Source organism: Haemorhous mexicanus, chromosome 6, assembly GCF_027477595.1.
Source record: "Haemorhous mexicanus isolate bHaeMex1 chromosome 6, bHaeMex1.pri, whole genome shotgun sequence".
Lineage (NCBI taxonomy): Eukaryota > Metazoa > Chordata > Aves > Passeriformes > Fringillidae > Haemorhous > Haemorhous mexicanus.
The window spans coordinates 62,412,023-62,483,560 of NC_082346.1; the positions used below are offsets into that span (position 1 = coordinate 62,412,023).

General features: G+C 46.0%; 1 protein-coding gene across 3 annotated transcripts; it reads right to left on the reverse strand.

Annotated features, from left to right (window-relative positions):
* Positions 1–14,002: 14,002 nt before the first annotated feature.
* Positions 14,003–47,270, reverse strand: TMEM260 (transmembrane protein 260). Of its 3 annotated transcripts, none has more exons than XM_059850575.1 (16): positions 47,216–47,270; positions 42,045–42,076; positions 41,087–41,235; positions 28,534–28,711; positions 26,511–26,624; positions 24,510–24,689; positions 22,158–22,198; positions 21,710–21,796; positions 21,224–21,341; positions 20,807–20,982; positions 19,433–19,604; positions 18,060–18,208; positions 17,025–17,201; positions 16,257–16,310; positions 15,771–15,861; positions 14,003–14,652 (listed from the first exon to the last, which is right to left on the reverse strand). In XM_059850575.1, exons 1-16 carry the CDS (start codon positions 47,253–47,255, stop codon positions 14,380–14,382), a joined length of 2,031 nt encoding a protein of 676 aa, XP_059706558.1. In that variant the 5' UTR covers positions 47,256–47,270; the 3' UTR covers positions 14,003–14,379. The 3 variants fall into 3 exon arrangements, with proteins under 3 accessions (XP_059706558.1, XP_059706557.1, XP_059706559.1); XM_059850574.1 differs by lacking the exon at positions 47,216–47,270 and adding an exon at positions 47,056–47,209; XM_059850576.1 differs by lacking the exons at positions 41,087–41,235; positions 47,216–47,270 and adding an exon at positions 47,056–47,173.
* Between the last annotated feature and the right edge of the window lie 24,268 nt (positions 47,271–71,538).

Here is a 71,538-nt window from a genome sequence, read left to right on the forward strand (position 1 = left end):
GCATTTTCTATTTGAATAAAGTAGGTTAGACACAGCGCTCCCTCCACCCGCCCACCCGAGCAGGAATATTAATGAAGCAGATCCGTCTCCGGCGCGCTGGGGATGCTCGGGCATCCCTGGACCCGAGTGCCGGGGAAGGGCTGGTTTAGAGGGGAGCAGCCTCGGCTACCCGGAGGGAGCGGGATATGCAAGGCAAGAGCACCCTCTGCCCGCTGGCAGGAGGGTCTGGCTCTGCTCACATGCCCCCCATCCCTCCCCCTCCTTCCCTTCGCTGAGGAAAGGTCACGGGAAGCAGCTTACACAAGCCAGATGAGGTGGAGACCAAATCAGGACCAAGATTATGTGGCAGGGACTTAGGGACGGCAGCGGGAGGGCTGCGTGCGGTGCCAGGGCGTGCTCCCTGCCCTTCTCCCACCCCAGGGAGCACTGGCCTGGCCAGGGAAGGGTGAGGGGCATCCCCTGGATCAGGGGGTTCCAGTGCACGTGGCCATGTTGGCCAGGACTTGGCCACAAAGGTTTGAGACAGGTGGATGTGGCTCTTCCAGTCTGGTCCTGTTTGCAATTGGAGGTGTTGGCCTCCTCCTCCAAAATACTGGCTTCCACCCTAAAAACCTCTATCTTGCTATATATATATATATTACTATATTCTAAAACCCCAAACTCCAAGTTTTATACTTTGTGATATTACACACTTCTAAGCAACCACCCACTTGTGATCTTAGTGCTATTCATCAATTTTGGAAGTCTTCTACAGCCTCAGATCAAACACAGTGCTCTCTTAGGAGTTAGAGTTTGTCATCATAAAAAATTCTCAGCATCTAGGACTCCATCATTGAAGAGTTAAGGGCATCCCCTCACTCACGGAGCTCCAGTGCACATGGCCACACTGGCCAGGACTTGACCACAAAGGTTTGAGACAGGTGGATGTGCTTGTGGCTCTTCCAATCTGGTATCCCATTTGGAATTGGAGGTGTTGGCCTCCTCCTCCAAAATACTGGCTTCTGCCCTGAAACCTCTATCTTGCTATATTACTATTTATTCTAAAACCCCAAACTCTAAGTTTTCTACTTTGTGATATTACACACTTCTAATCAACTACACACATGTAATCTTAGTGTAATTAATCACAGAAAAGAACTTTTGGGAAGAACTTTTCTACGGCCTCAGATCAAATGCCGTACTCTCTTCAGAATTAGAGCTTGTCAACACAAAAAGTCTAAAATTCTCAGTATCTAGGACTCCAGCATCGAAGGGTGAAGGGCATCCCCTCACTCAAGGGGCTCCAGTGCAGGTGGCCACATTGGCCAGGACTTGGCCAGAAAGGTTTGAGACACATGGACGTGCTTATGGTTCTTCCAGTCTGATCCTGTTTGGAATTGGAGGTGTTGGCCTCCTCCTCCTGCAAAATACTGGCTTCCACCTTAAAACCTCTATCTTGCTCTCTCTATATATATATTACTATATCCTAATACCCCAAACTCTAAGTTTTCTACTTTGTGATTGTACACACTTCTAATCAACTACACGCTTGTGATTAGTGCTATTAATCAATTTTGGAAGTCTTTTCTACCACCTCAGGTCAAAAATGCCATTCTCTCCTTGGAGTTAGAGTTTGTCAACATAAAAAGTCAAAAATTCACAGCATCTAGGACTCCAGCAGCGAAGGGTGAAGGGCATCCCCTCACTCAAGGGGCTCCAGTGCAGGTGGCCACATTGGCCAGGACTTGGCCAGAAAGGTTTGAGACACATGGATGTGCTTATGGTTCTTCCAGTCTGATCCTGTTTGGAATTGGAGGTGTTGGCCTCCTCCTCCTGCAAAATACTGGCTTCCACCTTAAAACCTCTATCTTGCTCTCTCTCTTTATATATTACTATATCCTAATACCCCAAACTCTAAGTTTTCTACTTTGTGATTGTACACACTTCTAATCAACTACACGCTTGTGATTAGTGCTATTAATCAATTTTGGAAGTCTTTTCTACCACCTCAGGTCAAAAATGCCGTTCTCTCCTTGGAGTTAGAGTTTGTCAACACAAAAAGTCTAAAATTCTCAGCATCTAGGATTCCAGCAGTGAAGGGTGAGGGGCATCCCCTCACTCAAGGGGTTCCAGTGCACATGGCCACGTTGGCCAGGACTTGGCCAGAAAGGTTTGAGACAGGTGGATGTGCTTATGGCTCTTCCAATCTGGTCCTGTTTGGAATTGTTGGAGGTGTTGGCCCTCATGGGAGGCACAGCTTTGCTGTCCCCTCATCTGCCTGGGGAAAGATCAGAGCTGTCCCCTGCCACAGGTCACACCACGAGGGACAGGCAGACCCACAGGGAAGCCTGAGCCTGGAGCCTGGACCAAAGCAAGGCAACATAGGCTGTGAGGACAGGGTCACATCTCTGCTGGGCCAGTTTTGGGACCAGCAGGTGTGTTCTTCCACCTCCAGCCCCAGCCACACTCTGGAAATGAGGGAGAAAGCACAGAGCAGCCTTCCCCCAGCACATCCCTCAGCATGCAGCAAACAGAGCTTTAGGGATGCCTTGATCCAGGATGCTGCATTTGGGACCATCCCCTCTATGTTTTGGCTCTGTGACATTTCTGGTATCTGTGGGAATGTCACCTCAGAGACACACAGACCCTGGAGAGCCCAGGGAGACTGTCCCCATGCAGCCACAGGAACAAACAGGCAGCTGAGTGAGGAATGCATGGGTGAGGATGCACAAAAGCTTGGACAAACCTTCCAGAGTGGCTTTTGGTGTAGCTTGTCCTTCCACCCTTCTGTCACCTGGAGGTGACACTGCTCACAGGCACAAAGCTCTGCTCCACCCTCACATCCTTGGACACCCTCTGCCCCTGCAGGCAGAGCTGAGGAGTTTCCTCCAGGATAATGCTGTGGCACCTCACCTCAGTGGGAAGCACTGTGGAAAATGCTTCTTGTCTGATGGTGACACCTGAGCTCCAGAGGAGACACCTGAGCATTCACACATTTACACAGCCAGAACTGAGCATCTCCTCATCAGCCACTGTGACAATTCCAGGCACACCAGGCACTTCTCCCAGGGATCCTGAGCTGAGCTCTGTGACCCTGCACAGCTCTCAGCACACCAAGCATTCCTCAGGGCCACCAGGGACAGGGTTGTGTGACAGGAGGGACTCACACAAGTTGCCTTTGCCTCCCCACTGTGTAGCATTGACATTCTCTGGAAAAATCCCTTTGCCCAGGATTTTTCTCTTAGGAAATTGAGATGCTTCAGAGAAAAGGAAAACAAATATGATCTCATTTGCTTCTCCTGTGTTTTGCTCCTTTGGAATGTCTTTGGAGATTGTTTACCCACAGGTGATTGTTCCATTGGATTCTGCTGGGAGTTGTTTTGACTCTTTGGCCAATCAGGGCCAAGCTGTGTCAGGACTCTGGAAAGAGTCAGGAGTTTTCATTATTATCTTTTTAGCCTTCTGTAAGTATCCTTTCTGTGTTCTTTAGTATAGTATAGTATAGTACTCTTTAATTTAATATAGTATCATAAAATAATAAATTAACCTTCTGAAAACATGGAGTCAGATTCATCATTCCTCCCTGCCATGAAGCTCCCTGCAAATACAACACCACTGGCCACACATCACTTTTGCTATGCATTAGACAAGGCTTTACCTCCCTGGACTCTGTGTCCCTCCAATCCCCCTCACTCCCTGCTCTGGCTGCTCATTGCAGTGCTCAGGGACATCACTCTCCTCTTTCTTCTCTTCCTTAGCACCATCTTGCACAGGAGAGATCAGTTTTTCTGCCAATAAAACAAAATAAAAGAGTGGAAGATCCTTTTCTTTTCCTTACATAGCAGCTAAGCCTGTGCAAATTCATCACAAGTCTTTGCTATGGCACAGAGCACTTGAGAACAAGGCCAAATAAATCAGCAATTGCCCTTATTTTCTTCTGTTAAAAACAGCTCAATTGGCCCATTGCAACTTATTCCTGCTGTCTCTATTCATATCTTTTCTTCCAGGCAGCTGCCAATTGATGCTGCACATTTGCTTGGAGTGTAATATACCAGTGGGCCTGAGCTCTAAAATGTTGTTTCAGCCATATCTCAATATTTAGCTTATACACATCTGTATAAATCCTGTTTTTCCAGAACTTTGTGCAGGAAGAGAGCTAAATGAGGTTATTTCCTTGTTTGCTGTGGTCAGAGAATGCAAATTCCAGCTGCAGAAGGTTTTGCCACCTTGTGTGGCCTTTCCCACACTGTGAATGCCAACACCTGAGCTGCTGACCTGGGCATGGACAGAGAGAAGGGGACCCCCAACCTCTCCATCCCCCAGGATTGCAGCTCTAGGGTGGGATAGATCACCTGGCACTGGGCAGCCCTTCCAGGAGAGTCTTGCCTGGGAAAGGCTGAGATGCAAGGGGGAATCAGAGAGGTGTCTTCATGCTGTGCTGCCCCAGCCTGGAGAGACACTCAGGAGCCAGGGCAGGATGTGGGCCATGAGACATCAGTGAACCTGAGGAAACAGAGGGAGCTGTAGGAAATTCCAGTGGAACCCACAGAGATGTGATTTTTTTTTATCTCCTACCAAGTATATATTTATCATGATTTTATATTTTCAGAATTTAGGTCTGAAAATTCAGGGGTGAGGGGTTTTTGTTTGGTTTATTTTTTATTTTGTTTTAACCAAAGTGTATGACTTCTCATTTTCAACAGTTTCCATTCTAAAATGGTCCTATAAGGAAGAAGGCTTTGGAACCAAAAGGCTCAAATAATGCTCCAAACAGGCCAAATTATTCCACTGCTGTTGAGTGGAGCATCACAAAGAAATGTTTCAACAGCAGGAAAAAAGTGACCTAGACTACTCTAAACTGGCTTCAAATAATTTCCATATTTCCCAGTGGGAATTCCTGCTTACCAGTGCCTTGTGACTTGCAGAATATCCACTACCATCAACCTGCCATGAGCTTGTGGAGAGCAACGACCCTGCTCTCACCAGAGACACAAAACCTCCCTCAATGCATTCAGACAATCCCCTTGGCTTTTACTCCCTCTAAAGGGAAGAGGAATTACCTGCCAGGGCTGCTGCACATTTCCAACACCTTGGGTGAAACCCAGGGCAGGAGAAGCTTTCCCTCCTGCTCAGATCCTGCACATCCAGCTCCAGGGGGTGTTTTTGGCTCAGTCCCACCAGAGCAGCTGCACCCTTGGCTTTCCTGCCTCGTTGGAGATGGAGGTTTGCCCTTCTCAGCAGCCTCAAGCATGGCAGAAGGGGTGGGAGGAATTTGGGGTCTGAGGGACAGCTCAGTAGTTGCACAATGGCTTGGGATTATGAGAGCTGGAACCACAGATCATTCAGGTGGGAAAAGCCCTCTCAGATCACTGAGTCCAACCATTCCCCAGCACTGCCAAGGCCACCCATGTCCCCAAGTGCCACATCCACACAGCTTTTAAATCCCTGTGGGAATGGGGACTCCCCCACTTCCCAACTTCATAAATTTGTGGGGGTTTTTTTGGTTTTTTGGGGTTTTTGTTTGTTTGTTTTTGTGGGATTTTTTTGTTTGTTTGTGGATTTTTGGTTTTTTTTTTTTTTAGAGATCTACAAATAGATCCTGGATCCTCCTAGCCTGGACTGGGGGACTCTGATCTCTGTCCCTAAAATCAGACAACAGAAATCTGGGACAACAAGCTCCTGCAGGTCTTGTAGGCACTACCCTGGGTTTTGTCATTAAACAGCAACACTGAGTTTGCAAAGCTGTCAATCCCATAACTTTCATCAGCACTTAATTCACATTAAAAAAAAAAAAAGTCACACCAGCCCTTAAAAGCTTTGGAGCTGCATTTCTCATGGCTGCAATAATACTTACAATATGGACTCTAGCTGCTTTTTATGTAACTGCTGCTCTTAATCAGCTCAGTATTAGCAGCTCTAACCTGCTCTTGCTTGATTTATTTTATTTTATTTCTAAAACAAACATAGCTTTACAATCTCTCTGATTTCCCAGCTTTTATGCCACTCCACTGAGGTGCTTTAAACATCTCATTTATCTCCCATACGTTGGGAAATTACAACCCCCCTCCTCTCCAAAACAAACAAGCAAGCAAAAAAAAAAAAACCTCCAGCTAAAATCTACACAGTTGGAAAGTGTTGATTTAAACAAAAACCCTGAAACAAGATAGGGAGAGACTAGAACATGAAAACACACCCTTTTTTTATCTTGCACAGATTGAGCTCTGAGGTTGTTTGCATCAAATGTTGACTTGTTCCAGGGCAGCATCCATTTGGGTGTTGTGAAACTGGAAGGAACCAGTGTGAAATACATTTTCCAGTTGTTTGAGAAAGACTGTGCTGTTGTGTTTCTCCTCACACACTTTTCCCTCTCTTTCTTCCTTCCCTCTTGTGCAAAGGGGGCTGGAAGCAGTGGGAATAATTTGAAGTATCAGGATTTCCAAACAAGGATGGGTGGGAAGAGCACATTAACAGGTTTTTTTTTCTATCTGTATTATTTATGAAAAAAATTCTCCCCTAATCAGAGAGGCTGATTTAAGGGTTGTGCTGGTTCCTGGGGATGTGCTTCTGACTGCTGACTGTATTTAGGAATAACTGCCCTCTCTGCACTAGTGAAAGCACTGCCGTGCCCCAGGGGTCCATTTTTCTAATTGCATAATTCACTGAATGCAAATAATAGCAAATTTCTAAAAAAATCTGTTGTTTTAGGCTTCTCTTACATGTTGTCCCCACTTTTCTCCTGCCTAGTGCCATCACAGGTTTATTCTATAGTGTGTGAAACTAATGGGAAACTTTCTCTTCCCAGTCACTGTTTTGTTATATATAAACCAGTGACTCACACTTTTCCATAAATAAAAGTGACAGTATTCCCCTCCTTATAATTGTCTTCAACCTGTTTTGCCTTTGGGATTTTTTTCACTCTATAACATTTTTATTTACCCACAGAAACCCACAAAAAACACTGCTGGAAGAACAGGTTACCACAAGATACATCCTCTCCCTGTCAGCAGCCAAGCTTTGAATTTTTAATTGAAGATACCACTCAAAGACCAAACCAGCTCCCCACACTTTACCAAACCAACCCCAGCAATTTAACAAAGTGGGCAAAACACGAAAGTTTTTTATGGGGCTGATGGGGGAGGAAAGGTTCTAAATCTAAACCCTCTATTCCAGACCACATCCCCAAATGGAAATAAGCACCAAAGCATGTTGCTACATATTTTTGCAGGAAATAATTCCGAGCAGCCTTATCAGCGGCGGCGGACCCGGCGTCTCGCCCATCACTTATCCGTTGTGCCCTCTGCTGGATGCAGCGCACAAAGGCAGGGAATATTATTCCCAATTAATTTTTGGCATCATCCCTCGGCATCTGCGTTAGGAATGCAAAGCGTGAAATTTGTAGTAGCAGGTTTAATATTTGATCCAGCCAAAAGAAAAAAAAAAAAAAAGAAAAAAAGAAAAAATAAAGAAAAATAATTTTTTTTTTTGCTACAAGGACTTACCTTTGGTGGTGTTTTCCTCCCTGCTCACCCCCCCTCCTCTGGCTTTGCCTTGTGCCTCGCTGCCACCGAGCCTTGTTTGTGGTCCAAACGGAGAAATCTGCCGCCGAACGCCATCCATGGCAGGAATAATTTCATGCTGTGCAAAATTTGTTTCATTTCACATCCTGTAAGAATAATTACTTAGCATAATGCCACTTAAGCTGTATTTCTAGCTGCAAACATTAAAGAAATGGTAAAAAGCTAGATCCCGGTTGGGAGAGGGGGAAAAAAAAAAGGGGTATTTAGGGGTCCCTGGGGTTTCTTCAAACTGGTTGTTTTTAGCACCAGGAACAACTGGAAGAATTAAAGTGTTGTGAGTGATGTTGTTGAATTTAAAAGTACAATGAACCCAAATATTTTCAATGATATTTGAGGTCACCCATGTGCTGGGGACCTCAACAGGACGCTGCCTTCAGGAATTGAGGACAAAACACATACCCCATATTGCCCAGCTTTCTCATGTTTTCTGCAAATAAGTTTATTTGAAGGTGACCATTGCCAAAAATGGTCCTAAATAAAACAGCAAGTGAAGAAGCTGAATCCTCTTCATGTCATGTCACATATTCCAATTTTTATGTGACAAAAACCAGGTCTCAATAGATTTGGAGGAGAGTCAATGTGATGGGTGAGTAGGTATTGATCAAATATCAGCATAAGCTGATACACTGAGCCAAAGAAGGCTCCGACCTCCCTCCTGGGCCCCCACAAGATAGAAAAATCCTCTTTCATATCTAGTCAGAATTATCCATGCTTCATTCTTACCTTCTAGCAAAACCAAGCTGCTGTCTTCAATCAAATGCAAGACTGGCATGGTCTAATTGAATTAGTTCAATTAAGTTTAAAGATCAAAATTACGATTGTGGATTTCTAAAAAAATCCCGCTTTTTCTATGCCAAACCTTACAGCTTGTAACTGAGCAGTAAATTCTGACTTGTTCTTTCCCAAATGCTGGAAGTAATCACTCCCAAAAAACTTCTCTTTCTCCAACAATGGCAACCCTTACGTACACCAAGTATCCAGGCTGACCTTCATCTTCCTCAAGGCCATTGTGTCTCACCCTCACTCACCAGCAAAGCCAGTTTTGAATGGGACCATCAAGGATTTACTGATAAAACTCACTGGAAAATAGTACATTTGCCTTGGGTTTGTTCAGCCCAACAACACAAGGCAAAATCTCCAGTTTGTTAGAAGCAGGCTGTGAAGGATGGATGGATGGATGGATGGATGGATGGATGGATGGATGGATGGATGGATGGATGGATGGACGGACGGACAGATGCTGTCAATCACAGCACCCTCTCCAACCAGCCCTCCACCAGCACAAATTCCCTCCACTCATCTGAAAAAAGTGAATATGGAATAGTGATTCCATATTGATTCTTTGTTTTCACTCTGTTTCAAAAAAAGCTTTTACTGAAAAGTCAACTTTGAGTGTAACAGGAGTTTCAAGAGGCAGCAAGGGAGAAATAATACATTTTGGGGAAAAATTTGGGCAGGCAAATCCTTGAGGCTTGAAGCAGGCAGCAGATCCTCCTTGGCCTTCATGAGCAGAGGAGTTCTTCAGATGTCTTTTTCTTTTTTAAGTGGTTTTACTACTTAAATCACAGAACATGACAGAAAAAAACCCCAAAACCACCCAAACCCATGCTCCTCTTACATGTTTTTCCCCCAAATTTCAGCCAGGTGCTGCTCTATCTGACCAGCAGCAGTGTGCTACAGCTCCAGAACAACCAAGAAGAATCAAGTGCTCCTTGGAAGGGACAGTGTGGTGCCACCAACACCCTCCAATACTGTGTGGCCCTTGGTGGCCCTTGGTGGCCATGGAGCCGGGCAGTGTCCTGCAGCCACCCGGCAGGAGCAATGCTCCAACACGTCAGGCAGATCCAAACAGCCTTTCCAAGGGTGCTGACAATGATGTCTTCATTCCCCACAGTGGGATGGGAGAGCTTCAGCTGCTCTTTTGCTCAGGTAGCACCAGCTTCCTGTCCTGGAAGTCCCTGGAAAAACAGTGCGGGTTTTGCAGGGTATAAGCACTGGTGTCCCAGTGGGAGATGCCATCCTTAGTGTGGACACCTTGGTTCATGAGTCCTTCAAATGCAGAGTTTGGGGGACACACCAATGGGATTTTGTGCTCTCAAACCCCCAACTCAATGTTTTCCAGGTGGAGATTGTCCATGAGATTCTCACTTCTCATGTACAAGATGCTTTCACAACTTTGCAAAAGTTTTTGTCTTTGTTTAAAGTGTGCAGTGTGGGGGACATGGGGAGAGAGGTCAATAAGTACCTTCAAATTCATGCAGCCCTTACCAAAATCAACATTAAAAACCAATTTACATGAGAACATCCAAATGCCTCCACACTGGAATATTTCCCATCTATAAATCCCATCACTAAACCCAGGGATGACTCTAGGCCAACCAGAACTGTCTCCTGGCACATGGAAACCTCAGCACTGCTCTGCTTGACCCTGCAGTGGTTCCGAACTGCCCAGAACAGTGGTGCCCCCTCACAGATCATCTCCCACTGCTTTTGGGAAGCCTGTCCCATGAGTAGGTTTGGCTAATGCACACCTGTAGGATACATGAATTCCAACTGCATTTCAGGGTGGATCTCCCTGAGCCACATCTGCTTCCACCACCCTCTTTTAAAGAGCAAACACAAGCTGCCAACATCCTCATTTTTTAATATATTTTTTAAATTTTTTTTTAAACACCACATCAAATCCCAATGGGATTTTGGAGGTTTTGTTTTAATGGCGAGGCAAAAATTTGCTGATCCTCCCCGTGGTGAAGTTACTTTCAAGTCAGTGAAAGTTCTTGGCCCGCAATGAAAAGTCTTTGCCAATTAGCGCTCAACAACTTCAATTCATCCCTCCTGGTTCAAGATGAGTAGGAACCTAATAAGGCTGTGATAAAAGGGCAAAAGGCACCGAGTACCCAAAGGGGATTAATGGGCTCTTCCATTTATTTGTCTTCCTAACAGCTGAACTGTTACAAGTATTGACGGTCTTCAAACGCCGGGCGCCGGGGTCTCCAATGGCCAACTCCAGCTCCCGGCCCCGAGGGGCGAGGGCTTCCCCCTGGGCGATGCCAAAACCAACAAAGCCCCGGGGATCAGGTAATGAAACTTCAGCTTTTCCCCCCCTCCTCCTTCTTCTTTGAGATTTATTTACTGGCAGCTGACAAGGGGCAAATTCAGCTGGAATTGTGTAGTCAAGGCCCTGTCAAGCCTTCAGAGGCACCCTTATGTCGAATCACCTTCCTGACTGGCATGTCGCTGAAAAGCCCTCGGCGCTGGTCCTTAACAGCTCCCGACAGCACAAAGGACACTCCAGACAGATGCCTACATGGCATCCTGCAGCATTTTAAAAGAGAATTAGTGGTTTTAATTATGGTCGTCGTATGAAAGGAAACCATGCAAGCTCGGCAGGAGACCTTTGATCAAACCCTTTTGCTAGCACAATGCCGCGGAACTGTGACTATTCCTAGCAAGGGGCCTTTTCTCGCTGAATGACTCACCAGTGATCTTTGAATGCAGACAAGTTCCTCACCCTCCCTCTTCATTAGCGAGCATTTCTATACAGCCCCTATATAGTGCTCCGAGTCTTGGAGCTATACAATGGGGGGGAAAAAAGAATCCCTACAGATTCTGGCCTCTACTTAGGAAGTGCTGAAGGACTCTGAGTGACTTTATTCATTAAAACAGGTTGCTATTAATTAACTGTCATAATAAAATAAAGAACTATTATTTGCATTTCTTAGTGCGCTCCCTTTAGTAATATGTATAAAAGATGCTTGTAACAAAAATGAATTTATAAGGGAGAAAAAACCCTCAGAAGTCTTTTTTCCCCTCTGCCCCCACCCCCCCCTTTTTTTTTTTTTTTTTTCAGGTCTAGGCAGCAGGAGCCTGACTAATTATTAGGACCCGTTTTGCAAGAGAACAAATAGAGGTAAAACACAAATATGAAAGTAATTAGGAAAATGCAAAATCCTGTTTACTTGGCAACCGATTCATGCAACTGAGACTAACGAAGAGCAAATCAGCTTTGCTTGTTTGATAAACTTCAGGGTGCCACCTAAGAGGAGCTGATAAAAATTAAACTCTGCCAGCATCCCTCCACACCGCCTTTTAGCCAACAGGCTCAGCAACATCCACGCAGCGGCTCCGTCTGCGAGCACCAGCAAATCTCATTTGAACAGGTTCAGGGGCAGGAATTTTGGAAGTTCCATCAGTGCTGGATATTTCCCCCTCCGTGGCATATCTTCTGCTGAACACCCAGCACAGACCCCTGCATCTCACGTGCTCAGGATTTGCAAGGACACGGAGCACGTCAACGGCACGGTTCTGATTTTCTCCCCAAAAAAGGCATCACCATTCCACTGCTCTTCACACCTGGAAAGGCTTCTGCCGGTGGTAAAGTCCTTTTTGGAGCCACCACCACTGCTTATTACAATACAGGATGATACTTTACTCAGCACAGCCCCTCTTTTCTCCCAGAGCAGAGAGTGGGATCCACAAGAGCTTCCAATTATTTCAAGACTATGCGGCTAAGGAGGGGCATCTAATCAAGATAAAGAAAACCCTCAGCTCAGTATATTTGCTTGAATGGATTTGCAATAATGCAGGTAACAAAAGCATTCAAAAATTGGATTCCTAATGCTTTTCTGCCATGCCTGGAGGACTGGTTTGGAGAAGGGAAGGAGAAACACTGCCCTGAGAAAGCTGCACGGAGGAATGTGTGATATTCCCTCTCTCTGTACAAACACTTCTGCAGGGATTGAGAGGAGGGAAGAGATTCAAGTGAGGCACAGCCGACCTGAAATGTAGTCAATTACAACACAAAGAGTTAAAATGACACCCCTGAACTGCTCCTGTTCCCTCTCACCCCTCTGCTTTGTGGCTCTGCAACCCAGAAGCCAGAGTTTTCCATCTTTTTATTGCTCATTTCCCATCTGCTGCTCCTACAGGAATGGCTCATAGGAATTAGCAGGAAATTGCTATGGAAATCATGTACTACAAAAATAAATCGAGAGTGAGAGAATGAAAAGTAAAGGATGTTATTTTGCAGCTGGAGTTAGAGATTCCCAGACAGCAGTTTGATTTTTATATGGGAAGCATTCAGTGAAAGTTGGAAAAATCAGCACTAGGAGAGAAAGGGAGAAGTGGTCCACTTTTAAAAAGGATCTATTAGGAATAGCAGCCACGTGTCCCTACACACACCTCAAACTCCAGACCAGCAGAGCATCCACCTGCAACACCCCTCTCTCCTGCCCCCATCCCAATCTGCTCCAGAGATGCTGTTTCATAATGTGATCTTTACAGAAGTACTTCTTTCTTCTCTGACAATTTTACCAGTCCAAAAGAAATCCTGACCTGGCAGCAAATTGTCTCCTGCAAAACACTGGGCTGAGATATCACAAAACCACAGAATAACATATGAAGTTTTAGATAACAGAGCTTTACAGGAACACCACCAGAGTTTTGGGTCTGTTTTAAGCATCTGAAGTACTGTTGACTGACAAAATATTGAAAAACACGTTTTATGTCTTTTTTATTGAAAAGAAGAAGCTGAGTTCTTGTTAACCCCAGCAGTGACTCGGCTGTTGGGGCAGATTGAAAAGCAGGGTTGATTCACACCCAGTTATTTTGGTTAAAGCCCTGCTACCTCCAAAATTGCAGTTCTGGCATCCCCAGGAGAGCCCAGACAGAGGCCACGGCATGGATGCCATGACCCATGGAGAGAGCAGCATTCCAGGGGAGCCACTCTTACATCCCATGTGGGGTCTCAGGACCACAGTCCCCCCACCCCAGTGCAGGAGATGCCACACTGCTGCCAGCAGAGACCCTCTGCAAGGGAAAATACACGAGTTCACCGTTGGAACTCAAAGCAATAAAGACCATCCCATCAAAAAATCCCAAGGGAATGAAAGCAGGCATCCCTGAAAAGCAAGGGAGGCAGAAAAAAAGGGTTGGTCTCTATCCACTCCCTTCCAGCAGGACATCCTGTCCTTCCAGTACCTAAAGAGGTTACAGAGAGCTGGAAAGGGACTGCTTACATGGGCATGAAGTGACAGAACAACAGAGGAAGGCTTCAAAGTGAAGGAGGCAGGGTTAGATGGGATATTGGGAAGTAATTCTTCCCTGGGAGGGAGGTGAGGCCCTGGCACAGGGTGCCCAGAGAAGCTGTGGCTGCCCCATCCTTGAAAATGACCAAGGCCAGGCTGGACAGAGCTTGGAGCAACCTGGGATAGTGGAAAGTGTCCCTGTCCATGGCAGGGGGTTGGAATGAGATGATCTTTAAGATCACTTCCAACCCAAATCATCCTGGGATTCTGTGATTATGATTCTGCAGTGCCCCTGGGCATGAGCACAGCCAGGGCTCAGAGCACATCCAAAACAGTGAAGGACCAGGCTCCTGTGAGGGCACCAACCCACAGCTTGTCCTGCTGGAAACCCACCACAAAAACACACAGACACAGCACAGCTAATGAAAAATGGCTTTAGGAAACCTCTTGGCTCAGCAACAGAGGAAAAAATAAAATGCTAAATACATTTTTACATCTAGAATGGATGGCGCATTCATAAAAATAATTATATATTCACAGTACAACCTCATAGTTTTCTTGTAAAAGAAAACTCTCTTTTTTGAAACCTGATATTTTATTTAGTGGTGAGTTTCTCCCCTACCCCAAAAAAAGTTCATTTGCTAACACAAATCAAACACCACTATGTTCCTGCAGAGGGGATCACACTGGATTTCCTCTCTGCTGCCATTTCTGCCACCTTTTAAAACCACTCTCACACAGCCAAGGACTAATTCAGATTTTAAGTCCCGACTCCAACATTTCAGCAGGACCAGGAGCTACCCAGCTTTGCGCCTCAGCTCTGCTTTCCTCCTCCTCAGCCCCTGCAGCTCCTCCCTGAGGTGCTGCACAGCCTGCAGGATGTCCTGGCGCTGGGGATCATCCTCTGCCTTCTGGGTGTAGAGCAGGAAATGTTTCACAGTTTGGGAGAGCAGCATTTCAGGGTCCACGTCCCCCCGGCCGAGGCGCAGCATCCTCTCGCAGGCGATGGCAAAGTTTTTGTGCCAGTTCACTGGGTGATGGGGATGGGAGCTGACAATTTCTTTGTATGACTGTTAAAGGAACAAAAAAAAAAAAAAAAAAAAAAAAAAAAAAAAGAAAGAAAAGAAAAAAAAAAGAGAAGGTAGGGGCAGCAAATTAATTGAACAAAGTGGGAGCAACAGCTTTTAACAATGCTTCAAAACTGCCTGGAAAGAAACAGATGCTATTTAGATGTCCAAGTCCAGAGCTGGAGTATTTCTGTAATTTGCTCTGTGTTTGCCATTCAGCAGCATGAATCAGAAATCCAAGGGGGGCTGAAACGTTTCCCTTCCAACAGCAGCTGTTTGTTTAGAAACATTACAGATGATGGTGATAACCCCACAGCACATTATGTGCTTCCCCCAGAGAGGTGTTACACCAAGCTGGGGGAAAAAAGAGATTTAACTGCCGTGCCTGCAAGACATTTACTCAATATTTCAGGAGATCAGGATGTCTTCCACAGGACTTAAGCAGTCTGTTGACTTGAGTGGGAATATTCATAAGCTCAACAGCAGGCATGTGCCTGGGAACTTTGCAGAACAGCAAAAATCACAACAAAACAGGCAAGAATTAAGGAAACCATTTGTCGATTCTGTGCTGGAGTATGAAATACTGCTCCTCTCTGCTGACACACACTGATCACTTCGTGCATCTGTTGGCATCTCAGGCAGTCCAGTATTTCCAGAGATACCTACACCAGCTTATGGGTGTTATTCTTTGGTGTGAAATGCAGCAGAATTAATTTGCAGCGAGAAGACTGTCGGATTTTACACTCGCTGGCTCAGACCACACCACTGTGTAATGACAGAGGGGACAAGTGCATAGAGGGGACTTCAGGACAAGCAATCTCTTGGCATGGGTTTGGAGCCCAGCACAGACAACATAATTATAGCAAAAGCAGGGTGTTGACTGGTTTGCTGTTGGCATCCTCCTTGACCGAGGGGGCAAGCAGGAATGGATAAAATCCCTGAACAAATCTCTGTGAATCGGCTGTGCTCCCAGTTTGGATAAACAAGGGGAATGCAGATGACAGGAAACACTGTATTTCCATGGACTCCAGAAATTTAAAAGAAACGGGGGGAAAAAAATTATGATGGAGGCTAAAAAATTAGGATGCAGGGAGCACTCCTAACCCAAATCCAGGACTTACAGTGTATGCAAATGTGTAAAGTTGTGCTTTCATTTCTGCAGTCACACTGGCTGTTTCTGCGAGGTCAAAGATGAAGAAAGCTGTTTTCATCCTAGGAAAAGGAGAAAAACTTCCATGTGGTAACTGCTTCATGCAACCAGCTCCCATCACAGGGTTATACACAGCTTCAACACATCCACATGTGGGACAGCAAAGCCATCAGTGATATAAATTTCTCTCCATAATCTATTTCCTCACCCTACACCCCAAGTACCTTTGAGGGACTTTGAGCAGAATCTTTTGGTGAACAAAACAGCCACTTTTCTGAAGGTTTTGCTGGCAGCCTTGCATGCTTCATCTCATCCTGCCAGCCTTTTCCTTCTAAAGCCTGGCACGTGCAAACCCAATAAGGCCACGGCCCATCAAGCTGCCTGCTTTGGTGTGTGTTTCCACACCAGTGAGCTGGCAGTGCCCACTGGCTGTTGGAAGAGAGCAAAGGAAAATTACCTGGCTTGCCACATCTCCTCGTTGGCAACAGCTTCCCAGGAAGAGGGGCTGAAACTAAATGGGGATGGAAATAAAATTCAGCCATCAGATCCACGTCACTGGGTTTCACCCACCACAACCCTTCCAGCCCAGCTACAGACCTCCCAGGCAGAAGAAAACCTGTGGCTCTGACAGCAGGGAATTCAGCTGATTCTCTGTCATTCAAAAAACTTTGTGCCTCTCTCTCCACAGAAGGAGCCTCTGGTATATCAGGTGTTTCACAGCATCCCAGATCTCAGAGCCAGAGATGCTTTTTACCACCACAGGTCAGCCTATGACATTTAAACCTCTGGATGTCTCAATAATTTTAGATCCTGATAAAGTTTTAAGGTCAGAATTGGACCTCATACTTGACTAGAGATGTCCTTGCTGTTTTTGACACTATTAATAATCACAGATCATGGAATGGTTTGGGTTGGAAGGGACCTTAATGATCATCTCATTCCAACTCCTTGCCATGAGCAGGGACACCTTCCACTATCCCAGGATGCTCCAAGCCCCATCCAATCTGGCCCAGAACACTGCCAGAGATGGGGCAGCCACAGCTCTCTGGGCTGTGCCAGCATCTCACCACCCTGACAGGGAAGAATTTCTCCCTGCTATCTCTCCAGAACATAAAGCATTGAGATTATGGCCCTTGTTTGATTCCTCTAACACTGCAGTGGGTGTTGCAATGCTGCTGGCAGAAAATGATGAGCAGGAAGAAGCAGAGGCTCCTCTGCCTTGTACCTGCCATAGTCTTCAGTCCAGTTATAGAGATTCCTTGTGAGACGAATCCACTCTCCTGGGTCAAACACAGCTCCAGAAGGAACCAGCTTTTCACATGTCCCCCAGGGCCACAGCGAGTGGCTCCTTCTCCAGGTCGAGTCCCCTTCATGAAGACCTATGCAGACAAACACTTCCTTACTGCCAAAAAAACCAACAGAGAGAGCAATGTTGAAGCCACCTCAGAGACCATGGGCCACCCTGTGTGCCTGAGCAAACCAAACCACACCACACTGTGCAGCAAACACACTCACCCAGCACATCTCCCATCAGCACGGGCACGTTTTGGGGCAGGCTGGAAAACAAATTAATTCCCCATCTGGCATTGTCCATCTTAAGCAGCCAGCACAGCTGGCACATCCTGTCCCCTCTCCTGGACCTCCCAAACAAGCCAGAAGCTGTAGCAGAATCCCATTTCTGCCCACTGGCACCTGGCTGTGCTCCTGTGCCTCCCCACCCTCGCAGGGCTCACCCCAGCTAGTCTAAATGCAGATGCTATTCTTATTCGTGTGAGTATCTAATCCTTTCTCCACTCTTACTAAGCTATTTTTATATGATGATTATTCCTGGAATACATTCATTCTATGCTAATCAGTTGGCCACAATGTTCACAAAGGAGAAGCAGCAGCAATTTGCTCTTCAACCATCGTCGTTCTGAGTACACAGGAACGTTCCTATTCTCTGTGATGAATTGTATTGACAACAACAACAAAAAAATCATCAGTAAACACTCTGCAGATCACCTTTTTTTCCCCTCCTTCCTAAAAACCAAACCAACCTCAAAACAACAGGCAATATTATATCCGGATGGAGTTACTTCTGCAGAGATATTTTGCTTTAATTGCAAAAATAATCTCGCCACCGGGGAGGAAGTCAGTGGAGAAAATTGGTCTTTTGGATGCAGTACCAAGCTGTTCCATAAACAATTTCAAGAGGAAAAAAAAAAAAAAAAAGGTCAGAGATTTTAGGAAAGCTGTTACATATGAAAGAAATGCTTACTGTTTATTTACTTTGAGGAAACGATGGAGATTAAAGGCGAGTGTCCCGTCGGGTAATGCTCCTTCCACAGGATTCCACCGGTTCCCGGGAAAATGAACGCCAGGTAAATGCTTTGCCAGCTTGGGTAAATACCATCCGTAAGTCATCATCTGCAATAAAAGTTTTATCACCACCTGAACAGCAATCAGAAGATTTACAGCCAGAAGAAATGGTTTCTGCAAGAGTAATGGCCATTCGCTCAGGGATGTCACCAACCATGTCAGCAGTGACATGAGACCAGACTGGGTCACCATGGCTAGACTGGGTCACCATGGTCACACCACAGCACCAGGCTGGGTCACCATGGCCAGGCTGGGTCACCATGGTCACACCACAGCACCAGGCTGGGTCACCATGGCCAGGCTGGGTCACCATGGTCACACCACAGCACCAGGCTGGGTCACCATGGTCACACCACAGCACCAGGCTGGGTCACCATGGCCAGGCTGGGTCACCATGGCCAGGCTGGGTCACCATGGCCAGGCTGGGTCACCATGGTCACACCACAGCACCAGGCTGGGTCACCATGGCCAGGCTGGGTCACCATGGTCACACCACAGCACCAGGCTGGGTCACCATGGCCAGGCTGGGTCACCATGGCCAGGCTGGGTCACCATGGCCAGACTGGGTGACCAAGGTCACACCACAGCACCGAGTTGGGTCACCATGGCCAGCTGGGTCACTATGGTCAGATCACAGTACCAGACTGGGTCACCACAGCCAGACTAGGTGACCATGGTCACACCACAGCACCAGACTGGATCACCATGGTTAAACTGGGTCACCGTGGTCAGATCACAGCACCAGACTGGGTCAACAAGGTCAGACTGGGTCACCATGGCCAGACTGGGTCACCAAGGTCACACCACATCACCAGATTGGGTCACTAAGGTCAGATTGGGCCACCAAGGTCAGACTGGGTCACCATGGCCAGATCACAGCACCAGACTGGCTCACCAGTGCCTTCTGATCAGAGGCATATGGTCCTCACTCCTCCACAAAGTAGCCACTGCTGGTAAGACACACCACAGGGATTTGGTTTGGTTAAACACCAGGAATTGGGTTTGGGGTTTGCCAACCACTTGCAAAGCCAGGTGTGAGGATGATGTGGCAGTGGAATTGTGGGTGACCCATCCTGTAACTTTTTTTTCCCCCATTTCTCAGTGAAAAAGGAATGTGCACACCACACTCCACCCCAGGGTTACTCACAACTCTTTTAAAAAAAATCAATTTTATTTATTACCACATCATGAGTTTTAAGAGACTCTCTCAAGGAGACAAAAGAGCAACAGGACTTTTACAGCTGATGTTTAAATCTGCCTTTCTGAACATACCTCCTGGTCCACTAAGGTGATATCTGGCCTCATCCCCTCACAATAATGAAGGTAACGAAGAGCATTCCCAGGCAAGTCTCCTCTGAGCAGGATCACTGCCCCCATTGGCATGGAGGACAGCACATTCCTTGCAAACTTATCAACAACGTAGTTGTTGCTCTGATCACAAGTGCTGAAGAGAACAGATGGAAAACAGAATCTTTAAACCAGGTATTTGCATGGCTTGGCAGAAATTCAGAACAATTTTATGCAATGGGCACCCACAGGGGAAATCCACCCTGGTCAGGCTGGAAACATCATAGAGCCACAGAATGGTTTAGGGTGGAGAGGACTTTAAAGAACACCTCACTCCACCCCCCTGCCATGGGCAGGGACACCTTCCACTGTCCCAGGTTGCTCCAACCCCATCCAACCTGGCCTTGAACTTCCAGGGATGGAGAGTATCAACAACTTAATCACTACAACAACTTAATATCTCCATTTCCAGGGAAAATGAGATGCAGAAACAAAGCATTTAAAGCACAGGCCCTCTACAGAAAGCACCACCTACTACAGTTTTGCCAAAATACACACCTTCACCATAATTCTGATTTCTTCTTGGGCCAAATCTAAAAACTTATTAGTTGGTGCTGGAAGTGCCAGTCCAACATTGGTTCTGTAGAGCATATGAAATCCTCCTCATTCCTTTAATGTTTCCATTAAGACTGAAAACCCAAGTTTTAGTAGTATCAGGCAGAAGTTGGTTTACATGATCTCAGATTGGATCCTTTTCATTAAAGTTGTGTGCACATACTCCAGATATGGATTCAGATGACACTTGAGGACACGAGCTATGATTGGCTCACCTATGGACAAGCCTTTGGAAAAGGTGTGCCAAAGAAAGGATTCCTGAGGATGAAGTCTACACTTCCTTGGTCAGCCTGTACCTGAGCATCCCTACCAGGACACTGATTCCTACCCAAGTGACTACATGGGTTATGGCATAGGGAAGCCCCAAACTACAGATTTAAATTGTCAAAAATGGGGGAAAAATCAGAGAAAAAACTTCAGGACACAAGGTATTGTGAAGGAAAGCAACAGAAGTTCAGGCCACATGAATTCTGCAAACCTCCTTAGGAGAAAAAGCACAGTTTTACAAGGGTTTTTCAGACATTTATGTACCTACAGACGTTTTTTCCCTCAACCTCCGTGACATTCCCATTTACAGCCTGGAGTTGGTGACACTGAGGGAGATCCAACCAGGGGGTTCTGCAGGCTGTGACCATGAAAGCTTAGGTGGGGTGTGAAAAGAGCCTTTCCCACTCCCAGCCAAGAACAGAAACCCCAGCAGCACCCCAGGTCACCCCGTGAGGTGGCACCGAGGGAACTTCTCACCTGTAATTTGCCCAAAGCTGAGAAGCCACGAGGGCAAGAGCAGGAAGCCACTCCAGGCATGGCAGCAGCCAGGTGCCCTGCAGCACAGTGCCCCTCCCAAGTCTGGCCAGCGTGGCCAGCCCCAGCCCTGCCAGCACGGCCACCACAGCACTGCTCTGCAGCCAGAACCGCTCCACCTAGGAGAGAGAATCCCAGATTTGGGGTTGGGCTGGAAGAGACCATAAAGATCCTCCCCCATCCCACACCTCCCACTAGACCAGGTTGCTCCAAGCCCCATCCAACCCGGCCTTGGAGCTGTATTTTGGCACCTTCTGCAGTTTCAAGACAACTGCCTGCTGCTGGTCAGGTGGTTTTAAGGTTTTGAATGTTTCTCTCAAAAATTTAACAAGCCAGAGCAACTTTGGGAGTGCAACTTACCACACCTAGAAACAGAGGCTTTGTAATATCCAAATTTGCTCTCCAAGCAAAGAAAAGGGAATAAAGGCAGAGCATTCCAGTGAAGAGCCAGATCACAGGTGATTTCTGCTGCTTTTTCCTATTAAAAAAAAAAGTATCACTCCCGAGGCATGATGAAAAACCAAGTAAAAATTGTGTGTGGTTGAACTTGCATACCTAAATGCATTTAACACAAGGAGCTGATGAGTCTTTCCTTATCTTTGCCATCTATGAAACTTCTGTTTTCAAAGCACAAAGCCATCAGCATTTCAGGAGTTTTAAGCTTGCCACCTCCCAAGCCACAGGGTTAACCAGGAGTAAGGGATATTTTGCTCTTAATAATTGATGACCACAGCCAATTGCTGCAATTTCTGCAGCAGCAAGCAGAAGGCAAAACAAGCTGCCCATGCAGGCAGTAAGAAAAATGTGCAAAAAAATGCATATTGAAGCAAATATTGTTCAACTTACAGTGGCAGTGCTGTGCTCACACAGGCCACCAGTGCCAGGGCAAGGACAGGAAGGGAGAGCTCTGACTTCATCTGTGCCAGCTGGAAACTGTGGAGAAATTAAAGAATGGATATGTCAAATCATCCCCAAATCATCCCTGCACTCAATTAAAGTGTCAGGAGAAGCAGGGAATAAACACAACAGAACATATTCCCACTCTGCTGGGATTAAGTCTACCAGAAATGGGACAAGGTGGGTTATATGGTAGAATTTTAAAGGGAAAATCACTGGGATGGGGGATTCAGTGTTTTTCCTTCAGTGGGGAAGCCAGAGGGCAGGAATGCTGTCCTTGTGCTGGACACACACGGCCCCAGCTCTGGACAGGATGAGGAAAGGAAGGACAGGAGCCACTCTGGCCCAAAGGACAGCATCAGCAGCAGGTGAAAGGCACAGCCAAGGGGTTACTCACAGCAGCATCTCTCCCATACTGGATCCTGTCTCGGCCTTGGCCTAAAATAAAAACAAAGGAAACCCATGAGGAACCAACACACTGACTGGAGGTAGGAAATTCTTCCCATTTTCTGTTTGCAAGAAAGGCAGCAACCTCTGCTCAAACCTTCACTGCAAGGTGTACTCCCACATTCCTGTTTTATGTGATGCCACTGAAGGATTCACCCCTTGGATAAGCAATTCCTCAAGGTGCTGGCAACTCATTATCCTGTGATTAGAGCATGTCATATGGTTTAACCATGACCTCTGCTGTATCATGGAATCATTTGGGTTGGAAAAGCCCTCTGAGGTCATTGAGCCCAACCATTTCCCCAGCACTGCCCAGCCCACCACTAACCCATGTGCCTAAGTCACATTCACACATCTTTTAAATCCCTCCAGGGATGGGGATTCCACCACTGCCTATTCAGCCTATTCCAATTCCACACCATTCTTTCTGTGAATTTTTTCCCCTAATATCCAACCTAAACCTCTCCTGCCACAACTTGAGGCCATGTTCTGTATCTTCATGGTGCAATTATTTTCTGTGACATCTCCCTACAGCCTGAGACAAGCTCAATCCCTCCTTGCTTACCAGACTTGCTCCTGTCTCCTCTGCACTGACAAATGCAGAGCTGTACAAAATCTTTATGAGATAACGAGAATTTTTATTGCAGAGACCTACAATCCATGGCACATGTCTTGGAAAAAGACATGCTGTCTGGAGGGGAGGAACTACCTTCATTGCTGCTTGTTGGAAAAGTGGTGACTACCAGATTAAAGATAAAGTGAACAGATTCAAGAGGTCTGGAAGGAATATTTAATCTCAGTAAAAACAGAATAGTTAATTGCATCCAGGATTTTATTAAAAATAAGTGTCAGAGGATGGAGAGCCAGCTCACAGCTCCTGCAGCCCCACCCTGCTGGCAGCTGATGGCCCTGGACTCATCCATCACAGAGATGACATTCCTGACCCATGGGTTACAGGTGAAACCCTCCCCAAAATATTTTCTGGGCTTTTTTTTATGACCCTGCCTGCCCTTAAAACAGAGCTATGGGATGTAAAAGCTGTCTGTTCACCCAGCAGTGCTCTGGCATTATCCCAACTGGCACCAGGACCAAACATTTGGATTTTGCTGTATTTATTGCTCCTGCTTCAGACAAGTTCATCCTAAATGTGATTTGTGGTGTAGGATTACACACAGTCCATCCCTAAGCCTCCTGAACATCAACTTGAATTCATCACATTTGATGGAGAGAGGAGTTAAGGGATTTGCATGCCTTGGTATTGCTCTGCCCAGTGGAGGCTGATTCTCAGGAGACAGCTGGGAACAGGACAACAGGAGAAGTCTCACAGGTTCTTCAGAGGCTGGACCTGATCTCTGCAGGAGTTTTTGGACAGATTTAGTGGCAGCAGCAGGAATTATCATGTCTTTTGACACACATCCTACAGTCTCACAGCCCTCTGAGAAGGGTGGAATGGCACAGTGGCAATGATGCTTTGTCACGCTGGCTGCATGTGAAGGGTGATTTCTGAGGATGTGGGGCTCCAGAACTCCAGGGAGGGACAGAACATGTAGACCACACCATTTCATTGTTTTCTTCCCAGTGGTGTGATTCCCCAGCCCTCTGCCCTTAAAACTTGGAAGCAGGACAGACTCTGGGGTGATGGGCTGATGATTTCCTTGGGTGGCCAGAGCCCAGCATCCAAGACAGGGCTGGAGGAGGAAGATGCAAACCCTACACTCTGAAAGCAACCACAGATTCTTCCCTCTCTTGGCAAGAGCAGAGACCTCTACAACTCAGATCAGAGGTTCCTGAGGGCCCTCAAACCAACCATTCACTTACATTCAACATTAGTAAGTTAAGAGGAATAATTTAGAACCCTCAAATGAACCACTCAAATTCAACATCAGTAAACTAAAGAGGAATAGCTTTTAAATGAAAACTGCTTGTGACCTCTTTAAATGTCTGAGTTAAAAATAGAAAAATAAGACAATATTCATCTTAGAAACAGCACAAAATTTATGTCACTGACTCCCTCTGGCACAGCTTGTTCTTTGGGCTCCTACACACATAAGACAGCCAGAGAGTTCCCAGGAAATAATTTGGCTCATCCCATAAGGCAATGAGAATTCTCTCTTTGCTTTCCCAGCCATGTGACCCATTCCCAGAAAACCTGACAGGTCAGAAGGTCGAAATCCAAAATGAATGCTTAAAAACTGAAACATTTTCAATTTCCTTCCCCGCGAGCCCTTAATCGTCACAAACAGAACATCTCTGCTGTTGCATAAGTGAAAAGGAAGCAATTTAGGCAGTGACCCTTGTTTACCAGATTGAATGTCCCATATTCTTCCCTCAGAAAGTGGGTCAAAAATCCTTGAAAAGTCGTCTGGTCTCCCCATGTCCAGCGGGCTCGATTGAGGTAGGACGAAGCCGGCAGATAGAGATAAGGCAGCAAACCAGCCAAGAAGCATAAACCCAACTTCAGCAAATGGCCTAGGGACAATTCCTGCACCAAAATATGTCATATTGCATAACAATGTTTATTTTAGTTTAATCACGCTGGAACTTCAAGAACAGATAAAGAAAAAACATCAAATATATTTACACAGAGCTGATCTCTCAATTTATAGTAAGTCCCTACAAAATGCTATGTTAAACCTTACGATTTTGTGGATTACTAGGAAACTGCATCAAACTGATCTCCTTTGCATGGCAGGGTGAAATTTAAGTGAAGCAAATAATATTAGCTAGGACTCATGAGTATCATACTCATTGCATCTTTCACATTTAAATCATGGCATGACATGCATAGATGGCTGAAGCACTGCAAGGCTGAGATAACCCACTTTGCAGCGATTAAGAGTTGGCTGGTTTTCCATCTGGCAAAAAAAAAAAAAACAACCCCACATAAATGCTGCTCTAGTACAAGTGCACACATCATCACCATCATCAGGAGTCAGTTTTGCCATTTCCTTGATCGTGATTAGGCTGGCTAAATTGGATAGGCCAACTTTTGGGGTGGGATTTTCGACACTGCCTAAGGGGTCAGGGAGACAAGACTTTCAAAGGGACTTGTGTGCCTAACTCCTTTAAGTGCTTTGGAAAATCCCACCCTAGAATATTGCACGCTTGCTTTGTCCTTAGCCACTGCCCTGTCAATCAAAGCACTTCCTCAGCATTTGGGGTTACTGGGAGTGATGATCTATGGAGCAGGAAAGGAGCTTGATAATGATGGTGGTCAGAGCTCCTCCAGAAGGAAGGTGGCTCATCTGTACTTTAAAAAAGCAATTTTCCATCAGTTTCCATCTTATTCAGTGGTTTCCTCCAGCAGGCACTACTGGTCAGTCCAAAGTGTTTCCCAGGATTATCATACTGGCACAGCATTGCCTTTCCTGGAAATCAGAGGTCTCTCTGGACCTCCCTGCTCAAAAAAAAAACCCAAAACAAACTGCAAATATATTGCAGAAGTGATTCTTGATTGTGTTAATGGAAATATATGGCCAGAAAAGGGAGTTGCTGGGGATGCTGGAGAGATTTTGGATCAAGCTTGTCTGAGTTGCATCACATTTCTTGCAGCTCAGGTGCTTCACCCAGGCTTAGTTATGCCCTGTGCCACTACTGAGAACCACACAGGGTGGATGTGGCTTCTGCTGGTTTCCACCAGGGAGCCAACAAACAGAAACTCATCTCCAGGGGGGCTGCTGCCATGGGGAAGTCTGAGTTTTCAGTTCCAAGTATTATTTCAGCTCACAGGGTATTTGCAAGCAGCTGGGGCAGAGCACTCCTATGCCAGGGGAAACAAGGGGATCACAGATCACTGGCATGAGCAAAGACTAAACTGTGATCACAGAGCCCCAGAATGGTTTGGGCTGGCAGGGAACATAGATATCATCTTGTTTGAACCCCCTGCCATGGGCAGGGACACCTTCCACTATCCCAGGTTGCTCCAAGCCCTGTCCAACCTGGCCTTGGACACTTCCAGGGATCCAGGGGCAGCCACAGCTTCTCTGGGCACCCCGTGCCAGGGCCTGCCCACCCTCACAGGGAAGAATTTCTTCCTAATATCTAAATCTAACCCTGCCCTCTATCAGTTAAAGCCAGTTCTCTTGTCCTATCACTCCATGCCCTTGTCAAAAGCCTTCTTGTAGACCCTCTTTAAATCAGACCCCCTTGAGATCAGTGGCTGTGGTGTCAGACTGTGACTTCAGTGGGTCATGATTAATCACATACATCAGCTTAGAAGTGACACAAGTTCTGGGGGAGAAGAATCAATCCCAGCCTCAGAAAAAACAGAGGTGTGAGTGTGTAAATGTCTGTAAATACATACCCTCTTTCTGAAAAGCTGTGAGAGAACCCAGGGCACAACACAAGCAACATAAAGCACTATGGTGTGCTGATTGCACAGACTGAGCCCACAGCAAAAGGCACCCAATTTAGAGATCTGAAATGGAAAAAAAAAATTACAATTACTCTTCACAAGCTTGCAAAAACATCCAGGGATCAAAAAGATTCAGCACAGCATCCTTAGAGGAGAAAGGCAAATACACCAGTGAGCACTGGTCAGTTGTAACACAGAACTCAGGGGATTTTTTATTTGTTACAGGGAGATCCCAACTGTTTAACAGAAAACATTCTTTAGGAAGTGTCCAGCTGAACAGCCATACTTCCATGCATACAGAGATCCTGTGCAGCATCATCACATCATAATGATGGGATGAGTCCAATTCCTGAACCCAGCTGCACAAGGGAGGCTGCCCAGCAGTTCACTCTGAGTGATTTTTCAGAAATGTCCTAGAATGAAGCCATTATCTACAGAAATCTAATTTTTTGTAGCAGGAATTATTTTTTTTCTCTTTTTTTAGGCACAGAGGGCTAAAGTCAGGGCTGCACAAACTTCCTAAGCCAAGGGAATTAAAGGTGACACCCTCATTATTCCAAAACCTTAAGCCTGTTCCAGTGCCCAACCACCTTCTGGGCAAAGAACCTCTTCCTGATCTCCACCCTAAACCTCCCTTGCTTGTTTCAGCCCCTGAGGGTGGTGTGTGAGATGCAAACACTTGCCTTAGTGTAGTGATGGCATCACCTTGTAATTTTTAATTAACTGCTCAGCATTCCATGCTGGACACTGCCCTGCCAAGGAAGCACCTTGCCATAAGTTGAAAAAAACCTTTGTGGGTCTCAGAGCTGCCTGGCAGGGCTCAGAACCACCTCAGTCATTTTTTAAGTACATGGATGAGCTCCAATATGATGTCTGTATGGCCATCTGATTTCTGAAAAGCACTGCAAGCTTGCTGTTGGCAGCCTGGCTTCTTCCAGGCGTGGGATGCCAGACACTCAAAAAAACCATTGGAACAAGCTCCTTAACTGCTTCTGAAAATCTAATTTTGAAAATCCCATTGGAAACCAGGCATGTGAAACATGGGAGAAGGTTGGAAAATGCCCAGCTCCATGTCTGTGGAGTTCAGGTTGTGGGGATCTTGGGACACTGCTCATTAGAAAATAATAATAATAATAATTTTTAAAAAATCCAATAGTAAAACAAGGTCTCTGTAGCCATTGATAAAACATGTTATTTGAGAACTCATGAAGCTGAGTAAACTACCACTGCAGACTCCTGAAATTCTAGCCTAGCCTGACAAAAATCCCTTTATTCACACAATTTACAGGAGTCACAGCAGGCAAGTCTGTCGGAGGAAAAGAGATCAGATGTTCGGGCAAACAAAAGTAGAAAGAACAAGACTGCTGAGCAAAAATATCATTTGGCTGACTAGTCTGTTTAGAAAGTAGAAAATATAGCATGAAATTTAAAGTCTCTGTGTTTAACAATGCCATTATTTTAGGGGCACATTTAATTTCAAAAGAAAAACTGATTGAAAATTTGCTCGTTCCCGTTTTTGAGTTGGAACCTGGTTTCTGATTAGATGAAGGTTTCTGTACAATACATCCATTTACCCCCAAGAAAATTACCAATTCTTAAAACAAAACCTTGAACACTCACAGCCTAGTTTGTGTCTTTGAGGCAGGATGAACTAAAATGTTTAGATTGAAATGATTTTGGTTTTCCTGCTTCCATCCTGTATTAAATAAATCAATCCCAAACCCATCCAACAGGTCCCAACTCAATCCTTAAGCAAAGTGGGCAGGGTTTTTTCAATGTTTGTTAGTTTTGAACATCCAGGTAGGTCAGGGATGGACCCCACCCAGCACAGGTGCTGAGGCAAGACCCAAAACTTGGCCTTTTTACTTAAACAAAACGAAACCAGCAGTAAACGAACAGGAAATTAAACAAACAGGTGCTAACCAATTACGAAAAAAATAAAGAACCATTCACTTTGCTTGAGATGTTTTACCTTTGATCTCTCTTTTGCAGTGGATGCCTCCTCAAAATGAGCAGTGAGAGCCATCAGCAGCCCCACAAACAGATTGTTTAAGCTGAAAACCTCCGCCGTGATGGACCACTGCCATGTTAGACGAGAAAATGAAAACACCCCCGCAGCAAGGATTCCTCCAGCATATGAGCCAGAAAGCCTGCAAACACAGATAACATGAAATCTTCTTTTCCAACAAAAAAAAAAAGCCTACTTTATTGTCCTTCTTTTTTTAATTTTTTTTTTTTAAAAAAACATACTGCAGCAGCAGCAACGTGTGCCACCCAGCACCCTGCCAAAACATTATATGGTTAAGATCTCCCTAATAATTTCTCTGCTAAGGATTGCCATTGGGAAGAGCAGAGCCTGCTTGCCAGCCACCCAACACCAAAGAATCTGCTTCTTCTCGTCATGAAAACTTCCAGGATTGAATTTGCTTCTTCAGAAATCCTGATGAGGGAAGGCCCAGAGGGTGCAGGGAGCCAGGGAGTCATGGCTTTAATGGGATACTCTGGAGGAGATGCCAGCAAGGGTGCAGCCTTCAATTCATCCAGGAGCTGAATTAAGAGTGGATTAGAGCTATTCAGGATGGACAGTATTAGCAGGGCTTTCCTGGGAGGGTTTTGGTGTCCTGGGGATTGCAGCACCCACAGTCCCAGCAGGGAGAGGCCAGAAGTGTGGGAAATGGTGTCAGCTCCAGCAAGAGGGAGGGAGAGGGTGAAGCAGCCACTGCTGGGATGGCTGTGAGCCCAAAGCTGGCCATCTCTGGGACTCCCAGATGGGATTATGGCACATTCCCCACGGAGCTGCCTGCCCAGCTCAGCTGGATGCTGCAGCCAGCACAGGCAGCCCATGAGGTGGAATTCAGGAAACCCATTCCACCACAGTGGCTTTTCCCAGCCAGCCTCACTGGGAACAGCTCTGGCTCTGCCTGTCTGGAAGCTCTCTCCTTTAGGAAGTCACCCTGAAAAGAAGTGTAGGGTACCACGACATGCTCAACCAAGCTTTACCCAAAAATACAAATAGTTGTGGCTGTGGTCAAAGCTACACTCCAGAAATTCACCATTCCACTGTAAAACTCAGCTAGTCTCCACCAAAAATTGGGTATTATTTTTCTAATTCCACCCCAGATAGGCAGTTCCATTTAATCCTAATAATTCTAGCAGGTTTAAGCCAAAATAATTACATTCTACCCAACCTCTTCATCAAGCTATCCATGTGATTTCCACATGAGGAAGCTCCTGACAGAGCCCTCTCTACAAGGGTTCCTCTCCTTGGTTTGCCAGAGTACCTGAAGGTATCTGGAAAATAGGACTAATGATTTTTATCTCCTTTGTGACGTACTTTGAGATCTGCACCTGCAGGTTGTAGCCTAAGGGTGAGAAGTACAGAGTCAACACTGAGAAAAAAGGAAACAATTCTGAGGTGTTCCAGGCCAAGCACAAGGTGACAGCGAGTTCCACATCAAGACTGTGGGAAGAAGTCTCAAAAAATCAACAGAATTGGGAAAAAAAAACTGAAGAAAAATATCAGGAAAGGGCAGCAGGACTATGTGTAATGAAAAGACAACAGATCCCCAATACACAAATCCACTTCATGACATTCCTGTCTTGACTGAACCATTTAACAGTTCAAACTTTTAGTTATAAAGAAACAACTCCATAAATCCCTTTGAAATTCTTGCAGGGAAATAAGGTAAAAAAAAGGTGAAACAACTTTTCCAAAAATCTTCAGAAAAGCAGCATTTTAGGCAAATGTCCCAAACATTCACCATTTCTCCTTGTCTTTCCCAGGAAAGACTCAAACATATCATGAGAGTTCAAATGAGATGAAGTAAATCCCATCCTCTTGACAAAAAGTCTCAAACCTGTGAGTTGAGTTTTATGAAGCAAGGCTTAAGCAAAAGCCATTCAACCCAAAGCTTAAAGAGTTATCCCAGCTAAGTGGGACAGAGGACACCTCTGCTCACCAAGCAGAGCAGGGTCAGGAGCACAAACTAAGCACAGCCCAGAGACCTGTCTGTCCACAGAATCACAAACACAACCATAGAATGGCTTAGGTGGGAACTTAAAAGATCATCCTGTTCCACCCTAAGCCATGGGCAGGGACACCATGTCTTAGTGTCCAACCTGGCCTTGGACACTGCCAGGGATCCAGGGGCAGCCACAGCTTCTCTGGGCACCCTGTGCCAGGGCCACACCACCCTCACAGGGAACAGTTCCTTCCAATATCCCACCTAACCCTGCCCTCTGGCAGTGGGAAGCCATTCCCTCTTATCCTGTCACTCCAGGCTCTTGTCCAAGTCTCTCCTCATCTCTCTTGGAGTACTTTTGGAAGAGTCCCTGAGGTCTCCCTGGAATCTTCTCCAGGCCGAACAACTTTCCCAGGAAACTCATGGGAAAGCCAGGCTGCTGAGCCCACTCTGTGGCAGCCCATTTCATGCTTGGAGCACTAAGCTCCTCCAAGTACCACAGATGTCAAAAAACCAAATGGGAACGTGTTGTGTTCTTGAAGAACATCAAGAAAACAGTTTTGGGAAGTGCAAGCTGGAGACCACAGACCTGTCTGTCCACAGAATCATAAAAACAATGATAGAATGGCTCAGGTTGGAAGGGAATTTAAGGATCATCCTGTTCCAGCCTAAGCCACAGGCAGGGGCACCTTCCTCTAGACCAGGGTGCTCCAAGCCCCATCCAACCTGGCCTTGGGCACTTCCAGGGATCCAGGGGCTCACTAAGTTCCTCTAAAGTACCACAGATGTTAAAAAAAAAAACGGGAACGTGTTGCATTCTTGAAGAATATGAAGAAAACAGCTTTGGGAAGTGCAAGCTGGAGACCAAGAGTTTTTCTGCAGTTCTGTTACCAGCAATGGAAGTGATGGATTTGTGAGTTTGCTGATTCAGAGAAAATCTCTCAGAAGTGGAAGCAGTCAGAGCAGGTTTCTCCAGAGGATGAAGAGCACCTGGCAGAAGAAATGCAACAATCTACAGTGCAAAGCAGCACCAGCAAGACAAGTAGAAATGAATCCAGGCGATTGTCATCATGATTTTGGGATAAATTAACTCAATCCTGCCCTGCAGCTGGGGTAACGTGGTTATACAGCTCATTTTGATCAACATGAGGGTCTCCATGCTCCTCTGCCTCTGCAGCCTCTTGGAATTCTCCAGCACAGAGTGCCAATGTGCCATATCTACCTCAAAACCAAGATGACCTCAAATGACACACTGTCCAAGGAGGTGACAAAATCCTCAGGCATGGACAGCTCAGCCACCTACACCACTTTGGACTTAAGACAACCTCAAGGTGGAAAAGACACTGATGGGTTCAGTGGTGCAAGGCAGTGTGAGATGAAAGAACTCTCCAGAAAAGGCACAAAACCAAGAGCAAAACAGAGATGGGAGAAACTGAAAAAGCAAAGGGATGGGACAGAGCTTTGAAACTGAGGTCAAGAAGCTAAAAGCCAAGAATTATTTTTTTGACCCATCCCTGGAAGTGTTCCATGGCAGGTTGGATGGGGACTGGAGCAGGCTGGTCTAGTGAAAGGTGTCCTTACCCATAGCAGGGGGGTGGAATGGGATAAGCTTTAAGATCCTTTCCAACCCAAACCATTGTGGGATTCTGTGATTCCCTAAAAAGCATGAAAAAAATTCAAAGAAACACAGTGCAGTCAACAACTGAAGACATGTTGGTGACATGTTACACAAGGAAGCAGGACATTAGGGAGCTAGAAGATAATGGCTGCCTTAATTACAGGCAGAGAGAGAATTCTTGTGGTTAAGACAGAGTATTTTGTTGAAGGAGGTTAATTCAAGAGCTAAAGGAGACCTCCCATAAGTCCAGCAAGAGCTCACAACCCAGTGACCAATGTGGAGACAGAGGGAACAAAACGAAGAGGCCACTTCTTGTGGAAGTTAAGAAGTTTTTCATGGCATGTAGTCACTTGTCTCACCAAAACCAACACCAGGCCTGGCACTGACAAAGCAAATATTTCCTGCAGAGAAGCCATGCTGCACAAGAAGGAACCACAGAGCCTTTGGGCTCTGTCACCCTGCCTGGAGCCCCACACTCTGCCATCTGCACTGGCTGGAGGCTTCCCAGGTGTGCCATGGTTGGGAGAAACAAAAAATATTTGGGTTTTTTCCTGGAAATACCTTCTAGTTGCTTAACACTGTCTTTCCTTTGGACAGCACATCAGGACTGCAGAGCAGAGAGCAGCAGAGAATTATCCTCACTCAATTTCTATTCATGCTTCTGTCTTTAAACACTGTCTTTATTTTTCAAATAGAATTGAGGTGCTGCAAAACATGGCAAAGACACCCAGCAGCTGAATCCTTGACTGGCCTCATGGAAAAGCAACATCTTAGGAGAGTTTATCCCAAAATTTTTTGGGAGCAGGGAGGGTAGATGGCTGCTCCCCCAAATCCAGCTTGTTTCCCCACTCTTTGGGCCCAGCATGAGAAAGAACAGCCCCAGCACCAGAGCCAGCTCATGGAAGAAGAAAATAATTGAAGACATGGCAAAATTGGGAAAGTCTTCATGACCATCATCTAAAAACACACTCAGAAGGGACAGAAAGAGTCAGCAAAGGAGAGGTCACACAGTCCTTTCTGGGAAATATTTTCCCATTGCATCCCTAAACATAAAAGGAAAAGACTAAAAAAATAAATTATTATTTTGGTTTCCTTTTGAAGCATGCAAGTGAAAGAATGTGCTGCTGGGCCTCAGCTCCAAGGATGAAGCCAGTAGGAATTTGTCTTTATCAGGACTATTTTAGCTACAAGTTTTTATTAAGAGTTTGCAGGAACATTTGGGAAAACTGAAATTAAATATATTAACCTGGGCATTTTTTCAAGTTTTTAGCTTCTCATTTGTTGGCAATCACTAAAACATGAAAGACTGCAATTTTAAAATTTAGCCTTTCCTTTAAGTTTGGTAACATTTTCCTTTAGCCAAGGTTACAAGTCATATGCCTTTAACAAAAAAACTCCACCAGCATTTTTACTTTTTATTTATAAAACAATGGTAGACATTCTATATTTAGTAATTCCCCAAAATGTATTAAACGATCAGCATAAAGCTACACATGGATGGGAACTGAAATTTAATTAAAATGTTTTCGTCAAATGCAATCTTCAGTGCACTGGATTCATTAAGAAAACGAAGATAATTGGAATGGTTTATATTTGAAGCTGATGTATTTAACACAGGCAACACCTATCCGTACCTAGTGAAATAAGCTGATTATTTCTGCCTTCTTTTCCCTCCAAAACATTACAGGCAGGAGATCTTAGCCTTGCATCTTTCTTTTTTTTTTTTTTTTTTAGGCACTAGAATAAGAAAAACTCTCTTGACTTTTAAAATCTCCGCTAATTACCTAAATAATGGAATTTTTTTTTAAATTTCTGTCTGTCCCTGCACCTGCAGATGATGATCCTGATGTCAGTGGTTCCTTATTCACTTCCACAGACTTCAGGAACATCACCAGCAACCTGTCTCTTTGCAGTAGCAAAGATACATTCCTTCAATGCAATGTATTTTTATTTCAAGGCAGTGCACTAAAGAGTTAACATTTTGAATTTAAAAGGTTTTGCTTGTTAATCAATCAATTTTTAAAAACCTATTTTTTTCATGAGGCTAAACAAAAAGGGACACAGAAGACTCAACACCCAAGCTTCCCACGGATAAATTTTAAGCGTGCACAAGCATCGGCGCTGAAATAGAAGAATTATTTAAAAATTAAAATCCAAACAGGAGTTTAGGGCTTAAGTAACAATAATTATCCCCAAAACCCCAATCCCTCTGGGTTTGCCTGCCTCTTAGCCACAAACACTCCATGACAAAAGGCGGTTTCTCTTGCTCTCAGCGCTGAAGAGCCAGCTCAGGTACTACAGGGAATAGCAAACCAGATTTTATTCTTCCTCAAGGACCTGGAGCTCAATAGCCACTTAAGCCCTGCCCGCAGCAGGAGGAGGAGGAAGGAGAGCAGGGCTTGGCTCACCTCTCCTGGTTGAGTCCCATGGTCACAAGGAGCAAAGGGAAAAGAGACCGAGCAAAGAAGCAGAGCCACCATAAAATGAAACCAAACCAGTCTGGTCACAACCAGCTGCTGTCCTTGGTGTGAAACAGGACTTCAGCATCCCACAGCTCCAGCATTCCCACAGATCCATGATTTCTGGGATGGGGGTGAGCAGGCTCACCTCCCACCACATGCACAGAATGCCTCACATCCAGCCAGGGACTGCCACCACTTCCTGACTCTTCTTTCTTGTAGTTATTTTATTGAAATAACACAGTTTGGACAGGGGATGGTCCAGGGTGGTTAAGGAGGGCTGAGCCAGTGAGGACTTTAGCAAAGGGGAGCTGGTCCTTGCATCCTCTCACACATGTCCTCCTGGACTGGAGGTGTCCAGCTGGGACATCACCTCTGAAGGATATTGTCTCAGTCCATCCCTTTGGAAATGTGGACCTGTGAAGGTCACCAGCACGTGCAAGAGGCATCTTGCACCCAATCCCTGTGCCCTGGGGCCAAGATGACCTTGGATCCTCCTGCTGGGAGGATCAAACTGCTCTGGGATGGTAGCAAAGACCTCTATGGGTCCACACTGGGTCTGGACACCAGGGAAGGGAAGAGCCCTCTGTGACAACTTGTCAGGAGAGCAAGGAATGAGACATCCCAACCTCACCCCTTGCATGCTCCAGGATGTCCATCACCACTGGAGCAGAGCTTGCCTGCAGCAGCCCCTTGCCAAGGAAGTTTGGTATTTAAATTCAACACCTCCATGCCAAGCTATTCCAGAGCAGCTCAATGAGTGGAACAGCTCATGACAGATCTATAAAATGCTCACAGGGCTGCACTGCTTTAAGAAATATCACCCCATACTCACATTTGAGTTGTACAAACTGTGCTTCCAGCCATTACAAATGAGAAATTCTCTCTTGGTGTCTTTGCAAGTGCAAAGGGTGTATTAGTTCAACCCATTATTTGATTCACAATCCTTGGAAAATAGATACACCTTTATCCCAGGCTCCTGTAATAACCAGCGCCTGCTTCCAGCAGCCAAAAAACCCCAACCCGCAGTAGGAGCCGACTTGAGCTATTTAAATGTTTTATAAGTTAGCTTTTTTTTTTTTTTTTGGGTAATTGCAGAAACTTTTCCTAATCTGACATTTGTTAAAACCCCTTATTAGAAATTATGCAGCCGCAGAAAAAAAAAAAAAAAAAAGAAAGAAAGAAAAAAAAAGGAGCAGGAGGGGGGGGCAGAAAGGAAGGAGTTGAGGGGGGAAAAAAAAATAGAATAAAATATAAAATAAAATAAAAATGAGCTGGCTTCACAATTACCAAGTCAGCCCATGCAGCCCTTCGCTATTGTACGAGTGGCATAAACCCCCCGGCGGCCTATCAGCTCCCTGGCAGGCAGGGGGCTGCGCTATTCAAAGCGAGAGATACAAGCTGCAGGGCAAAAACCTGGCAGCTCCCATCTGACCCCCCAATCCCCGGCTGGTGACAGCTCCAAGCTCCATGGCAAATTAGCCCTTCTCACATTACAATTGCAGGAGACAGATTCCATTAGCGGTATCTGAAATTGAGTGGAGAGCTGCTCCGTTATCAGACTTGACTCATAAGCGCCGCTATTAATCAGAGCTATGATAGCATTTATATATTTCAAGCTATCTGCCGCCGCTGTGATATTCTGCTACAAAGGGTTGATGGGACTTAGGGAAGGGAACAATGGAGCTTTCTGGGAAAAGCAGAGTAAATCAAGAAAGTCTGTGACTTCCGCACATTCTGAAGGGATTGCGGTTTACATAAATTTTCTCCCAATTGGAGATTGAGCTCTTCCTCATCTTACACATGGGATTTAGTTGTCACTCAATGGTAACAGCTGTGAAAAGGTGAAGCGGCCCACCGCTCAGAATATTGCCTCCGCTTTTAAAGCAATTAACCCATGAACAGGAGGATACCTGGTGATATCAAAGGGATTAAGCCAGGCAGTGCATTATTAACATTTCCTTGAACTAATTCTAACTCTGACTAGCTGTCAGAAAAGACTCTTCAGTCTTTTTCTTTTTTTTAAAAAAAGAGGTTTTTTGCCCTGCTTTTTCTTCCCCCCCCCCCCCACCCTTTTTAAAATGAAGCAGAGTTACTGCAGCCTCATGTGCCTACTTTAGAGCCAAATGCAAATGAACAGATTTGGCAGCATCTTCAAACAGACTGAACTCAGTGCCGGTTTATTCTGGGGACAAGTGGGAAAAAAAATAAAAATAGATATGTGATCAATTAGCCAGAGGTCACGGCAGATTTTCTAAAAGCAAATTAGTACCTGAGCGCATTCCTTTCTTCTCTCCCTCCTAAAACTTTGTAACTACTCTTCACTAAGCACAGCTGCTTCCCAAACGCCCAAGACGTTCCTGCTGTGCTACAACAGAGATAATCTACGATAATCTATAATCTGGAAAAATCCAAACACGCCCTCTAAGGAGATTCCTCCTTCCCCAAAGCCCAGTTTCCTAATTTCCCACTCTGGTTGAGCAGGCACTGACTCCTCTCTCATCCCTCAATGCTCCCCAAGTCATGTCCACAAAAAAAGGGGCCAAACTGTTCGCAGGGCTGAATCCTGCTCTGACAAACCTGTGTACCCAGGGACATGGAGCATTTCCTCACTCACCAGGGGCAGAAGACAACTTTTCCCAGCACTGGGCACTTTTAAGGGAGCATCAGCCATGAGTTCCCTCTGGGATGGCCATGAAGGTCACTGATCCTCCCGGTCCTCCTTAGGGACCTCCCCACAAGAGCCCCAGGACAAACACTCTGGGAGCCAGAAAGCTCACTGCCATCAAGAGGGTCAAGTGGCACTTCCAAAACATCCCTAGGATTTCAAAATGATGGAATCATTTTGATGATTTCATTATCCAACATGCCTAATTCTCCTTTTTGCTGGCAGTGGGAGAAGAGCTGGTTCTGGGTCTTATATACACTCACAGTTCCTTGCCTGGAAGGTTTAGTGGGCAGGGAATACACACACACACATATATATATATATATAAAAATATATATTTGTATAATGTACTAGTATCAAAGTTAATATCAAAGAACAGCAAACCAAAGAGATGTGAATTGCTTAATCTAATGCAACATCTTCCCCCTTTTCAAAACCCTGTGTCCAACTCAGCCAAAATAAAGCCGGCAAAAACTTCCTACAAATACTTGGGCAACGACACCACCTACTCTGCTACTGCCTCTGCAATAAAACAGCTTTGTGTGTTCAGAAACCCCAAAACAGCCAAACCAAGAAAGGTATAGACTGAAAAAAAAAATGCACTTAGAGCAGGGGAAAGCTTCCTATTTCTCTTTACAGCAGAGAACGCAAAGAATGCATCCCCTGTGCAGAAAATGACACTTTGGCAATCATATTATAAGAAGATAATTGGTTTACTTAGTAAACTTGCTATGCTTTGCCTCCCACAGTAAAACAAATAAATAGTTGTTTAAAGAAACAATCCTACAGCCGCACTTGCTGAGTCCTAAAAACATAAAGCATCTCCCCCCTCCTTCAAAGCAAAGATGAATTATTTGCCTCAGTTACAAGCAGTCTGAGAAAACTCTTTGTAAATGGCATTTTACGATAATTACAAGCAATTTATTAAGACATGCAGAGGGGGGGAAAAAATCCATACTTGAGAAGTAACTCAAAGGAGAAACGGCTTGTTCAGCGATGACAAAAAGCCTTTCTGCATCAATGTGCTGCGACATAATTTTGCTTTGAGAACAACAATCCAGGCTTAAAAAAATAATGTAATTAAAGGAGTAATATCATATATTATAACACATTAAAATTAACAAACAGACATGATGCGGCGGCCGCTTCCTTTCGACCCCAGCGTGGAGCATCCCACCAGCCATCACCTGGCAAAGGAGAAATCTGCTCAAGGAATAAATTCCACCCTAATCCCACACGTGCCACAACATCCCAAACACCACAGAGAGAACCACGACTGTTCTCCTTAAGCAATAAAATCATCCCGACCTGCCGAGGAATAAACTCTGGGAAATGACTCAAACAAAAAGAATCAATGGGGAAAATTAATTAAAAAAAAAAAAATTTAAAAAGGGAGAGATTTACTGTGTGGGGTTGTTGGGAAGGAGGGAGGGAGGCACGGGGTGTGAGGGTAAACAGCAACGCTGCCCGGCTGGCGGGGAGAAAAGAAAGGTTTTAGAGGTTAAGTTCAGGTCAGACGACAAATGAAATCGTAACAACCCAACTGACATTGTATAATGTCTTCTTCACTGGATCAATAGGGCAGCGTCAGCCCCATTTCCATAGAGATGGCTTCCTCCCCGCTGGAGGGTGGCTATTGTTTGAGCAGGCAGATTTGCCACTTGAACCGTGTTGCTCCCGAAGGATGTGTACTTCATCAATTATTTGTACTCCTAACATCTACATATTTTCATATTAACATCCACGTTTCACACAGCAAGAGGAGCAGGTGCTGATTTTGCCACTGGTACCTCGTAGGGGTCACCCCACCAGATAATTTTATTTAAAGACAAAACTAAGGGGGGATTTGATAGACTCGTTCAGTCCCTTTGTGAGGACGGACAAGCCCAGTTTAAAACACACCACATCACCCTCAGACAGATACTGTTTCAAGCAGACAGTGCCAGTGAACACTTCCTAATATCTTTCTTTTAAAATAAATTTTTAAAAAAGCAATACTTTTTCTTTTTTTCTTTTTTTGGCCAAATCAGTGTTCCAAAAAATAAATCAATTTTAAGGTGCATGAAATGAAAAATGTAACATTGTAATTTGGAAATAATACTGACCTTACAATTATAAAAAAAAAAAAAAAAGAAGCAATCACTATTAGGCTGAATAACTGATCCTGTCAGTATCTGTGAAATAATTTCTGTAAGTCTTACTAGTTTTTATCATCTCTCGCTTGCAGGTTTTCCATTCCTTCATGTAAATTCTAAATTTGACAGAAGTGCCGTCTTCCAAATCCAATTAAACACCAACAAAACACCTAAACCTTCAGAAGTGCTCAAGTAATTCCCAAAATAATTCTCAAATTTAGCCTGTCATTTCTCTTCTGTATCCTTATTTCTCTAAAGGAACGATTGCACCATTTCCGAAGCACAAAGCGGGCACCCAAGGAACTGTCACATACAAACTAAAAACTGGGGGAGATCTTCCAAATAACTGCAATAATGGGAATAACCATGATTAAAAAAGAAATCAGAACCAAATACAGAAAACCTTTAGCAACTTCTTGCAGGAGTTTTTAACAGAATGAAGTTGTGCTCTGATGCTGCACCGAGCGCTGTGCACGGGAGGGCAGCGCCACTTCCAGCTTCTCAAACAGGCTGTGAAATACAGGATATTAAATTAAATAATGCTGACTTAATTACATGTATTACCCACCAGTGAAAGCAATCACTTTAAATGCCTACAAAAATATCTAGGAACTACTCAAGCAATTCCAGTAGGTGTGCTTTGGAGCTGATGCTATGTGCGAGGTGATGTGCAAAAAACCAACTCCTCTGCAGCAGAGAAAGATGGACCCTGTGGAACAAAGTTTAAGCGAGCTCAGGGCTTGCTTAATCTCAGAATCTGCCCCCCACCACCTCCCCATTTATTCCTGCTTTTATTTCTAGGTTGCTGGGAAGGTTTTCCCTGAGGGGTGGCTCTGGAAACGGGTGGGAGAAAAGGGCTTTTGTCAAAATAATCCCAGTCGGGAAGCGCCCCGTCTCATCCCGGAGCGCCCCGATACCATTGGCAGCCTCAAAACGTGCCCTATTTTCCCTGCAAAAAGAACATCAGAAATTGTTTATACGGGTTGCCATAATCCTCTCAAATATGGGTCAGGCTGAGGTTAAGAGCAGCCAGAACTTGCAGATCAAAGACGAGCAGGGTTAACAAAAACCCCACAACCACGTGAGCATCCCGATTGTTCCCTGTCCTCCCAAGGTTAGAGGTGCGGAGAGGAGGCTCCGGACATCCCCCCCACAGCCCGGAGCTGCTCCAGAGAAAGGCAGGGATGCTCTCCCTGCTCCTTGGGTACCACGGGCAGGCAACTGCCCATCCACCTCCGCCGGGAGCTGCAATTAAACCAAGTTCACGGTTTCCCGATAGGTGAAGCTCATCCTGTTAATTTAAACAGACCATCTGCATCTTTCGAGAACGACAAACTTCATTAGTTCTGGTTAGTTAAACCGAGCGGTGATTTGTGATAATGAGCCTGAACAACCTGTCACGGCTGGGCAAGGGAAAGGGCGCACTTTTTATTATTGCTATTATTATTATTTAACAGAAAAGAAAAGGGGGGGGAAAAAATAAAAAGAGGGGGAGGCTTTTGTGTGAGAAAGAAGGTCAAATTCAGATTAAGTTGCTGTTAGGTTAATCAGAGGAACTAATTAGGGAAGGGGGGGAACTGCCGGTCCGAAGGCCAGCGGGGAGCAGAGGGAGCCTTCGGGAATGTCCCGAGCCGCCGGGGAAGCACCATGAAGCCAAGGAAAAAGCAACCCCAAGGACTTTACCTGAAAACTGTGCAAAAAAGCAAAGAGGCAGCAGCTGCTCCCAGCAAGCCGCAGAGGAGATTGACTCGGAAGGCGGGGGAGCCGCCGGGCAGCCCCGTGGCCACTTTGGCCAGCAGCGTGAACAGGGGGTAGCCAGGAGGGTGGGCGACCTACAGACAGAGGGACACGGGGTTGGAAAGGGGGGAGAGGGAATGGGAGCAAGGCAGCCCTGAGCAACTCCGCTCCCCAAGCCACCCTCAGTGCCCATCCCAACCCTCAGTACCCATCCCAAATCCCCATACCCATCCCAATCCCCATACCCATCCCAATCCCCACAGCCATCCCAAACCCTGGTACCCATCCCAACCCCACCAAGATTTTTTCCTCAGTGGATCTGGCTCCACGCCTCGCCCATAATAATGAGGCAGGGAGGAAAAGGAGGTGCCATGTTTCATTAGCGTGCCTTAAAGGGCTCCTTGTTTGGGTTCACAGTATATTAGGGTCATTCAAAAGGCTGTTGTTTTTTTTTTTTTCTCCACTTTTTTTTTTTATTTTTTTTTAAAAAGCAGCTTCTCAACTATTTTATTGGTTAGCAAGTTGAAAGACCACACTGCTATCGGATTACCACCACGATGACAGTCCTAAGGTCTTGCCTAAAGGGATCATGCACCATAATAAAGTTTATTAAATAATAAAACTTATTAAAATTGTTAACCCGATTTATTTTATTCTCCCCAGCTTATACAAAATTTGGGTTGATAATAAGCCAGCTACTGTATATACAGTAAAGCCTTTGCTTTATAATTTAGTTTAATTGGATTTAAAACTTGAAGTAAATTGTCGCGTGCTGTACTTATAAGTTAGTAAAAACTGTGGTTTGAAAATAAATTAATCTACTTTACTCCATGCTTAATTAAACTTCCTTAATTCCTAAAACTGTTAATGAGAGCATTGATTAAACAATAAAACTAATACTTACTCCAAGCTCATATGCGGCTGTGATCAGCTCCCCTGTGAAAAAATAATGTAAAACCAATAATTACTATTAGGAAATGACACTCCTCCAAAGTTTTCAAAATCCAAATGCTTGCATTGGGGTTTTGCATTAATTTGACTGGATAAAACTGTAAATCTGTGGAGATTTAACAGCATGAAATTTTCTAAGAATATTTTCTCCCTCTGATGTCATTGCACAAAATATCTTTTGTATGTTTTTCGTGAGACTTTTATGAACAGATAAGTGAAAATATAGGTAGGCTTGGGCAAAGAATGGCCTGAGACATTCAAAATTCAGGCATTTGTGTGTGTGCATTTTTAATTTAAAACCATCTGACTCAATAACTTTCAAGCACTACATTTTGCAACGCTTAAGCTGCATTGTCTGTTCAATAACCCAGTTGTTTGTCATAAAAAAAATTACAGAAACACAAAACCAGAGCTTTACAGTTTTTAAAGAGGAAAAACATAATCACTGATTGTGCAAATCTGCATCCAATTATCTGGGAAGGTTGCTCTCTCTTGATGCTAAAGCAATTCTGCTTCACAAGTAATTCTTTTACCTGTCAGTGGATGCTGCACCCAGCTCCCAATAGAAACAACACTGAGATTCTGCATTTTGTTTGTATTTTATGCCAGGACAAATAGCTGCCACAAAAAGACCCACGTTAGCAGAACAGTTGGCATTTTTAGAGCACTTGACACTGGAGCATTTTGCAGCAAACTCTCCTGAGCAACATACATTGAATATATTCAGTGAGCACAACGCATTCAGGGAGACACAAAATTGAAAATTTACAGCTGGTTTTCCTTCTTTCCCTCAAATTTCATAATCCAATTTTACTGGTCCTAATAATTTTGCAAGCATCAAGGTCATGGCAGCATTGTTAGATGGGAAAGGCACAAATGAAGGGCGCTGGTGGCTTTAAATGCTAAATTAACAATATTTTAAACTTCTGTACAGTCACGTCCTCACCACGCCATGCAAAGGGGGGCAGGGGGGATTGTACAAATGGCACCTTTAAATGCTGACACCAGGATTTAAAGTAAAATGCAGTAAATGCTGCATTTTAAAATGAAGATTCAAGTCAACCCATTACTTCTGGTGGCAACTTCTGCAGAATTAGAGCTGTTGGCTAGCAATGACTGGGGTCAAACCTGCCACTTCCTGCACCAAAACCTCTCAGACATGGAGTTCCCTGCACTTGCAAACACTGGCTATTCTCATTTTAGGAAAATTTCACCCTACTGCAAAACAGCCCCCAAAAAGTGGATGCAATGGGAAAATCATCCATCCCAATTCTGAGCCCTTCAGAGTTCAGCAGCTCCAACATTTCCAGGGCACGGCGAGGCTGGGAAGGGATAAATCCTCCTGCACACAGCAAAGGATGGTGACAATACAGGAAACCCTAAATTTGGCACTGGGGGGGCTCCCCAGTGTGCAGCAGCTGGTGATGTCCATCACCCACCACATCCCAGGGATGCTGCTCCACTAAAATCCTCCTGGGATGCAGCAATATGTGCATCTAAAAAAGCAAAAATTTAACTTCATTCACATTGCTGTGACATTTATTTCAAAGGCAAGAATAACCCCAAAGAAACATAGCCCCAAATCAGCCAGGAAGCTGCAAAAATAATATAAATAAACCACTTGGAAACCACCACCAAGCTTTGAAAGACAACAGCACAACTTTGCCTTGTAAGAATTAAGGGGAAAAAAAACCAAAAAGACCTGTAAAAGATAAGCTCTGGGCTGCAGGCCTGTTGAATTCCAGAGGGAAAATCAAAATAAGTACATAACAGCCACTGCTTTGGATCAGGCTAATTCTCCACCTCCCACCCACACACCTGAGCATCCCTTACAGCCTCCATGGGCTGGAGGAGTGAGGAGCATTAATTTTGTTAAATAACAAAGCACACAGAGGAAGAACTACAGCACCCCCAAACTTGGTTTCAATGTCCTGTGAGGCAGAATGACCTGTGGCATCTCCAGGCACTGGCTCAAACTGAAATGTTTATTCCCTCCAACTCCACAGGAACAGGAGTTGGACTCAATGATCCTTGTGGGTCCCTTTTAATTCAGAATATTCAGTGATTCCTGATGTAAACAAGTTTCTGACTCGCCCATAAAGGTGTTCAGGCAACAGGCCAAATGCTGCCTGAACTCTGATTTATACCCAGCAAGTTTGGGAGCTGGTATTTGAAACATCACAGTGAACATTTGGTTGGTTTCTTTTTTTAAAAATTATTTGATCCTTTCTAAGCTGTTTTAACATCTGTGGATGTTTCTGAATTATAATTCCATCTCCCCCTATTATTCTCTCACTCATTTCTTTATCCTAACACTAAGTAACACGAGCAAGCTGCCAGTGGAAATACCAACTGCCTTGGACATTTCTGGATTACTGCAAACTTTGGGAACAGTTAAAAATACAGATAGCTTAGAAAATAAAATAAAATTAAAACTAAAATAAATAAATAAAAATAAATAAAATAAAATAAAATAAAATAAAATAAAATAAAATAAAATAAAATAAAATAAAATAAAATAAAATAAAATACTAGGCTCCCTGCCTGGAAGCAGATACAGCAAATCCTTAAGCAGCTCTTCATTCACACAAGTAGCCTCAGTGCTTTTGGTGGCACAAGTTTCAGGCACAGGCAAATCAAACACCTCGAGCGGGGCCATGCACAGACATTCCAAGGACTCCAGCTGAGGTATTCCATGCTCAAGCCATGAGAAACCAGGGGAATAATGCCCAAAAAAATCCTGACACTGTGATGGAAAACAATCCAGGCACAAGGGGACAGCAGGGATGAGCCTGTGTCTGCCCAGTCCCAGTGAACACATGGAAGGCAGGCAGCAAATTTAGAAGAACGTTCAAAAAAATAAAGAAATAAGGAGAGACAAGGAGTGAGGTGCAGGGCTTGTCAGGGGACACTGTCCTGAAGGATTTCCTCTAACACAATTTTACACAAGGGATTTCCTTTCCACAATAACTTGGGGAAAGTGGGGTGAACCCATGTGCTGTTTGACTGCTTGCTCTGTCTACTGGGATAATTCACATCAAACAAAAAATCAAATCCCAGCATCCATCCATGACATCATCAGGAGAACCTGCATCTCTCTCTGCAAAGGCTGCTCATGTTTATTTGCATCCCAGAGGGAGAATCCAGGCTCAAGCACAATTAAGAACCAGGGTCCTGAGGCTTTGTGCAGCATGAACAGCTCAGAGCACAGGGTGCTCGCCACAGACAAAAAAAAAAAAAAAAGGCAAAAATTATAATAAAAACCAAAATGGTAACAACTGTAAATATATCAACCATCACATATTAATTAATACACCCAGAAGGAGCAAACAAAGCCCTTTCAGTAACTTGGGAGCAGAAGCAAAAGCCATCAGGATGCACATGGCCAAGCTGGCCAGTGCCTCTCTCTCCCTCCACACATCCTGAGCCTGTAAAATACGTGAATCCATTAAAATGTCATTTATTTAGAATAAGTTTCATGCACAGCTTGGATTTGAAACCACTGGTGACCAGGAGTCACAGCATTAAGCAGAGCTGCTGAACTGTTCTGGGATGACACAGAAAGAAAGTATCCTGGACACTTGTTCCATGAAATAAAAAATTATCAACATATTCCCAAGAAAAACCAAGCCCTTCCATCTCCAAACCACACAGGCAAAACCAAAGTATTTTTAAAGCAAGAACAGGTTAAATCAGTAAAACCAGAGCAGGACCAAACAGGAGAACTCTGTCCCCCATGGGATCAGCAGTGCAAAACACCAACATTCAGACAGTCTGGCACTGCCAGGAAGCTGCACTTGCAGAGAGGCAGATCCAAAGACTTCCCTGCTGCACAAGCCTGAGACAGAACAGCTGGCAGGATGGCACATCTGTCCCCTAAAGCCACCAGCTGTCCCCTGGCTAAATCCTTCTCTGAAAGGCTCAAATACAGGCAAACCATTATGGGGTGGCCCCAGGGCCCCAGCCCAGGAGGGGTCCCTGCTGTGCTGACCCCACTGGGCCATTGCACACCCCAAAGCAGGGTGTCCCTGCTGCACCCACCTGTGGGGCCAGTGCTCCTCTGGGGAGCTTTAAATGCACCAACCCAATGGGGTGAGCACCCCAAAAGTGGCTGTACTACACCAGGGGCTAATGGGACCAGCAACCCTATGGGGTGACAGCAATGCCCCCATTCCTATGGGATGAGCATCCTTATGGGGTGAGAGCAACTCACTGCAGTGACACTAATGCCCCAGTCCCTGTAGGATAACAGCAACCATATGGGGTGACAAGGAAATACCAGCCCCTATAGATGAGCATTCCTATGGGATGACAGCCAACCTAACGGGGTGACAGCAATGCACCAGTCTCTCTGGGGTGAACAGCCCTATAGGGGTGAGAGCCATGCACCAGTCACCCTATGGGGGGACAGCAATGCACCAGCCCCTATAGGACGAGCATCCTTATGGGGTGACAGTGCAGTACCAGCCCCTATAGGATGAGCATCCTTATGGGGTGACAGTGCAGTACCAGCCCCTAGAGGATGAGCATCCTTATGGGGTGACAGTGCAGTACCAGCCCCTATAGGATGAGCATCCTTATGGGGTGACAGTGCAGTACCAGCCCCTATAGGACGAGCATCCTTATGGGGTGACAGTGAAGCACCAGCCCCTATAGGATGACCATCCCTATGGGATGGCAGCAAGCCGATGGGGTGACAACAACGCCCCGGTCCCTCTGGAATAAGCAACTCTCTGTGGTGACAACCCGGTGGGGTGACACTGACCCTCCAGGGGTGACAACAACGCACCGGCTCCTTTGGACAGACTAACCCTACACGGGTGACACTGATGCACGAGCTCCCGTGGGGTGACAGCAACCCCGTGGGGTGACAGGGATGCCCCGATCCCTGAGGGCTCGCCCCCCCGCCGCCCCCCGCCATGCATCAGCCGCTACGGGCCGAGGGTCTCCGCCCGGTACGTTACCCGCATCCCCGCCGGGCAGGGCGGGCGGCAGCGTGGCCGTGTAGAGAGCAGCCACGGCAGCGCCCAGGGCCCCGGCGGCTCCTCCCGCCCCGTTCCCGATCCCTATCCCGGTGCCGGTGCCGGCCCCGGGCCCGGGCCCCGCGCCCATGTGCGCCTCCACCTTCCGGGTTCGGCCGCGCGGGGCGGGCGGGCTGTGCCATCCACCGCCCCGCGGGGGGAGCACCCCTGTCCCAGTCGCCGTCTCGCTCTCGCCAAAGCGCCTTCCGAGGCTTCTTCTTTTGCAAATCTCAGACAGAGAACAGAGAGAGCCGTGAACCCGGTGAGGCCATTCAGCACGGCCTTCCGCTCTCTTCCATCCTCCCCCGCGGAGATGAGTTGGTACAGCCGGAGAGGGAGTGGCGGAGGGTGAGTACGGCCGGGCGGCCGGGCGGGACCAACGCCCGCGGGGGGGATCGGGCCGAAACCACCGCGGAGATGTGGGGGGGAGGAGGGGACCGGTGCGCGTTCTGCCTTTCCCTTGCTCCCGGGATCGCCCCTTCAGGACGAGGTTTTTTAAGGATCAGCTCTTCGTGGCCGCTCTCAGACAGATCAAAGCCCTGCTCGGACAGTGCTGGCTGCAGGCTGCACCATCTCCACCACAGCCCCCGTGTGGCCATGCACAAATAATAAAAGATTTAACCCCTGGATGGGGTGGCACAAGATGCTGGTGAAGGAAAAGATTGAAGGTGTCAGCGCAGGGATTATTAAAAGCGGCGATTCCCGCTGCGGGAAGCAGTTAAGGAAGGCAAATAGCATCCCGAGACCTATCGATAGAGGACTAAAACACATCCGTGGAAATCATTATGGGATTGTGCGAAAGAGCAGCGAGGCCGTACCTGCAGAATTGAGACAGATTAAAGAGAGGCTTTTGAATACAAATGAAAAAGGTATAGGAGAGGGTAACGAGGATAATAAACAGCCTTATGGATTAGATCTAAGTGGAGACGTTAGAAAATGAGGTTTGCATTTATTAAGGAAAAAAAGAGCAGGATTAAGGGCTGACACAAGGGAGGGAATGTGCGTGGTGTTCTGGGGGCTGGAGCAGGGTCCCGCTGAAACAGCGGCACAAAACCCCTGGAAGATGAAACCAAGGGAGGCATTCAGGGAATTCCGGGGTCCCCAGCACAGCAGGGACATCGACCTGCTGGAGCGAGTCCCGAGGAGGCCACCAAGATGATCTGAAGGATGGAGGCCCTGTGCTGTGGGGAAAGGCTGGGAGAGCTGGAGGTGTTCAGAGGAGGCTTTGGGGTGACCTCATGGTGGCCTTCCAGTACCTGAAGGGGCTCCAAGGGAGCCAGAGAGGGACTTTGTACAGGAGCATGGAGTGATAGGACAAGAGGGAATGGCTTCAAACTAAAAGAGAGTAGGTTTAGATGGGATATTGGGAAGGAATTCTTCCCTGTGAGGGTGGGGAGGCCCTGGCACAGGATGCCCACAGAAGCTGTGGCTGCCCCTGGATCCCTGGAATTGTTGATCCCTTGAATGTTCTTCAAGAATGCAACACGTTCCCATTTGTTTTTTTGACATCTGTGGTACTTTAGAGGAGCTTAGTGGGCCCCTGGATCCCTGGAAGTGCCCAAGGCCAGGTTGGATGGGGCTTGGAGCACCCTGGTCTAGAGGAAGGTGTCCCTGCCTGTGGCTTAGGCTGGAACAGTATGATCTTTAAGATCCCTTCCAACCTGAGCCATTCTATCATTGTTTTTATGATTCTGTGGACAGACAGGTCTGTGGTCTCCAGCTTGCACTTCCCAAAACTGTTTTCTTGATGTTCTTCAAGAACACAACACGTTCCCATTTGGTTTTTTGACAGCTGTGGTACTTGGAGGAGCTTAGTGCTCCATGCATGAAATGGGCTGCCACAGAGTGGGCTCAGCAGCCTGGCTTTCCCATGAGTTTCCTGGGAAAGTTGTTCAGCCTGGAGAAGATTCCAGGGAGACCTCAGGGACTCTTCCAAAAGTGCTCCAAGAGAGATGAGGAGAGACTTGGACAAAGGCCTGGAGTGACAGGACAAGGGGAACTGGCTTCCCACTGACAGGAGGGCAGGGTTAGGTGGGATATTGGAAGGAACTGTTCCCTGTGAGGGTGGTGTGGCTCTGGCACAGGGTGCCCAGAGAAGCTGTGGCTGCCCCTGGATCCTTGGAAGTGTCAAAGGCTGGCTTGGACAGGGCTTGGAGCAACCTAGGATGGTGGAAGGTGTCCCTGCCCATGGCTTAGGGTGGAATGAGATGGGTTTTGAGATCCCTTCCAACCCAAGCCATCTATGATTTTATGAATTTAGGCAAGCTCTGTGCACTCAGCCAGGCTGTACAGAAAAGCTGAAGTTTTCACCCACTCAGGCATCACTGGGGTGCCTGGAGGAGCTGGTGTTGGAGGGTGTGAGCACCACCTGGGCCCAGCAGCTGCCTCCCATCCCAAAGGGAAGCAGTGGTGACCCAGAGCTTCCAGGGCCCCAACTCCTTGGCAGGATTCTTCCCTCGTTGGCTGAGCACCATCGGGGAGAGGAAAAAGACACGTTCCAATCCTCCTCCAGCCATCGGCACTATGGAAATGAGCGGGGTCATTGTTCCCGTGCCCGTTGGGGCTCCTAAAATGTAATTTTAGCAGCAAAGTGCGCAGCCTGTGTGTGAAAGCAGGCTGGTGGCGAGGCTCTTTATCCGGAGCGTGGCTTTTTTCTTTGCCGTATTTTTCCTTCTTTGTGTTTCCCTTGGAAAAGGCATCCAAAGACAAATGTGAGCCGTGGCTGATTACAATTATATTGATGGGGGAGGTAGCAATTTACGGGCAAATATCGAAACGTGGAAGAATGGCTGGTAATAATAGGGTGAGGACAAACTGTTCTTTAATTGTCCTGCAAGTTGTTTTATATCTTTGTCATGCAGAAGCTGGAACTTTTAGGGTGCCAGTGACAAAGTACTTTGCTGTAATGTGGTAGGGCAGGCTCACAGCAGCCTTTATCTTACTGAATAACTACCACCATTTCAAAGGCTGGGATTACAGGCACACTTTATGTTGAAAAGGGGAATTTACATGTTTCTTCTGTAAGCAGAAATCTATTAATTCGTGAGATTTGCCTCCCCTTTCTTCATCAGCCATGACCCAGGGGTTTGACCAAGACAGGAAGGACATGCAAACCTCCTTTTTTTGCTGTTTTTTAGAGACAGGTAAGATATTTTTTGGCTGTTTTCACCCATGCTCTGGAAGCTGGGAGTTGTCCAAACCCAAGTGAGATTCACCTCACCACAGAGCGACCCTCCAGGCTTTCTCAAAGCTTTGAGTATGTGCTCAACAGCAATTAAAAAAAAGAAAGTATTACTTAGAAAAAAACCCAAACCACTGGGGCAGGTGGACAGCCTTTGAAAGGTGGCCTCGTGCTACACAGAGTGATTTATTTCTAAAAAATCCTTGGCACTTGTAGCACGAGAGCATACTCTAGTGGCAACCGAGCAAAGAAAGTGCTCTGGTTTGTGCAGTGTCTTGATGATAAGACACCTCCTACCTTTCTTCGAGAGGCTTTTCCTCTCCTATCTCCTCCAGCTCCACGCTCAGTGCTCAGCCCGACAGGAAATACCCAAGGCAGGCAGAGAAAATAAACAGGAACTGCTAGAAGTAATTTTAAAAACACAGCTTGGGAACATATCTCCCCAAAATGACTGTGTACTTAGAGAGTTGTCTTTTTACCAGGCTCTGTTGCAGATTTTCTCCTGAGAGACACAGTTTAGAGGAGGCAGGAGATAGGAAAAGGGAGAATAATACTTAAAGCAAATTCTATTCACCCATGGCAGTGTCATTACAAACTTGAATGAGCACAGTTATTGCAAATAAATAAAAACAATAGACCAGAACCAGTTTTACATAAGAAAATACTGAAATACTGTTCAATTAGTCCTAAGCTTTAGTTAAACCTTTTCTTTTGCCCATCAGGTGATAAGGTTAATACAGAAAGCACTCAACTGCTGTGCTCATGTAACAACAGTCAGCACCCATTTAATGAACTTACACGTACACACATTTAGCAAAGCCTCAATATTGTCAGCACTGGGCTGGCACGGAATTTTAATGGCAAAGTAGCCAGCCCAGGCTTCATTCTAAACAATATCCCCATGCAAGGAGAGCAGGTCCTCGTGGGGACCACCAACAATACAAAGAAGCCCAGCTCCTATATTTAAACAAGAATTTTGGCAGAATTTCCACTGGCGATGTATGGCCGCCTGCAAAGCACGAGAAAGGAGGTTATGCTGCTTTTATTTGGTCTTAAGTTGCTTGAATAAGCTGCTTTTTATGACTTGCTTGTTGAAGGGGACAAGACCAGGCTCCCATATCCCAGCTACAGCAACGTGGCTGCAGTGGACATGGTGCAGAAGGAGTTTCCAAAGGGAATAAAGTGGAATAAAAGCACACCTGGTCCAGGGAGCATCCTCTTGTCCCTGGACCTGTGTTGGAATCCTGGATGCTGAGAATTTTAAACTTTCTGTGCTAAAGGGCACAGACCCACAAGAAAATACTATATTTGACCTGAAGCCATGAAGAAGGCTTCCAAAATTGATTGACAGCACTGGAATGATGGGTGTGTAGTTTGATTAGAAGTGTGTAATATCACTGGGTGGAAAACTTAGAGTTTAAGGTTTTAGAATATTATATGTGGGGCAAGATGGAGGTTTTAGGGTGGTGGCTGGTTGTTGTTCTTCTTCACCTTCTTCTTCCTTTTTCATGTGTTTGGGTGGTATTTTGTCATTGGACAGAAAAGTCTGCATTGCGGACTTGGAGTGATTAGTTAATAGGTTAAAAGTAAAAATAATTCAGGCGTCATTTCTTACTTGGATAGTTTAGCCTTAAAAGACCATGTAAAGAAAGATAGTTAGCCATTTTGTAGCTTGTTAGTAGAATGCTGTAGAACTCATGATTTGTAATACAGATAAGAAATAAAAAACACCTGAGCCTGAACACAAACTATCGTCTTGAGAGCTTCAATCCCAGCCCTGACAGAGGTATAAAAAAGAAGCCAAAAACCATCAGACATGGGGTTCTGTCTGCCCCATCCTGCAAAAGCACATTTTCAAGGTAGATCCAGCCATCAAGGACATGCCTGGATGTGGCTGATCACCCAAAGCATGTGGGGAAGCTGTCTGCTGGTTCCTTGTGTTCTCCCTGGCCATCCAAGTGATCCAGATTCGTGTACATCCACCAGGAAACCTTCAGTGCCTTGTGAACCCCTGAAAATTCAAAAGAAAGGTAAAAATCTCCCAGGTGAGAAGGGATCAGAGGTCTGGGAGAAGACAGGGACTCAGTTCCATAGGAAAACAGACCTGGTTCCACTGCTGCCAGGACAGCTTGTTCTTTGTTTCAAAACTCAGCTTCATTTTATTCCCCAAATAGGAAAACTGAACTAATTTCCCCACGTTTCTTGGTTCAGTTTTTGATTTAATTTCCCCATTTCTTATTTCCCACAGTTTTGCACCTTTGTCAGAAAGGCTTTATTGACCTGTAGAAGACTCCAATCTCTTCCTGCACCAGTCTCAGTGGCCTCCCAGATGTTTTTCTGTCACACTGAACAGCCACAGATCCTACTTGTCTCAGCTGGTTTCCCCAGAACTCTGACAGTCATCTCTGAGTTTTCACACCTGATTTCCTTGAACTAATATTATTTATCCCCATGCCTTATTGGCAGACTCAAGTCTAGTGTCTGATTTGCACAGTGACTCCACCACCACCACCTCCCAGACCATCTTCTCTGGCTGCTGCACCACTTGAGGACCTTGTTCCTTTCATCCCTGGGCTGCTCCATTACTCTCTGGTAAGTGTTTGGATAAAGGGAACATTTTTTACTAATTTACACATTTTCATCCTTATTTTAATTACAGGTGTAGGAATCAATTTCTAGCCCATACTCTGGTGGCCAAATTCACAGCCTGGCCCAAGAAATCCCCACACACAAAATCTGTACCAGCACTTCAGGGTTTCAAACTCTAATTTCTTCATCTGTGCTCACAGCTCCAGTAAAACTCATCAAGGAACTCATTTAGGTGAGAATTTTTCACATTCCATCAGTCCTCTCTGTTTTGTTCCCATTTCTTTAAGCTTCTGTCAGAATTGTGTCAGCTGAGGATCATGCTCGGGGAGTTTGCACAAAGGATGTCAAGTAGGACAGGAATTTTACCCCTCCAAAATTGCTCTCTGCACCTGGTTTCACCTGTGTTTTCCTGCCTGGCCCCACCAGATCTTTGTTGTGTTCCTCCATTGAACAAATCCTTGGTGCTGCTACTTGTGGTTAAGCTACCCCACATTGTTTTTTATTCCAGTTGGAAACTGATGCAGCTCCAGAGTCAGCTCCAAAACCTGTGTTCTCCCACAGGGTTTTTGCATTAATCTCATTCTGGCAAGATTGTGATGGGAACCTTTTCTCCTCCCCCTGTTCTGCATAGATGAGGTCACAGACAAGGGCTGTGGTGTGTTGATATGTGGCCAAAACGAACTTGTGGAGATGCTGAGCAGCAGGAAGTGTTGGAATGGAGGAGAGATGGTGGGCTTGCCCCATCCCTGGAAGTGTCCCAGGCCAGGTTGAATGGGTCTTGGAGCAACCTGAGATAGTGGAAGGTGTCCCTGCCCATGGCAGGGGTGGAATGAGATGGTCATTAAGGTCCCTTCCAACCCAAACCATTCTGGGATTCCATAATTCCCATTTCCCTGTGTCCAAGCAGCCCTGCTGATGGAGCTGTGCCATCATGCAGGACGTGCCATTTTGTGGATAGCTCACATTACCTGAAGTTTATTACCTCCAATGTAATAAATCCAAGTTTTGGAGGGAAGAGATTTGGGAGGTCAGCCCCTGGATAGGATTTTGAGTTAGGCTGGTTTGCTTTTCCCAGGCTGATCCCTGTCTCAGCCCCCTTAGTTCCTGTCCCAGGGGGTGACAGTCCCAGAGCTTCTGTTTTTATTACACAGGAGCAGAAAACAATATTCTTCTCTTACACTTGCAGTAATGGCTGCACCATTTAAGCATAAACCTCACAAAAAATTCAGGCTGGGACAGTGGGATTCTCCACAGCCTCAAAAAACAAGCCAAACCTCAGGCACATTTTCTTCAGCATGCTGGTGGCTGACAGGAGCATGTCCCAGCTCAGCAGCATCCCCAGAGCTGAGCTGGAATTTTACCCTCCATGCATCAAGTATCTCCTGAATCCTGGATCCTCCATCAAATCTCCTGAACGTGCTCCGTGCCCTCATTTCAAGATCTGCACAGGTCCTGCAGTTGTTCTCCTTAGAGGTCAGGAAGCACAAAAACAGAATCAGGATACTTTGGCTCCATCTCCATTTCCTGTGGAAGGCCAGGCTAGGAAACAGATTAAATGGATTACATTAAATCCAGATTAAATCCTGGCCCTGGCTTGCCCATTCACATCACCAGTTGTTCAGCACCCATGTGGCCACAGCACTCCATGAGAAATCCATGCCCAAACCAGAAATCCATGCCTTGTGGGAGATGTTGTGGGAAGGACCCCAAAATCTTCATGGAAAGGTTTGGGTTGGAAGAGACCTCAAAGCCCATCTCATTCCACACCCTGCCATGGGCAGGGACATCTCCCACTAAGCCAGGTTACTCCAAATCCCATCCCATAAAGAGACAAATCTTGAATCTGGTACTGCCCAATCATGGATTTGAGGTAAAATGAGCCTTCCCTGAGCATCTTTTTAACAACAGATGCTGACAATCACAACAAAACAACATTTAACATAAAGCCAAGGGCATCTTCTGTAGGACAGTGCCTGAAGTTGCCACAGCTTTTAATTTAGGAACCTCAGATTTCTCCTCCTCTGCTTTCTGTCATCTGGCATTTGCAGGCTCCTCTCAAGCCACAGTGAGAAAAACGCATCTCATTTTTCAAAGGCCAGAACTGCTGGTGCAGAAAATAGCAAAGTGCAAGGGGCTGAGCTCTGCTTCTGCCTCCACTGGGATAAATCCAGCTTCCCTCACTGCCTTCAGCTGCCTTACTCCCCTTTTGGTGTAACCCAAAGCAGAATTTGCCTCTTGATGTTTTTCCATGGCATTAAGGCCTTTAAGGAAAATCCTACAAAAAGATTTAGGCGCAAACAAAGTCTCCTGCTTTCCACAAATCTGCCTGAACTTACCCTGCTAAAGGAAGCACAGGGGAACTGAAGCCTCTTGCAGGGGACAGGGGACTCTCCAGCAGGGTCAGCTGTGCATATATTTACACATGATATTAGCAGGAAAAAAAGGGAAAATGGATGCACAGTGACCCAAGGTAGTCCAAATGTTCTGTGCTATCATTTCTGCTGGAGTCAAAGGCCTTGTGGGCTGGGGCCTTGATAAGCCTGCTGAGCTAATGAGCAACAGCTTAATCAGCACAGATAATTCTTCTGCAATACAGGAGGTAATTGCAGCCTTTTTTCCTGTTTTCTAGGAACCTTGTGGATTTTTTTCAGTCATAAATATGAGATAATGCTGTACAACTTGACCTTCCCAAACAAAGCTTTTGCAGAATAATATCCACTGGTATTCATGAATATCAGTTTATCTGGGCTGGGGTTTTGTCCACTGTAGCTGACCAAGTGGAAAGAACACCAGGAAAATGAAGAAAAACCTTTAAATTCATTTGATTTCTCTACATATGGATGAAATCCATTGGTGCTAGTTCAAGAGGTCACTCCAACCATGGAGATATCTGTGGGGTCTCATCTCTTATCTACCCAGAAATGACCCAGCTCTTTTGGGGAAGGAAGTTTCCAGCTAAACACCATGAGCTCTCTACAACCCATCCTTTCACCTGGCACTTTTTACCCATGTGCTGGCCAAAACCACACCTGTGAGAGGCTGCCAGGAGGGCCCCCTGAAACAGCTGTTGTGTCTGGAAGCTGGAGCCAAAGAGGCTCTGCTCAGACACCCCCTCAGAGTTAGAAAAGGCCATGGCAGAGCAGGAGGAAGGCAGGACAGTCTGCAGACCCCAGGGTGGCCGCCTCGAACCGCTGTGTTCTCCCAGACAAAATGTGTCACCAGTCCAGATTGGAGGGTGGGGGATATCCTGTCTCCCACCTCCTTTGGCTGGCTCCATTTTCCCCTGACTGGAATTAAAATAAAGAGTCAGGATGGTGTGTTGCCAAATTCCCTCGGTGGTGGTCAAACAGGAGCGGCTGCCCGTCCCCGCCCCTCGCTCATTTGTTTGTGCCTGTAATCACTGGATTTCCCAGCTGGTCTCCCAGCCCAGGACCTGCTTAACTCCAGTCAACAAACACAAGTTGGGGAATTCGGTCCAAGCAGGCAGGTGCAGTGGCTGGATAGCTTGTGGATTTCCCTTCTGCCACCAAACAACAGTTACTGCACATATGTTGGGAAGATAAAGCCTTGTTTGCCATCAGAGGGGGAAAAGGCAGAGGCTCCCTGCAATTCCTGCTGTCCAGGATATGTGGGAGAGAAAGGTGTGTGTGAAAATAAGGGAGGATGCTCTCCCAGCAGCTGAGAGGTGAAAGCTGAAGCATTTTGATCTCAAATTCTTGCCAATAGGAAACAGCAGTCATGGAGTTACATCTGCGTCCAGCCCTGATGGGAGCATTAGGCTCAGGTTAGGCTTCCCAAGGAGGATTCTTAAAAAATAGGACAGGTCTAATATTCACTGTTGACACCAGTAGGGGTGCAAAAAACCCCTCTGTAATTCCACTGAGCAATCTGCAGCTTAGCAGAGAGGAGGGTGGGCTGTAACGTGGCTGTGGGCTGCGAGTGCCCCATGAGGAGAAGATTTCTGATTCTGGAAGGATGATTAATTGAGCAGACAAAGCTGAAGTGAGCCTGAAGTGCTAAAAGCTGCAATTAGACAAACTACACCTAGAAGTGAGGTTCTGAGGGGAGGGAATTAAACACTGCAGAAATCTGGCTGGGATGGCAGATCCTAGTCCACTCCTCTGCATGGTGATGGCCACACACACCATTTTCTCCTCTTGGTGTTCCCTGTTTCTTTTCCAGCTCCCTTTTGGATGCAGGGAACATCAGGGCTTGAGGTGACTTAAACGTCCCTCCAACCATGAGTGAAGACAGAGAGAAGAGATCCAGTCTAGCAGGGTTCAGTGTTTACCCACCCAAACCAGTTGGGAAGATTTGGCTTTCCCCTAAAACATTCAGTTTAGGGATAAAGACTCCAGATTTCTTCCCCTGTCCCATGAAATATTTCCAAGGGACTGAGACAGGCAGAGAGGCCCAGCCCCATGTACAGATGACCTGTACAGAAAAGCAGTGCCACCAGTGCCTCTGGCCTTATTCCACCCCATACAGCAGCACCCACTCCTGAAGTCCACAGAGCTCCAGGAGGCCAAGGCTGAGAGGAGAGCAAGACCTCCTGTTCCTAACAGCCTCTAATCCCTGCCTTCCATAATCAGTTTTAAAATGGCCATCAAATCTTCCCTCTGCCTCTAATTGAAAAAGTGATGTCAACAGTAATCTGCTGCCCCAATTTATCCCCATATATTTGGGGAGGTTTTGGGCTAATGCATTGTTTCATAAACATATGTTTTAGCCCAGCCCTGTGTGCACACACACAAAGAGAAAGCTCTGAACACACCACAGCAGTTATGGATCCTAATGCCTTAAATATTACTTTTAATACTAATGTCAGATTATTAAAAACATAATCCATTCTCCTGATTGGACCTAATGTAAGCAGGAGGATAAGAGGACTTCTATCCATGCATTAACACATTTCATGTGGTGTAAAGCCACTTTCTTCCTCTTAAAACATAAGGTCAGGAACTAATAGAATCTGTACTTGAAGTGGGTTTTTAAAACATATTACATGGAAAGTTTAGTGAAAGTTAATCTGCCCATAAGTGTTGGCTGGAGCCCTATGGGTAAACAAGAAATAAATGTAATTCACATGCAATTTGTTCCCCTGTTAAAAACCTATCTGTGCACTTTAAAACATTTATGTTTAAATAGAGCAGAGACCGGCACTAAGAAGCACTCAGCCCAAAGCAGCTTTATATAAATGTATTGCAAGGGACTAAAATAAAGTAAGCTACCCAAATCTCCCAAAGATAAAGGGAGAAGGGCTCTGACCCCATGTGAATTCTCCCCCCATCCCAGCCCTGAGCTGCTCCTGGGCCTCATTCCCTGTTCTTGTGCACCTCTCTGTGGCAGCATTCCCCATCCTCCTACATCTGCTCTGTGCCTGGCCAGTGCTGGGGCTCAGGGGCAGCTTGGCAGTGGTGGGGCAGAGTTCCTGGCACACTGTCCCCACCAGTGGGTCTGTCACCTCTCCACGGTGCCCAGCCTCTGCCAGCTCCTCCCTGCCAACTGCAGGACCCCTTCAGCCACACATTCCCACTGTGGAGGGCTGAGTTGTTTCCCAGACCAACCCCCTTTGCCCATTTCCTTTGCCCAGCCTCTGGAGAGGAATTTGGAAAGCCCGAGCCGGGCGCTGAAGCAAACACAATATCGACAAAAGGCTGATTTTTGCCCCCAAATTTGGCAATGCCATCATTTTTAAGCAGCCTCAGCTCCCCAGTGCTGGTGGAGGCCAAGCAGCTGACCCTGCTGCACTTCATTGATTGCTTTTTTGGCAGCTTGAGGGCTGGCAGGTGGTTTGGGAAGAAGATTTTGGAGCACTGGTGATGCCTTCCCGGGGGAAAGCACGCAGCCAGCTGCCCAGCTCTGCCTCCTCCTTGCTCCAACAGCACATCTGGGCTGCTCCACCACCAGCTTTATGCAGGAACCATTTGGTTCCCCTAAAATGGATCCAAGAGTGGCTGCAGGGGGTGCTGGCTGCCAGGGGAGGGAGATGGGAGGGCAGCAGGAGAAGTGAGGGGGGAAGCTTGTGCTGGCAGGCACCAGGACTTGGCCCTCGTGCTCCCAGCCACATGCCAGAGATTTAAGCTTCATGAGCAGGCTCCAGCCACCAGAAAGAGATTGATGACATATGGATTTCGTACATCCAGCAAATGGGAGAAAAGCTCTCTATGGCTGCATGGGATTAGCAGAATTTCCTGACAGCCAGGGTCCTGCAGGAGGGAGGGATTGTTGAGGGCACAGGGAGTGGGGGCTGTTCAAACCTGTCCACTAAGAGCCTAAATGAGAGATGTGGGACTCCAGGCAGCTCTTCAGAATGCAGTTTATTACATCCAAGGTGTTGCAGCAGTCCAGGGTTGTGGGTGACAGAGCTGTGCCTACAGCTGTCAGCTCCAGCTGCAGGCAGGCTGCAGACCCTTAGTTTAGGTTACAGTGCATTCTATACTTTTCTTTGCTGAGCATCTTCATACAGTAGAACCAATCTATACCTTAACTATAGCCTATAATAACTCCTGTAATTACCATATTCATGTTACTATTCTCCAATCACTAAAAGTCAGTACATTACAGTTTAAGCTAGAAATTGTTTTTCAGTTTTCTTGCAGTGGAAAATTCTGAGACCTTTTTTCTACTTGCCACATTTGCTGCCTTGTTTGCCTGTGCTCTCTTCCTGCTTGATAAAAACATCCTCTTGTTTGGGGTGGGTTCATCCTTTGATCTATGTTATAAAAACCCCTTCTAACTAACACACCCTTTGTCTCCTTGGTCATCCAGTCAAACTGGCTCAGCAATTCTTTTCTTCTATATCAAAACTTGCTTCCATCTCTCTTCCTTCATCAGACTCCACATTCAAAAATCTTTCTGCTAAGCACGCACATCTGTGAGACTTTCTTGCCAAACTTTCACCCTTCCCAACAGTGCACCATCACTGCAAGTCAGTCCTGGTCATCCTTATCTCAGTGGCACTGGAGAGGCTTGGAACCATGCAAGACCCAAGCAGGAGGTGTAGGGAGAGTAGTAGAAAAGTCAGAGGGATGAGCAGCTGGAAGGAATCCAGGTCCAAGTAGGTCCAGACCCTCTCTAGAGTAAAAACAAGCAATTCCCCTCCTTCCCTGTCTTTCCTTAGGCAAAAATTGTGATGGGTCTTTCAGGGAGGTGCCCAAGGTGGGTGGCACAGGGCCCTGTCTGTGTGGAGTGGCTGTGTGGTGATGGAATTTGAAATGTAAGGAATTTTTAGAATTTTGGGGTTGTAAGTTAAAGCTTAGAATGAAATACAAGATTTGATTTGAGACTTTGGAAGAAGCTTCTAAACTTAAGTGTTAGAAGTGAGAATGTGGATTTATAGTTTAAAGTAGAGACACATTTAAGTTAAGGAAAGCTTAGAGTTAAGTCAAGGAAAGTTTAGAATTTTAGAGTTTAAGATATAGAAAAAATAAAAGTAGTTACAAAGGTAAACAAGGAGTTTAGAATGCAGCACTGCAGGTTTGTGTGTCATAACATGATTAAGAAAATTTACACTGTAGTATGAGTCTATAAGACTAAATATTTAAAGATTAGGTTAAAAACATAAATATCTTTGTTAACAATATTTTATTAGTTAATAACTCTTTAAAATCTAATAACTAAAAGCCTTATAATTTCTAAACCATACTGTAACAATGTAAACCAAACTCACTCTTCCTACCTATGTAAAAAAAAATAAAATGAAATAAACCACATCATCAAAAACAACTCAAAAATCCCATCTCTAACTTATTCAAATTCATCTCTAACTTATTCAAATTCAATAAATTAAGTGTGGCCTCTTCTCCAGGACCAGAATGAAGGTGCTGCTTTGTGGGGAAAGGCAAAGTGGAATGAAGGTCCCAAAGGGGATGAAGACCCACCCAGTCTGGCACAGCCTCCTTCATTCAGGGCTCAAATCTCTGTCTAAAGCCTAGGGAAGAAAGGGTGGAGAAAGGGGTGGATAGATCAGAATAAGTGCCAAAAGTTTGGTTTTCCTGCACTTTGAGGAAAATGTGAAACAAAGTGATTGCTCCATCCCTGGAAGTGTTCCAGGCCAGGTGGGATGGGGCTTGGAGCAACCTGGGATAGTGGAAGGTGTCCCTGCCCATGGCAGGGGTGGAATGAGATGGTCATTAAGGTCCCTTCCAACCATTCTGGAGTGCTGTGACTCTATGATTTGGCATTTCCCACCCTGTCACACAGCTTAGGCAGCCCTTCCTGCCATGGACATAAGTTGTGATGCTGCTTTCAACACAGTGACCTCGAGCTGCTGCAAGCCCTGTGGCCAACTTCTCCAGCACCACAAAAATCAAACAACAGGGCCTTTCACTCAAGAGGCTCAGATTTCAGAATGAAAAAGCCCTTTTGCCTTCAAATATCTCCAGGACATAACACAGGCAAATATCATGCACCAGTCCACGAGCAAAGTCACCAAAGAAGGAAGGGGAAAAAAAATTAAAAATAAATTCTAGGATGCTGGGTAGTGAGCCCCAGACATTGTGCTACCATGCTATTCTGGGAAAACAGTAGGAAGATGCTTTGAAATAAATGAAAATTATTTTGTGAGTCTGATGGTGTTGGAGGAGGAGGGATCTGCTATTTAAAGCCTTTACGTGGCTTGAGTCCTTAGCAGAAGCTGAGCATGCCTCAGGGGATCAAAAATCCCTGAAAATGGGAATTCCTTGGCCATCTCTAAGGCTCTGATTTTGTCATGGCAGCCACAGGAGCCATGCATTCGAATTAACTCCATGAAATCTAGCAAATGGATGGAGAAATACCTCTAATTCAGCAGGTTCTTTCTTTTGCTTCCAAAAGATGGTGTTTTGCCACTGACAGCAATTCAAATCAGGGGAGATATCACTCAGCAGGGAATTATCTCCTGGAGTTGTGCCTGTGTCCAAGACATGGAGCTGAGTGGGGGTGTGGAAGGAGTGAGGGAATGTGACCAAGGCTGGGCTGAGATGTGGAAAATTTGATCAAGAGCTGGCCTTGGGCAGAGCAGCACTGCAGATCCATGACAGGGCTGGCTCTGAGCACCAATTAAAGAGGAGGCAGAAATCAGAGCTAATGAAGAGGCAGCTGCTCTGGCACTGCCAGCTGGGCAGTGTCCCTGGCCACACCACTGAATGCTTCTCTGTACTGGAAAATTTACTGGTTCTGGTCAAATTCAGAGACTCCAGGGGTGCAAATTCCAGTTAAATACTTGACACCTGTAGAACCTGGAAGCCGTGGCATTCCCAGTGTGGCCACTGCCCTCCACGATGCTGGCCAGTGGCCATCAGTGCCCTGGTGGGATGGTGGTGGGTGTCACCTCATGAATGGCAGCTCCAGCTCAGGGTCACAGCTCCACCAGCTTCTCTGCAGAGTAAAGTATCACCTCTTGTTAGTGAAAGATGGAGCAGTCTGTCTGTCTGTCTGTGTGAAAGTGCCCCAGGCAGGTGTTCAGGACAGATATTTTATTGTTTAAAAGCACCTTTAAGCCAAGTTCCTCATTTGGGATCAATCCAGGGAGTTTCCCCTCTCCTCTGATTTCCATGATTGAGCTAAAAATGAATACTCTGAACCCACAGACACGTCCACTGCTGGGAACTCCCTTCTTCTTTATATTTCAGTCTCCCTTAAGCAGTGTCACCAGCATGGCAAGCACCTGTGGGCTGCACTTGCAGCTTTCCTCCCTTTTGTCAACATGTCAACACACCAACCTCTATGTCCCCTGACCCTTCAGGAAGATGTCATGACAGGAGTGAAAGGAAGAAATCAAAGACCTTCCCATGAGAGGAGTCACTTTTGGGAGGCTTCAGGTGAGGCAGAAGGTGGACATTTTATTAAGGAGCAATCTGTGTGACCATCACACACCCAAAATCATGGCAGCACCTTTGCACGTGGCACAAGGGAAGAGCAGCTCATTTATCCAGGTTGGGAGCAGCACCCTGGACAACACAGGGAGGAGAGGCTAAAATCACCTGGAAACACAGGCAGCTGAAGCTGAAAACATTAACAAATTTGGCAATGTCTCCTGATCAGTGAGTATTGAAACAAAATGGGGCCAGGAGCTAATTATATGGAAATATTTCTATTTGCACATTTCACTGCAAGGCAAAGCAGAGAGTATAGCTAATGTATCTCCACCACTGACAGGAATATTAAGTTTTCTGTCATTTTGCTACCACAACTACCTTTCTCAGCATGTGTTCTGTCCTAGTTCCTATTAAGGTGAGAGCAGAATCAAACTCATTAATTGTCTGCATTTTAGATATGATAAGAATTTAGTGGTTGGTGTTAATTAAACTACAAAACAACTCCTCTTGCTGCCGTGTGCATTCCAAGCCGGAGCAATTAATTCACTCACTTAAACTGATCAAGATTTAATTACCATCACTCTGTGCAATTACTCCATAATTAAAGTAATTTGGTTCATTCCACTCGCTGACAGTGTCATTGAACAGCCATTCATAGTACCCAAAGAAGTGATAATTAACTTAAAGAACAGCTCAAGGCAATTTTACACAGACTTTGTTATTCCTAAATATACCTATATGGGAGAAAGAAGCCTATCACATACTACAGGTGCTTCCCTTGTAAAGGGGTTCAGATCTTTTGTGTGCAATTTTTTTCAGCAAATGCACTGTAACAAACCCAATTTTGGGGAAGGCTCTGTAGCTGTCACCAGATAACAGAGAATTTCATAAAGGCAAGCATGATAAAACCTGGATCCTTCCAGCAGTACAAGCTTTCCCTGCCTGCTCCTGGAGACTCCTCATTAAGAAAAAAAAAAAATCCTCAATTAAAAGTTCCTTCCATCCAGATAACACTGTCAGATCTTAGATTTTATTATCTTTTAACAGAGCAAGCCCCCAGTTGATGGGACCAGGGGAAGACAGAGAACTCTCTGGGTTGTTAATGATCAATGTTCTCAGTCCCCAGGTTGTTGACAGTCATTGAATTATAGAATTATTTGGGTTGGAAGGGACCTTAAAGCCCATCTCATTGCAACCCCCTGCCAAGGGCAGGGACACCTTCTACTAGACCAGGTTGCTCCGAGCCTCTCCAACCTTCCTTGAACATTGCCAGGGATCTATAAATAAATATCTGGTCTAGGTTCATGGCACATCGATTTGGAACCCAATTTTATGCTGATTTTATTCCAGAAAATTATTTTTCTGTTAGAATTATTCCTCAAGGTTTGGAAGTGAATATTGCTGCCCGTTTCAGAAAGGCTGTTTGCACTCACAGGTACAAAGCTGCCTCCAGAAACCTCTGTGCTGAGCCCCCTTCTGAGAGGCCAAACTTATGAGACCAGCCTAATCTTTCCCCATAACCTTGTGAAATGCCCATGCCAAGCTCTCTGCAGGGTGGGCAAGGAAAGAGCCAGATACATCCCTCTGTCCTTACTTTTGAAGGATGGAGTGGCAATGAGGACCTTCAACACACTGTCCACCCATTTCAGAGTTAAACCTTCTCAGCCCATGCAGAGAAATTCAAAACATGACCTGACACAACCATTTGGACATGAAATATGCAATTTTTGTACTGATTTTTTTCCCCCCACCATGAAAGTGATGTTATTCTAGAGAATCATCTCAAACAAGTAGAAGCAGCACTCTTGCCTTGATCTGATGGACAGCGTGGAGCACAAACAATCAGGTTACAATGATCATGAACCAGCCAGGGGAAATCAAGGAAATGAGGATTTGTAATTATCAGGGCTGGTTGATTCTGATCAGAGGAAAACATGGGAGTTTAAGCAGAATGTAATGGGTTTAAACTGCAAAAGGGGAAATTTAAATTAGATATACAGAAAAAAATCTTGCCTGAGGGTAAAGGTGGTGGGGCCCTGGCACAGGTTGCCCAGAGGAGCTGTGGCTGCCCCATCCCTGGAACTGTTCCAGACCAGACTGGACAGGGCTTGGATCAGCCTGGGATAGTGGGAGGTGTCTCTGCCATGGCAGGGGTTTGGAATGGGATGGTCTCGAGGATTCCTTCCATCCCACACCATTCTGTGGCTTAACACTTCTAAGGCAAAATTAAAATGGTTTAAGCAGAGAGTGAATAGCTTTGTAGTCCCTGGCTCCATGTGGCAGCAGATCCCAGTGCCCTGCACTCCTGTGACCCACTTTGGAAGTGTCAGGTTCCCTGCAACTCCTCTCTTGGTGCTCTTCCCTCAGCCAGTAAATCCACAACCCTCAGCAATGCCAGCCCTCCCCAGAAAGCTGAACTATGCCATGAATTATTCCTCCACCTGCAGCATCCATAAATCAGAGCCTTTTGGTTGGGCTCCCAAATGCTTGTTAGCCTTCCGTGACTCAGCAGTGGCTAAGTTAATGTCAGCTCTACCCAGGGGAAAATCTTCAATATTTCTTTTTACTTAAAAAGAAAGAGGAAAAAAAGAATTCTCAAACATTATTTTTAAGCTCCTAAAAGAGCATTAGAAAAGAATGAAGGGGAAGAAAAAAAGAGACTGTGTAAAGATTGCTTACCAGAGTCCTTTTACAATAGTCAGGCACACAACAGAAATAGGTGGACATTAATTCATGCTAACCTTGCACACCTAAATACCATTAATTCATCAAAACTAATAACATTTATTCCTTCAAAAATGAGATTAAAGACAGGCACCCCTTGCAGTCATAATCTGTGGCTGATGACTCTCAAATGAAACCTCCAGTATACAAAGCTACCAGCAGAGCTTGCAGAATCTCATAAATTGCAGCTGGCAACACATAAATCCTCAGGACAATGTACATTATTTTCTGGGGAGCGGGTGTTTGCATGCCAATAGCCAGGCAAAAAGCAAAGCAAAGCTGAGAAACTTCTCCCCCAGCCCAGGAGCTGTTGCCAGAGGGGCCAGTTGATGTCAGATGATGCCACTGGGACCAATGCTCACCTAAATCCATCAGGCTGGAGCAGGATTCAGGGCACACATCCTGAAAAACACCTTTGCTTTAAGTTTGCAAACCCAGGGAGCAGAAACCTCTGAGCTGGAGGTGCCCAGATCCTCTGGCAAGGCATGCAAAGTTTTGGGTGCATACCCTACCTTGGCTGGGGGATGCTGGAAGAGCTGGGAAGGGTTTTTAGCAGGAGCTGCTGGTGCCTCTGATGGGTTTGGGGTGGATAAGGGCTCAGCTCTATGCTGGCTCCAATAAGAAAATTAAAAGCTCCCCTTTTGCTTTCCCTGGGTTTTGGCCATGGGAATGGCATCAAGCTGAGTCAGGGGAGGTTTAGGAAGGAGGTTTGGATATCAGGAAAAGGTTCTTCACTCAGAGGTGATTGAGCACTGCCCAGGCTCTCCAGGCAATTGGCACAGCCCCAAGGCTGCCAGAGCTCCAGGAGTGTTTGGACAGCACTCCCAGGCACAGGGTGGGATTGTTGGGTTGTCTGTGCAGGGCCAGGAGCTGCTCTCAATGATCCCTGTGGTCCCCTTCCAGCTCAGGATGTCCTATGAATGTATGGACTTTGGTGATGGGAGAGCCTCTCATCTGCTCCTGAAACAACCTTTTGCTCTTTTTGCTCATGTTTGAAGCGCAGGTGTCTGACCCAGCGCTGGGCTGAGCCCCACCAAGGTCCTGCTCTGCTTGGGCTGCCAGTGTGACCCTGTCCCTGAGGCCTGTCACACTTCCTTCCCATCCTCCCTGTTGTGCCCATTGCAGTGTCCTTTACTCCCAGGCTCAGGTGGATGCTTTCACCTGCATCCAGCAGGACGGGCAGCTCAGCCACAGCCTTTATCTCAGGGCTCCATTTCCCTGTGACCACGGCCTTGAGGGGACCCTGACAGCACAATGTGGTATTCACATGCCCTCTGAACAGAGAGAAGCTGTGAGACAAGCAGAGAAGAAGGGAAACACAATTCTTACCTCGCTTGCTGTGCCTGTGTTGTGCTAAAGTAGAATGTGCTATGGAGATTGTTGTGACAGTGTTCACAGGGGTCCCAGGATGAGGGAAGAGGTGAGAAAGTTGACTCCATGTTTCAGAAGGCTTGATTTATTATTTTATGATATATATTATATTAAAACTATACTAAAAGAAAAGAAGAAAGGATTTCATCAGAAGGCTTGCTAAGAATAGAAAAGGAATGAATAACAAAGGTTTGTCTCTGACTGAGACAGTCTGGACAGCTGGACTGGGATTGGCCATTAATTAGAAACAACCAGATGAGACCAATCACAGATCCACCTGGTGCATTCCACAGCAGCAGATAATCATTGTTTACATTTTGTTCCTGAGGCCTCTCAGCTTCTCAGGAGAAAAAATCCTAAGGAAAGGATTTTTCATAAAACATGTTGGTGACAGATTGTTTACCCAAAGTGAGGATGTTTTGTTCCCTTGGCCTCTCAGTGCCAGGTGTGTGTGTGTGGGGGACTGTCACGGGACAGTCACGAGAGAATCAGAGATGAGTGCAGTGCTGTGCAGTCGTGAGCAAGAGTGAGTGCCTGGCAGATTCAGTTTAGATAAAATGTACATAGTATGGTATAATAAAGTAATTCATTAGTAATTAATTAGTCTTCTGATGAGGGAGTCAGACACATCATTCTCTCTCCCCTTCGTCGGAGTCGCCTTTGATTTACAATAGCACAAGGCACCCCCACACAGCTCTGTCCACCTTCAGCAGCCCCTGCACTGCTTCAGGAGTTCCACAGACTCCAGGGCTGGCCTGCGAGGGCGTTCACAAACCTACAAATCCAGCAGATTTCTGTCTTGCACTCAGGAGTCTCCGGTCTGCAGAGGGTGGTCAGCATGAGGGTGTGATCACCACTACTGCTGGTGGCCACAGAGACCCAGAGGTCATTTTGGGAGGCAGCAGGGTGTCTGGTTGGCAGCACTGCCCAGGGCTCCTCAAGGACGGTGGCTGGTCCTGCCAGCCCTCTGCAGACACATCCAGAACACCGGAGGTATTATTTCAGATTAAGACCAGATTAAGCCCATTTAATTTTAACTCAGATTAAGCCTCTATTTAGAACCTGGCCCTGTTTCCCATGCAGCTGGGCTGACCCCCCCAGGGGGCTGTGAATCACCGTGCAGGGGTGTTGGGCACCACCCAGCCTCTCCCCCACCCTCCTGACACAGAGCAGCTAAAACCCAGAGTTACTAAAATAAGGCTTTGCTTGTGAGCACTCGTGTCAGAGCAGCATTTTGGGATGGGGTTTAATATTTTGTGGCTTCAGGAGGTACCCCAGTGCCTGCAGTCCACGGGGGTGTTGGGCAGATGTGAGCACTGAGGAGCTGAACTGGTTTAATCTCTAAATAACGATGGAAGTGCAAGTGTGTGAATGACTCCAAATGAATGGATCACCCACACACACTACACTCTCTGCATATCTAATTACACAGCCCTTGCTCCTGCCCTGCTTTTGAAGAAATACTCCACAAGCCACCAGTGCCTTTCAAACAAGTGATTACAATGCAATTTCAGGAAGGAAGAGTTCGGGACCCTTACAGACTAGCTGAAAAACAGCAGTGGGGAGAACATAATCAATCTCACTGATTTTTCGTTCCTATTTGTGTGAAGAAGGCACCCCAAAGGTCCAAATCTGTGAGGAGATAGCCCCAACAAAAAAAAAAACACCCAAATCTCTGTTTTTCAAGGTTTTTTAAGAGCCAGACTCCACAGCAAAGGCAGGTTTGGCAGCACTTATTTTTTTTATTTATTTGATAGATTCTGGAGTAGCTGTTATTCTGACTTCACCAACACATCCTTCATCCTTACCCTGCATTGGGCTGTGATATTAGGTGACTGTGTGGTGTGTTTTCACTTCCTATTGACTGGTTGTGTACTTCCCTCCCACTAATCCCCTGTTAATGGACACTTTCTTTGAGCCAGCTGAGATCTGAGTTATGTTGTCTTTGTGCTTCTCACAGATTTTATTACTTGGATATCTTTGTTTTCATTATTTCGAGATTTGGGGATTTTGTCTCTTCCCTTCAGATGGATTCACGCAGTTAGAGACGGGCTGGCCTCCCACAGCTCCTGTTTGCATTTGATATGGGAGCAGTGGGAGAGCAGCTCCTGGGATGGAAACAGCACAGCCTCACACTTCAGCAGCCAAATCCAGGAGAGAACCCACTTCTGGCTTTTGCTGGAAACCACCTCTTGCTTCCAAAGGTAAAAATAAAGCAATTCCAGCCCTCGCTCGCTGCACTGGGGTTCACTGGTTTTAACTGGGCTCTGCTGGAGGGTGCACACCCAGAAAAACACAAAGTGCCCTGAGCAGCAGGGAGGTGGCAGGTGGAGCAGGAAGGGAGGAGACAGTCCCCAGCTCTGCTCCTGGATTGCCAGGGAGCTTCCACAAATGTGGGGCCTGAGGCTGACAGAGCATGGCTAGGCAAGCTGCTGTGGAGTCACAGAAAGGCTTGGGTTGGAAAGGACCTTCAAAGATCACCCAGTGCAGCCCTCCTGCCGTGGGCAGGGACACCTCTGTCACCGTGATATTTTCTGAAAAATCCCTTCGCCAGGATTTCTTCTCCTGGGAAGCTGAGAAGCTTCAGCTTCTCCATGTTTTGCTGCTCTGGAATGTGGTCTGGAGATTGTTTATCCAAACATGTGAATTGTTTTAATTTAATGACCAATCGTGGTCCAGCTGTGTCAAGGCTCTGAGGAGTCACGGGTTTTTCTTTATCATTCTTGTGAAGCCTTCTGATGTATCCTTTCTCTTTCTTTTAGTATAGTTTTAGTATAGCATTCTTTAATATAATATCATAAAATAATAAATCAGCCTCCTGAGAAGATGGAGTCAAATTCCCATCTCTCACCTCGTCCTAGGGACCTCACAAACACCACACACCTCCAGCTCACCAGGCTGCTCGTGGTGTGGGGAAGCCAGCAGTGACATCCCTGGACACGGTGCCCATGGCAGTGAGGTGCACAGGAGGTTCAAGGACACCACCCTGGCCTTCAGAGGAAGGGAAAAGCACAGACCACAGTGCAGCAAGGACAGGTGGAGAGCCCAGAGTCCTCTGGCAGCAGAGTCCCTCCTCCAGGAGAGACATGAGACACAACCCTGAGCATTTCCAGGGTGGCAGGATAGGCTTGGTGGGAAAGCAGAGAGGTGGAGATCCAGCAAAGCCACCAGCAGAAGGGAGACACACAATTAAAGACTTATTCTTCCCAATCCACTTTTCTCCTTCTGCCACAGCCCCAAGCAAAGAGCAGAGCTTTACAACCCTTTTTTTTTTTTTCTTTTTCATTTGTATGTATTCTAGCCCCATCATCCTTAGGATGGGCACTAAGCCAGTTCAGGGAGGAAAGGCAGAGCTGTCAGTGCTGGCATAACCTGAGCAGTCCCTGGAGAGCCAAGGCTGCCCACGAGGACCAGAGAGGCCACCAGGGGCAGGTGGGAACTGGAGTGATGCTGAACTGGGTTTTCAAGACAAGCAGGAAGGTGTTTTTTAGTGGAAAAATCAGAAACAACCCCACAGTTTCAGGAAATTAGAGACAAATAAAACCCCTGAGAGTTCACCCAAAGGAATGTGGTTTGAGGGTGAGTTTCTCAGCTGGGACACAGGGCCTGGTGCTGATCATGGCTGAGCTTTGTCCATGATGTCCCTGGAGCTGAGAACCTGCTCTCTGCAGAGTGGGAGCTGCTTCCAGCCAAATGCCACAGCCCAGAAAAGTCTTGGCACGTTCAACATCCACACTTTGTCTTCTTAGTGCCCTCTCCTCAAAAAAAGCAAAAATCAATCTGATATTTTGATGCTTCCTGATAAAAGTTACCTCTGTCAAAATGACCTTTTGGTTAAACAGCACTAGCTGGCATATTAATCCTATTATTTCATCAGGATTATTATTTTTTATCAATCCAACACAGCTGGCATTTTATCTGGCACTAAGTGGATTGAAGTTCTCAGCTGGGGCATGCCGTGCTCTCAGATGTGTGAAGCACTGACAGCCACAACATGAATCACCCACCCCTTCCCCTCCTGCCACCCCACACTTGACTCCAGGTCTGCACTGAAATGGTCAGAAAAGTCAGCTCAGCATTGAGAAAAGTAATCTCTTTCCAGTTGGTGGATGCACCAGGGGAAATTCCCAATTATCTCTCATGGTGCCCTCAGCTCCTGGTAGCTGGGCAATGCCACAGCATTCCTCAACTTCTCAAAAAGGAGGAAACGTTGATGGGATTGCTGATGTCTTGAAAGGAATAACAAATACAAGACAGACCTTATTCCAAGACTGATTTTAAGGCAGATAAAGACGAGGGCTAAAGCATTTCAAATCCAATCCAACAAAGTCCTTAAGCGCCTGCTTTAAGGCAAGCAGAGGAATAATGCCACGACTCAAAGGGGGTGTTTAGCTGGTTGTATTTATAAGGGCTCTTAAGGGCTTTGCTGGATCAGGGTGTCAGGTGTGGGAGGAGAACCGCCCCGCTCTCCTGCCCGCCGTGACCTCAGCACACCCCTGCACACAGCTTCCAGGGAAAACCCATCCAACGGGAGCTACAGCCAGGACAGAATCACAGAATCACAGAATCATGAGGTTGGAAGAGACCTCTGAGATCACTGAGTCCAACCTGTGCCCTCACACCTCAACCAGATTGTAGCACCAAGTGCTATGGCCAGTGTTTCTTTAAACACATCCAGAGATGGTGATTCCACCATCTCCTGGGAAGAGCATTCCAGTGCTTTATTATTCTTTAGGTGAAAATTTCTTCCTAATATCCAGC

Bases quoted from the DNA above. Each gene is read 5' to 3' on its own strand.
- TMEM260 (XM_059850574.1), bottom strand. From the start codon at position 47,203: ATGGGCGCGGGGCCCGGGCCCGGGGCCGGCACCGGCACCGGGATAGGG. The intron at 28,712-41,086 runs GTAAAGTCCTTG...CTGTGTTTGCAG, and splicing joins CTTTTTTGCACAGTTTTCAG to GCTTTCTGGCTCATATGCTG. The intron at 14,653-15,770 runs GTAAGTCCTGGA...TTCCTTTAACAG, and splicing joins TTTACACATTTGCATACACT to TCATACAAAGAAATTGTCAG.